Source organism: Macaca mulatta, chromosome 11 (assembly GCF_049350105.2).
Source record: "Macaca mulatta isolate MMU2019108-1 chromosome 11, T2T-MMU8v2.0, whole genome shotgun sequence".
Lineage (NCBI taxonomy): Eukaryota > Metazoa > Chordata > Mammalia > Primates > Cercopithecidae > Macaca > Macaca mulatta.
Genome location: NC_133416.1, coordinates 127,507,012 through 127,565,740, shown reverse-complemented (window position 1 = coordinate 127,565,740; position 58,729 = coordinate 127,507,012). Strand labels below are relative to the sequence as shown.

General features: G+C 52.6%; 1 protein-coding gene across 36 annotated transcripts; it reads left to right on the top strand.

The window, feature by feature from the left end:
• Positions 1-216: 216 nt before the first annotated feature.
• PXN (paxillin) lies at positions 217-57,882 on the top strand. 36 transcript variants are annotated; one of them, XM_077955382.1, is made up of 17 exons: positions 217-330; positions 4,201-4,279; positions 6,315-6,423; positions 44,308-44,534; positions 44,852-44,967; positions 45,375-45,511; positions 45,631-45,832; positions 46,624-46,759; positions 48,291-49,178; positions 51,213-51,488; positions 51,744-52,052; positions 52,659-52,760; positions 53,045-53,215; positions 53,369-53,542; positions 54,123-54,204; positions 54,349-54,497; positions 55,760-57,882. In XM_077955382.1, the coding sequence occupies exons 3-17, from the start codon at positions 6,348-6,350 to the stop codon at positions 56,024-56,026; spliced, it is 3,312 nt and encodes a 1,103-aa protein (XP_077811508.1). In that variant the 5' UTR covers positions 217-330; positions 4,201-4,279; positions 6,315-6,347; the 3' UTR covers positions 56,027-57,882. The 36 variants fall into 36 exon arrangements, 35 of the variants coding, with proteins under 35 accessions (XP_077811508.1, XP_077811513.1, XP_077811505.1 ...); XR_013401555.1 differs by lacking the exons at positions 4,201-4,279; positions 6,315-6,423 and adding an exon at positions 52,230-52,386; XM_077955387.1 differs by lacking the exons at positions 4,201-4,279; positions 6,315-6,423 and adding an exon at positions 27,107-27,209.
• Positions 57,883-58,729: the final 847 nt, after the last annotated feature.

The following is a 58,729-nucleotide window of genomic DNA, read 5'->3' as shown; positions in this document are numbered from 1 at the left end:
GAGCCGCCCACCTGCCTGCTCAGCCGCGAGGGGGCGCCACCGCCCCGCCCAGCGACGCCCACTGCCCGGGCTCGCGGCGGGGGCGGGACCAGCGTGCGCAGGGGGCGGGGTCAGCAAAGCCGCGGGGGTGGGCGGGGGCGGGGCGCGCGTGCACAAGGGGGCGGCCGGGGGCGGGGCGCGCGGCGGGCGCGGGCGCGCGCGGCGGTGGCGCGTTCCGTTCCGGGCCAAGGCTCGCGGCGGAAAAGTTGCGGGGCACAGAGGAGCGGCCCCGGGACGGGCAGCTAGCGCGACCCCGAGCCGGCGCCCGTGGTCCGGCCATGGACGACCTCGGTGAGTGAGCGGGAGGCCGAGGGAGGAGGAGGCGAGAGGCGCGCAGCTCCGGGCCGGGCGGGCGCCAGCGAGCGACGGGGGCCGCGGGATCCCACCCGCGGCGGCCCCGGCCTCAGCTCTCGTCCCTGCCGGCCGGGGCTCCGCGGGGCCGGGATCCCTAACCGGGCCTCAGTCCTGGGCCAGGCCGGCCTCGGCACCGACCGCACAGCAGCCACTCCCCGTCTGGGACGGCTTCACCTCTGGACCCCCGACCTCGGGGACCCACCCCCATCTCCCAGAAGGGCCCCAGGGACCAGCCCGCCCCTCCGGGACCCACCCTGTCCGCTGCAGGGACGGGACTTCCTGGAGCGGACCACCTCGTCAGCTACGGGACCCTCACCTCGCAGACCTCTCCCCACCCCCACCTTACAGATCGACCGCCCAACTCGGGGAGCAGCTGCCCGATCTCATGGGCTGCTCCCTCATTTCCTCGACCTGCTCCCCGTCCCGCCAGGGCTGCCCCCCACTTCACAGACTGGCACCCCCCTTCAGGGATAACCCCTCGGAGCCCACCCCTTTCATTTCACAAGTCAGATGCAAAAGCTAGAGACGAGCGTGTGATGACCACACCCCCATTTCAAAGACAAGTTTCCCAGTCTGCCTGCTCTCCTGACCCCCCACTTCAAATCTGGTCACCCCGTTTCAAGGACCCATCACTTATTTTCTCTCACTGCCCTCCCCACTCTGTGGACCAGCCCCTCAATTCACAGACCAGTCCGTCTTCCGCGGTATCTAAGCCTAGAACGGTAATTTGGTGAGTCCTGATTCTTTCCCCACCCCCAGATTCTGGTGAAATGCCAGGGGAATGAGGTGGGAGGTGGGCCCCAAGGTATGGCCATCCCTGAACGTGTCCTGGCTAGCAGGGTCCCCTCCACCCTCTCTGCGTCAGGCCCTGCTGGAAGCCGCGCAGGTAAAAGAGGACAGGATGCCCAGAACAGAGTTGTACTGTTTTCCTGTTATTGGAGCCCCAAGGCTACTCTTTTTAGTCCAGTCTTGATCTGGTGTTAGGGGAAAGAAAGCATCTCGTGGAAGCGACTCTAAACCCAAGGGGGTTGGTGTCAGGGTTCTAGGAATGCCTTGGGTGGCGTGAACGCAGGAGTGGGAGGATTCGCTCTCTCTCCCTCCCCTTCACGCCTGTAGCTGGAGGGCCTTGAGCTTGGGAGGTGAGGAGGGGGGACACGTTTCTTCTCTGTAGGAGCCTTGTCTTTCCTCTCTGGACTGTGGGTGGCTTGTGTGACCACTGATGCTTCCTCTGTCCCAGGCTCTGAGGAGTAGATTCAGCAGACAGGACTGATGGACCTCTACCAAGCAGCGCCGGGCACTAAGTTAAGACTGGCTATTTGTAGGCGCTGGACCTGACTGCTTCCCTCCAGCTTCCTTTTGGGATCAGGGTGCCCCTGAGATCCTGGAGCTGGGGGTGGTGTAGGGTCCTTCCTGTTTTGCAGAGTGAGATGGCTGCCAAGTGTAGTTCTACCTTTGGGTCAGGCTTGGCACCCATTTTTTCAGTGTGCTCAAGGTTGGCATGGCTTCCAGGCAGGTATTTTTTTTTTTTTTCACATAAAAATATCTCAGCTGGAAGGAGGCTGGGGGATGTTCCTTGAATCCAGGATTTAAGAGTCTCAGTGCTTTCCCAGTGGGAACTGGGAGCAAAGTTACAGTTTCTAAAATGCTGGTGCAGTTCTGTGGCTTCCCGGCAGTCCCCATGCTGTTTCACGGACTGAGAAAGTCTTGGTAGAGCCCCCCATGGAAATCCGGAGTTCCTGTCTTCTGACAGTCTTCCATTTAGGGCCAGGAAACTGAGTTCTGAAAGGAAAGAGAGTACTGTATACGGGAGAGGGGATTGTAAGGATTTAAATGGCTGTTTGTGGAGTACTTCCCTGTACCTCGATTTGTGGTATCCTCACAACAACCCTTTTATCAGATTCCGCCTTAAAGCCAATGCAATCATGACCCCCTGCCTTTTTACAGATTGAGAAAGCTGAGACTTAGAGAGGTTGATTCTCTTGCCCAAGGCTGCACAGCCATGAAATGACAAAACCGTAACTGGAAGCCCAATTCCTGGCTCCTAGATCTGCGGCTCTTGTATACCAAGAAGCCTTTTTTTCCTGGGGAGGAGGCAAGGGCACTTGAAGGAGGGGTTGCCACTGGGTGATGGCTGTCACCTGTAACTTCTGCTGCTTTCTACCATAGACGCCCAGTTGCTTACATCCGGGCTGCCCGATTTCCTTGGCCTGAGCTCCCAAGGGGAAAGCCACGCCTGGCTGACCAGAGCCCGGGGTGGGAGGAATGGGGTGTGCAGGAAGGGAGAGGAATTTGCCTCTGCACTGGGGCCCCGTCAGCTGTCTGGATGGCGGCTCAGCACACTGCCTGTCAGCTGTTTTCCTTAGGGTGGACACAAAGCCCAGACCTGTTGTTTTTATTTTTCTCCTGAGCGTGCTCTCAGCCATGTGCCTCCTGGTCCCTAACACAGGGGAGAGTTTATGGTGTGTCCAGTAGCAAGGCCAGAGGGTGCATCACCTCCTCCGTGACTTTGTTTTTTGGTCTGATAAAAAATGGGGAACTCTTCTCCTCCCCATAACTACCAATGACAGACTTGTCATGTGCTGTTTAATAAGTTACAAATTTAATAAGTTACAAATTTATAGCTCTCTGAGCAGAAAAATATCAACACAGCATGTTCTGCCCTTCCCTGTGTGTTCTCTCTACTTTGTGCTTTGGGGTGGCTGCTTGGTGGCTTTTCTTATTACTATTTAGATGCTGGTTTGGCCCAGAGTTCACTCTGTTCGAGTTCTGGCTGGAGTTTCCTGGACAGAGTTCCCACAACACTGAGATGCACTCTGACTGTGTTTTCTAACCCGATTGCTTGCTCTCCCTCTGTTCATGTTCTCAGTGTACTTAGTTGGGGCTTTGACCACAACTGTGGTCTAATCATGATCACATGCACTTCATGGGAGACAGGCGCAGTACTCAGCGCTTTACAAGCTGTATCACAACCTTTCAGAAACGGAGGTGTTTTATCTCCACTTTATAGATGTGGAAACCTGAGCTCAGGGAAGTTTAGTGGTAATGCTGGGATTTGAACCCAGGCTCATCCAATTCCAGATCTGGTCATCTTAAGCGTCAATAGGTGGTAGGTGCTGGTGACTAACCAGGGGAATGAGCCTTGGGGCCTGCTGAATAATTGATAGTTACCTTTAACAATCTCTGCCCTAGGGGCCATTCCCAGGAAATGGCAAAGGGTGTGTCCAGTGCGAGACTCTCGGTAGCTTTGCCTTCCCATCCTCTAGCAGGGGGAACAGCCAGCTGTTGGCAGTGCCCAGTTGCGGCTGGAATCTGGACATGTCTTCTTTCAGCTTCTCAGCAGTCTTGACCCTTTGGAAAACAGTGCCTCATTGTCCTTGGGGGTAGTGCTAGGGGGGCAGAGGAGTTGCCTGGGGCATTGGGAGCTATGGAACCTCCCCGTTTCCATGGAAAGTCTGGACTTTGGGCTTTCCTGTCTGTGGTCCCTCTGTGTGTTAGGGCAGAGTCAGGGCACCCAGCTGCTGGGCCTGTGGCAGAGGCGGCATTTACCCAAGCAGCGATGGTGCCCTCCTGGTGGGCTCTGTGTCAGTGCCAGACCTTCTCCTGGGCTTTGTACTACTAAGGGGCAGAGCTGGGATTCAAACCCTGGTGGGTTTGATTCTTCAGCAGGTACCCTTTCTGATACGTGAAGCTGTCTGCTACCTGGGCAGACAGCTTGATGGAGAAAGGCTCAGCCTACTGGAAGCCAAAGCCCTGTCACTATGGGTTCAAGGTCTTTTGAGGGAATATCTCAGTATTCCTTTTTTCCAGCTTCCCTAGTGATGGCCATGCATTGAAGAAGCTGGGTGTACCCTTGGCTGGAGAGGCTGATGGAAGGCCAGAGTTATTGGTGAGCCACTGAGCAGCCCTCCTCTCCTATTTAGTCATCGCGCATGGAGTATCTGAATCTGAAGCTTCTCTTGGGTCTTTACCTCGCTCCAGAGATGTTGAATAAACTTCTAGCCTCATTGCCGCCTTTCCTGGGGTCATCCTAGTCTGAGTCATTAATAATAGCAAAATCTGCCAGGCATGGTGGCTCACACATGTAATCCCAGCACTTTGGGAGGCCGAGGTGGGTGGATCATTTGAGGTCAGGAATTCAAGACCAGCCTGGTCAACATGGTGAAAGCCAATCTCTACTAAAAATACAAAAATTAGCTGAGCATGGTGGTGGGTGCCTGTAGTCTCAGATAATTCTACTCAGGAGGCTGAGGCAGGAAAATCACTTGAATCCGGGAGGCGGAGATTGTGGTGAGCCGAGATCGCATCACTGCACTCTGGCCTGGGCACGCTTTTCTTTTTTACAGTGTTTACAGAATTTTTTCCTGTAATATTTATTGAGCACTTATTATGTGCAGGCACTGTGCTGGGCACCTTACATGCATTGCTTGTTTGAATCAAGCTGTCCATATGAGGCAGGTTTTATTATTAGTAGTATTACCACTACCCATTTTATAAGTGAGGAAACAGACACAGAGAGGTGAGCCCACTTGCCCAAGTTCTACAGCTAGTGAATGGCAGTGCTGGGATTTGAATCCAGGCGGTCTGGCTGCTGAGTGGGACTTGCGGCCAACTGTTTTGTACCTTTTTTTTTTTGAGACAGGGTCTGCAGCCTCCGCCTCCTAGGCCCAAGTGATCCTCTTCCCTCAGCCTCCCCAGTAGCTGGGACTACAGGCGCATGCCGCAATGCCCTGCTAATGTTTAAAATTTTTTGTGGAGACAGGGTTTCACCGTGTTGCCCAAGCTGTTCTTGAACACCTGGCCTCAAGCAATGTGTCCGCATCGACCTCCCAAAGTACTGGGATTACAGGCGTGAGCCATTGCGCGTGTTGCATTCTTTACTCTTCTGTTCATAATACTGCATCTGATATGGGTTGCTCATTGGTTTGACTGTTTTCTGTTTCTAGGACACTAACATTTTTCTGCCCCCACCCTATTCTCTGTTGTCTTCCACATCTGTCGTTTCCCTGTTCTCTGCAGCTTCTTCTCTTTCTTTTGTTCTTTCTTTCTTTCTTTTATTTGAGACGGAGTTTCGCTCTCATTGCCCAGGCTGGAGGGCAGTGGCGTGATCTCAGCTCACCACAACCTCTGCCTCCCAGGTTCAAGCGATTCTCCTGCCTCTGTCTCCCGAGTAGCTGGAATTACAGGCATGCACTGCCACGCCCGGCTACTTTTGTATTTTTAGGGGAGATGGGGTTTCTCCATGTTTGTCAGGCTGGTCTCGAACTCCTGACCTCAGGTGATCCTCCTGCCTCAGCTTCCCAAAGTGTTGGCATTACAGGCGTGAGCCACTGCACCCGGCCTTTTTGTTCTTTCTTGGGGACACACACTCAGGATGGGATGCAGGGTCCTGTGGGGAGTGTCTCCTGTTCCAGGGGAGGCCCCACTCCTCCCTCCCTGGTCACCTCTCCAGTCGCCTGTTACTCTTTTTTTTTTTTTTTTTTTGAGACGGAGTCTCACTCTGTCGCCCAGGCTGGAGTGCAGTGGCGCGATCTCGGCTCACTGCAAGCTCCGCCTCTCGGGTTCACGCCATTCTCCTGCCTCAGCCTCCCGAGTTGTTGGGACTACAGGCGCCCACAACCGCGCCCGGCTAATTTTTTGTATTTTTTTAGTAGAGGCGGGGTTTCACCGTGGTCTCGATCTCCTGACCTTGTGATCCGCCCGCCTCAGCCTCCCAAAGTGCTGGGATTACAGGCGTGAGCCACCGCGCCCGGCCGCCTGTTACTCTTAAGACAGAGCAGTGAGCTTACAGCACCACTGCCAAGGAGAACCTGGGGCAGGTCCCCTGTGGTCCCTTCCCAGCTCCTCTGCTCAGGAATCAAAAGCCTTCCGGTGCCTCCAGCCCCACTGCACCTAAACATGCTCCTTGTCTTTCCCATGTCCAGAGGAGGGAGTTGTTGAAAACTTTATGGTGGAAAATGAAGGATGTCCTATGGGAGGAGGAGAGGAAGAGAAAGAATCAGGAAGCTGAGTTTTCTCAGAAATGTTCGCAAAGTAAGTCATGGAAATGGCTTCCGGGTGCCCTTCTCACCTGGGATGGGCCCTGAGCCTCCATCTACAGCCTTACAGGGTCTACTCTGCCTTTTGCAGTCTGGGTCTTGTTGGGAGTCTCTTATCTGGCCTCCAGTGTACATTCATATCCTGATAAGTCTTCCAACTGACTAACCGATTGCCTAACCAGGGGCTCAGGGCTGGCCTCTCCAGGGAGGCCTTGGATTCTGGGCCAGTGGTAGACAGAACATGCGGTTGGCCAGGCCCAGTGGAGCCCCAGTGGCCAAATCTTCCCTTAAAGATGGCCTCTTAATGCTTATTTCTTGTGTGATTGTGGTATTGTGGTTTTATGGGAAAATATTGTTATTGTTAGGTGCGTGCTAAAGTATTTAGGAGTAAAGTGTCATGATGTCTTGCAACTTATTTTTATTTTTTTATTTTTTATTTTTGAGATGGAGTCTTGCCCTATCACCCAGGCTGGAGTGCAGCAGCACGATCTTGGCTCACTGTAACCTCTACCTCCTGGGTTTAAGCAATTCTCCTGTCTCAGCTTCCTGAGTAGCTGGGACTATGGGTGCATGCCACTACACCCAGCTAATTTTTGTATTTTTAGTAGAGGTAGGGTTTCACCATATTGGTCAGGCTGGTCTTCAACTCCTGACCTCAGGTGATCCACCCGCCTCAGCCTCCCAAAGTGCTGGGATTACAGGCTGGGATTACAGGCGTGAGCCACCGCTCCCAGCTTAATTTAGTTTTAAATGATATAATGAAAAACAGGATAAATACATAGAGGGCAGAGAGCACAAGGGCCATGCATTCATACAAAGTGGTAAAACAATGACAGTCTAATCTAAATGAGAATACACAGGCCTCTCAACTTCTCTGTGTGTTTAGACATTTTCATAATGAAAAGTTGGAGAAAAGTAAGGAAACCCTGCTTTTCCGTGGTGGACTTGGAGTTGTTGGACTTGGGTGCTGGCCTGCGCCTGCCTGTGGTTGGCCTGAATGACTGTTGGCCTCCTGTGATTGTGCAGGTGGTGGGAAGACTGGGTGAGCAGAGACAGGAGCTGGGGGGGCCTCAGGTGACAGTGACTGCTGACTATCAGCTGGGAAATGGGGAGCACAGTGCTGTGACCTGTGCAGAAAAAAGACAGGCCCAGAGACAGTGTGTGTCCATAGGTGTGGAGACAACCTCATGAGTTATTTGAGCATGATGACATTAATCAGACCAGGGTTGAAGCATGTGAGATGCCGAACTTTGGTTGGAGTTTGAGATGGGTTGTCCAGGCTGGTGGGACACAGAGCAAGACTTTTTTTTTTCTTTTTTTTTTGAGATGGAGTCTTACTCTGTCACCCAGGCTGGAGTGCAGTGGGGTAATCTTGGCTCACTGCAACGTCTGCCTCCCAGGTTCAAGTGATTCTCGTGCCTCAGCCTCCCCAGTAGCTAGGATTATAGGTGTGTGTCATCACGCCTGACTAATTTTTGTAATTTTAGTAGAGATGGGGTTTCACCATGTAGGTCAGCCTGGTCTCGAACTCCTGACCTCAGGTGATCCACCTGCCTCAGCCTCCAAAAGTGCTGGGATTACAGGTGTGAGCCATGGCGCCTAGCCAGAGCAAGGCTTTACACAATTCAGGGAACAGTCTCTGGGCAGCTTGAGGCCTGCAGGAGGGGAGGGGATGCCTTTTGCCTCACATCATGAACCCCTTATCTGTGTCCAGTGGAACACCATTTACCTGTGGGCAGTGATGGCTGATGGCCCCAGGCCCTTGCTTGTAGCTCAAGTCCGACCATCCAGTTTTTCAGCCTTCAGGCTCCCTCTCCTGGAATCCCCACTCCCTTGGTCCCTCATGTCTAGTTTGTGCTGACTCAAAGCTGGCCTTCTTGGGCCTCCAGTCTGTTTTGGGGAAATAGCTGCATTCTGGCACCAGTGGCCCTCTTGGCTCTGAGGCAGAGGTGAGGGCCCTGCCTACTAGAAACATTTCGGGCAGCCAGCAGGCTCTCATAAGGGGAGGGCTTCATGCCAAGGTCTTCTTTCAGCCTCATGTCATCCATGTCAGCATGCAAAGATGCCGAGACTGGCCACTTTTCGAGGACCATGAGGTCTTCTAGCGAGGGCTCAGAGCTTCACTCTGCCTATTTGAAAGCAGCATGATGTGTGTTTTATGGGGGAGGGGGTGGTGCTGGGAGGAAGCTTTATGTAATTCTTGGCTGGAGCTCAGGTAATTGTTTTAATGAAATGGAATGCAGCTTATTCAGAATTCGCTTGGCAGAAACAGCCATGTTCTGTTCTGTTTTCTTGTTGGGGAGAGCAGGGCACACATTTCCAGCTGTTTTGAATCGTAGAACTCTGGGTGAGCTGGAGCAAGGTGGGTGGAACCCTCCAGGGAGCTCCAAGGAGCTTCAGGCCGATTCTCTTCTGGATCCCGGTCTGTGTGTATCATTTTGAATGAGCCATGGAGACTTTGGCCTCTTCTAACAACATAAAAGCCCTACTGAGGCGGAGTGTGTTGGCTCATGCCTGTAATCCCAGCATTTTGGGAGGCCGAGGCGGATGGAACACCTGAGGCCTGAGGTTGGGAGTTCCAGACCAGCGTGACCAACATGGGGAAACCTCATCTCTACTAAAATACAAAATTAGCTGGGCATGGTGGCGCATGCTTGTAATCCCAGCTACTCCGGAGGCTGAGGCAGGAGGATTGCTTAAACCTGGGAGGCAGAGGATGCGGTGAGCCAAGATCAGGCCACTGCACTCCAACCTGGGTGACAGAGTGAGACTCTGTCTCAAAATAAATAAATAAACCCTATTGAAAGCAGGCTATGAAATGGGCACAATGCCTTCTTTCCACGTTGTTGGGAGACTGAGTGAGGTGCTTAGCACATAGTAGACAGATCCTCAAGGATGGCCTCTATTTCCTCACGCTTTATTCCACCCCCCACATCCCCATCTTTCCACCCCATTTTATACCGCATGGCCACCATCTTCTGTCAGTGTAGATGGCTGTGGCCCCATGTAGCCCCGAGGTCCCCATCTGCAGGTCCACCTGGCTCTCCTTTTTCTTCTGGTTCCCTTTTTCTTCTCTCCTTCTCTTCTCTTCTTTCTGTTTTCTCACAGGGTGGTCTTTTTCTCTTGCCCAGGATGAAGTACAGTGATCTGATCACAGCTCACTGTAACCTCCAATTCAAGCAATCCTCCTGCCTCAGCCTCCCGAGCAGCTGGGACTACAGGCACGTGCTACCATGCCTGGCTAATTTTTTATTTTTTATACAGCCGGAGTCTCATTATGTTGTTCAGGCCGGTCTTGAACTCCTGGCTTCAAGCAGTCCTTCTACCTTGGCTTTCCAAAGTGCTGGTATTGTAAGTGTGAGCCACCATGCGTCTTGCCTGTTTCCCTCTTTTTACTTTTCTGCTCTTATTAACTTCAGTTTTTTGTTTTGTTTTGTTTTTTAGACAGAGTCTTGCTTTGCCACCCAGAGTAGAGTATAGTGGCGTGATCTTGGCTCACTGCAACCTCTGTCTCCCAGGGTCAAGCGGTCCTCCTGCCTCACCGCCTCACTCCCCCACCCCCCTCACCCCTTCCTCCCCCACCCCACCCCCAGCAGTAGCTGAGATTACAGGCACATACCACCATGCCTGGCTAATTTTGTATTTTTGGTAGAGATGGGGTTTCGTTCACCATGTTGGCCAGGCTGGTTTTGAACTCCTGAGCTCAGGTGACCTGCTCATCTCCACCTCCCAAAGTATTGGAATTACAGATGTGAGCCGTTGTGCCCGGCCTGCTCTTACTAACTTTTTTACTTTGCTCCTTCTTATTTTATTTATTTTTTAATTTATTATTATCTTTTTTGAGACAGAGTCTTGTTCTGTCACCCAGGCTGGAGTGCAGTGGAGTGGATCTCGGCTCACTGCAACCTATGCCTCCCGGCTTCAAGTGATTCTCTGCCTCAGCCTCCTGAGTAGCTGGGACTACAGGCGCCCACCACCACACCCGGCTAATTTTTGTGGTTTTAGTAGAGACGGGGTTTCACCATAGTGGCCAGGCTGGTCTTGAACTCCTGACCTCGTGGTCTGCCTGCCTCGGCCTCCCAGTGGTGGGATTACAGGTGTGAGCCACTGCGCCTGGCCTGCTCCTTTTTAAATTTTAACACAGCCTGACCCATTCTTCCACATTTGCTCTTTTGCTGAGACACCCGTTTCATCCTTTAGCTGCCATATTTTTTTCTCCCTTCCTTAAGCTCTGCTTGCTTCTCCAGAGACCCTCCCACCTTCTTTTCCCAAGTCTCCTCTGATCCCTGAGTGGAGGTACACCTGGGTGTTTTCTCAAAGGATTTCTCTGAACTCCTTGTTTTTCTCCTATGTACCTCGGTCAGTTAATCAACTGCATGACCTCTTTTATAACCTGTGTGCTGGTGACTCCCAAATTTATATTTCCACCCCTGACGTGAATTCTATTGTCCAGATTCTTCCGGTCTGCCCGCCAGCAGAGACTCAACTCATTTCCTTTCCACTCTCCCTTCTCATCTACTCCCTTCTCATTTCCTTTCTCCTCTCCCAGGCCCCATCTAACTGCCTGTTCTCTGTCAGCGCCCCCTCTCTTCTCTGGGCCTGTATTAGATAATGGACATTTCTGCAGCACGTTAAGCTTGAGGACATATTTTCACGTGCTTCTTTATTTTTTAAAAAACTGAACCTTAGGCCAGTCGTTGTGGCTCACGCCTGTAATCCCAGCACTTTGGGACGCCAAGGCAGGTGGATCTCGAGGTCAAGAGATCAAGACCAGCCTAGACAACATGGTGAAACCCCGTCTCTACTAAAAATACAAAAATTAGCTGGGCATGGTGGCCCATGCCTGTAATCCCAGCTACTGGGGAGGCTGAGGCAAGAGAATCTCTTGAACCAGGAGGCGGAGGTTGCAGTGAGCCGAGATCGCGCCATTGCACTCCAGCCTGGTGAAAGAGCGAGACTCAGTTTCAAAAAAAAAACAAAAAACCACTAAACCTTATTGCGTATATTCGAAGTTTACAACATTGTTGTTATGGGATACATATAGATAGTAAGGTGGTTACTAAAGTGAAGCTGATTAACGTATCAGTCATCTCACAGTTACTTTCCTGTGTGCCAAGAGCAGCTAAATCTACTTATGTAATGAAAATCCCTAGCAGGATTTTCTTTTTTTTTTTTTTTTTTTTTTTGAGACAGAGTCTCGCTCTGTCACCCAGGCTGGAGTGCAGTGGCCGGATCTCAGCTCACTGCAAGCTCCGCCTCCCGGGTTCACGCCATTCTCCTGCCTCAGCCTCCCGAGTAGCTGGGACTACAGGCGCCTGCCACCTCGCCCGGCTAAGTTTTTGTATTTTTTTTTAGTAGAGACGGGGTTTCACTGTGTTAGCCAGGATGGTCTCGATCTCCTGACCTCGTGATCCGCCCGTCTCGGCCTCCCAAAGTGCTGGGATTACAGGCTTGAGCCACCGCGCCCGGCCCCTAGCAGGATTTTCTTACCTTCAGCCCTCATGTCATACATTTGATTTCTAAACTTGTGCATCCCATGTATCTGCTACTTAGTATTCTTTGACCCACATCTCCCCATTCCCCACTTCTGCCCATAGTAACCACTGTTTCATTCTCTATCTCTTTCTCTATATTTATATATATATATATAATATATATATATATATTGGACTGGGCACGATGGCTCATGCGTGTAATCCCCGCACTTTGGGAGGCTAAGGTGGGTGGATCATCTGAGGTCAGGAGTTTGAGACCATCCTGGCCAACATGACGAAGCCCCGTCTCTACTAAAAATACACAAATTAGCCGAGCGTGGTGGTATGGGCCTGTAGTCTCAGGCACTTGGGAGCCTGAGGCAGGAGAATCGCTTGAACCCAGGAGGTGGAGGCCGGAATGAGCCAAGATCATGCCACTGCACTCCAGCCTGGTAAAATAATAAATAAATAAATAAATAAATATATATAGTACATATGTAAGTGAAGTCACGCAATGTTTTTGTTGTGTCTGCCTTATCTTACTTAGCATGTCCTTCCATGCTGTGGCAAATTGGCAAAATCTCCCTTTTTAAGGCTGAATAATTCATTGTATCTATATACAATGATGTGTAAACCACATTTTCTTTATCTATTTGTCCATTGACAATCATCATTTTTTATATGGTTCTGATCACCACCCTGTGAGGTAGGTAGTAGTTATCTTCATATTATTAATGAGGAAGTCAAACTGCTGAAGCCCAGGGGAGTTAGGGGAAGGGAACACACCCAGTGTTACCACAGGCAGTGATGCAAGAACCTGAACCTTGGGTGGGTCTTCCCACAGCCAGCCCAGTCTCTTTCTGGTTTTTCTTTCTCTCTCTCTCTCTTTTTTTTTTTTTTTTTTTTTTTTTTTTGAGATGGAGTCTCGTTCTGTCAACCAGGCTAGAGTACAGTGGCATGATCTCAGCTCACTGCAACCTCTGCCTCCGGGGTTCAGGTGATTCTCCTGCCTCAGCCTCCCAAGTAGCTGAGACTACAGGTGCGTGCCATCATGCCTGGCTACTTTTCATATTTTTAGTAGAGATGGGGTTTCACCATATTGGTCAGACTGGTCTCAAACTCCTGACCTCAGGTGATCCACCTGCCTTAGCCTCCCAAAGAGCTGGGATTACAGGTGTGGGCCACTGTGCCTGGCCTTCTTTCTGGTTTTTCATATGGGAAACCTCACGGCAGAAATCTATGGGTCAGTTTTGGCCCGCAGACCATTGTTGCTTGGTCTCCATGGTATTTAAAATATTCCAAATTAGTTGCCTACATTTAAAGCATTAGGTGATTGCACCAAAAAGTCCATGTCATTCCTTTTTTTTTTTTTTTTTTTTTTGAGACAGAGTCTCACTGCGTCGCCCAGGCTGAAGTGCAGTGGCACGATCTCGGCTCACTGCAACCTCCGTCTCCTGGGTTCAAGCAGTTCTCCTACCTCAACCCCCTGAGTAGTTGGGATTACAGGCACCACCACGCCTGTCTAATTTTTGTATTTTTAGTAGAGACAGAATTTCATTGCATATTGTTTCTTTTGAAAAACCAGATCAGGCTTCATGGGATGCATATACTCTGTCACCGCTTGGTTAACCTCAGTAGCTCCAGCCTCATATTTGACCCTCTCTGTTGCCTACATTGGGTCTCACTGGCCTCATACATATTCCTACTTGGCTCCTGCTTTGGGGGATTCTAAGAACACCCTGTGCTTGATATTTAATGACCAATGCAGTTGCCAAATCTCGGGGTATCTTGTACTGCAGTCTCTGAATTACATTTGACTTCTGACCATGCCAACCACTCAGTTCTGCCTTGAGTCTAAATCTTGGTTCAAGTTGCAGAAAATAGCCTTCTCCTGACTCACCTTACTCTCTGCCTTTAAAATCTTAGCTGAATCCACCTTTTTGAGGAGGCTTTTCTCCCAGATAAAACTAACCAGCCTGTTGACCCTCCTGCTAAGGTAAAACTTCACAGATTTGTGTAAATTGGGCTTTCTTCTGTCTCCTGCTCTACCCTGTAAGCTCCTTGAAGACAGGGATTTTATCTGCCTTTCAAATATCTCTTACCACCAAGTGGCACTGCTCTGTTCTCTCTGTGGTCGCTTAATAAATACTTACTGGTGGTTGGTGATTAAATGGGTATGAACTGCAACACCCACAGTGATGCTAAGCCTGCAGCAAACCACTTCCTCCTCTGGAGAACCTGAGTTCTCTCTGGGTTCAGGGTGGGGAGGTGGCATAGAACTCAGCCTCTGACATCAGCCACACTTGGTTCTGTATCAGTGCAGTCGCCTACGACTTGTGTGACCTTGGCAGATCATTTTACACTCTGAGCCTTGGTCTCCTAATCCATGAAATAGGTGCATTTCCTGACATACTTTCCTGAAATACTTTTAAAGTGCTCAGTAAATGGTGATGGTTATCGTTTATTCTTGGAATAATCTTGACAACTCCTGGGGTGGAGGGTTTGGCTTTTGGTATCACTCTCTTGGCATTTGTTTGTTTGTTTATTTATTTTTGTGACTAAGTCTCGCGTTATCGCCCAGGCTGGAGTGCAGTGGCGCAATCTCAGCTCACTGAAGTCTCTGCCTCCTGGGTTCAAGCGATTCTCCTGCCTCAGCCTCCCAAGTAGCTGGGATTACAGGCGCCCACCACCATGCCTGGCTAATTTTTGTACTTTTAGTAGAGACAGGGTTTCACCATGTTGGCCAGGCTGGTCTCAAAATTCCTGACCTCAAATGATCTGCCCGCCTTGCCTCCCAAAGTGCTGGGATTACAGGAGTGAGCCACCGTGCCAGCCTGTTTGTTTATTTATTTATTGAGATGGAGTCTTGCTTTGTTGCCCAGGCTGGAGTGCAGGGGTGTGATCTCAGCTCACTGCAGCCTCCGCCTCCCATGTTCAAGTGATTCTCATGCCTCAGCCTCATGAGTAGCTGGGATTACAGGCATGCGCCACCATGCTGGCTATTTTTTGTAGTTTTGGTAGAGATGGGGTTTCACCATGTTCGCCAGGCTGGTCTCAAACTCCTGACCTCAATTGATCCACCCACCTTGGCCTCCCAGAGTGCTGGAATTACAGGCGTGAGCCACCATGCAGGGCCTTATTTATTTTTTAATAATTGATTGTTTTTTTGAGACAGAGTCTCGTTCCGTTGCTCAGGCTGGAGTGCAATGGCACGATCTTGGCTCACTGCAACCTCCACTTCCTGGGTTCGAGCAATTCTCCTGCTTCAGCCTCCCGAGTAGGTGGGATCACAGGCGCCTGCCACCACGCCCAGCTAATTTTTTGTATTTTTAGTAGAAATGGGATTTCGCCATGTTGGACAGGCTGGTCTTGAATTCCTGGGCTCAAGTGATCTGCTCACCTCGGCCTCCCAAAGTGTTGGGATTGCATGTGTGAGCCATTGCACCCAGCCCACTCTTCGAATTTAACTTCCACTTCGTCTTTAGGTTGGCTGCATTTCCCGTGGCCTTGCTGGTGGGCAGTTAATGCAGTTGGCCCTGTTTGGTTGCTCAGCTTGGCCTGGGGGAAGAATCTGACTTCAGTTATTTTCTGGGAGAGTGTGATTTAGGACTCTTCATGGCGCCGTGGGTTAGAGAATGTTTGGGACTCTGCTGTGGAGGTGAAATGGCCATACCCCTGGGCTGGTGGTGTTAAGTTAGGTTTTGGTTATATGACTTTTAATTTCCCCTGAGCCTCTTTGGTGGCTTTCATGCGGAAGTGGTTGGGGAGGAGGTGGCTTGGTGGCTTGGTTTATACTAATCGCTCATCTAACACTCATATTAGTGAGAGCTGCCACAGGGAGCTGCTCCGGGATCCGCTCCCAGGTCAGCCCTGGGCTTTTCCCAGCACTCTAGGCATCCAGAAAGCCTCATGGGGTGGTCTGGCCCCTGAGGCTCCTAGTAGCAGTAGAAAAAAAGAGTCGGTTTTCTGGACTGTGAACTTGGTGGTTGTACACTGAGTGGACACAGCTGTGTCATGAAGCTGGCCCAGTGACTGTACCCCTTTACGGGCGGTTGATCTATGGGACCCACCCTGGGCTCTGTTGGAGGTTTGAAGTGGCTCAGAGAGTTCTGGCCGAGCTTTGCCTCCTCTCTGTTTCCAGGAACATTCCTCTTCCTTAGGTGGAAACGGGAGTGTCCGATGGCCTGCACTTGGTTTCCTCTGGATTTGCCATTTCCCCTGTGGACTCCTGGCTTGGCTGGCTGGCTAAGGCAGTTTCTCATCACTGATGTGCTCTGGGACAGCTGAGTGGGACGGGCTTCTCTGGGGTGGGTGTGGAGGAGTGGTCGTGATGCCTGGAACACTGCACTTGCTCCTCAGAGACGCGACTTGGCAGCCCTCCTGAGCCTGCCTGGTCACATGCTGCCCGTCTTGGAAGGTCCTCTGTCCCAAGCAGTGGATGTGCAGTTTCTTCCCCCCTCCTTAGCATCATCAGCCTCAGTGCGTCTTTGAGGTGAGGTAGCTGTCGGGATAGCTGGGTGGTCTCATTTCTTCCTGCCTCACCACCTCAAATGGCCTCTTCTGCTGTGTCCTGAACTTTCCAAGAACTCCTCCCCCTTCTCTCTCTTTGGAAGTTGGCACTTGAAGTCTTTTTGCTTGGTCTTTGGAGGCAGCCAAGCCGGAAAGAAGCTGGGGAAGAAGATCGTCACCTGGAGGCAGTTGTCATGGCTTCCTGTGGTCACTTGTGGTCATCTGCTTCTAAACATCCTGTTTGTGCCTCTAGAGCAGCAGGAACAGTGACCAGAAGACAGCTGTTATCTGCCTGACTTTGGCCAAAGCATGGGGGCTGGGGTTGTCACTATCCTGGGAGACCCTTGATTGACTGATCACTGGCAATTGAGGGCATTGCTGGTAGCAGCTCCTTTGGGCATCACTGGCTTGGGCTCTATCCTGGCTCTGTCCTTCCTCTTCTCCCTGCTTCAACTGTCTGTGAGATTTTCCTTCCTAATGGCCTGTTGGGTATACCAGTCTGCACTCCCCCTCTGTGCTTCTGGACTGATCCATTCTTTCTTAGACTCCTCCTGTGCTTCCAGAGCTGGAAGGAGCCTTAGGATGTCATTTCCTCCTATGGTTGGGAGTTTGTGGCCGTTACCTTCTTCAGTCAGAGCTGCTCGCTTTTTCTCTGTTTATATATTGGGCTTCCATCTAAGACCACAATTACGAAAGGGGTTTTGTGGAGTTTTAAAAATTTGAAAACAAATATATAAAAACATCTGGAGCTGGGTGCAGTGGCTTAACGCCTATATTCCCAGCACTTTGGGAGGCTGATGCAGGAGGATCGCTTGAGCCCAGGAGTTTGAGACCAGCCTGGGCAACATAGTGACTCCATCTCTACAGAGAATAAAAAAAAAATTGGCTGGGCGTGGTGTCTCACGCCTGTAATCCTGGCACTTTGAGATGCTGAGGTGGGAGAATCACCTGAGGTCAGCAGTTCGAGATCAGCCTGGCCAATGTGGTGAAACCCTGTCTCTACTAAAAATACAAAGATTAGCCAGGTGTGGTGGCGGGCGCCTGTAATACCAGCTACTCGGGAGGCTGAGACAGGAGAATTGCTCGAATCCGGAAAGGGGAAGTTGAAGTGAGCAGAGATTGTGCCACTCTACTCCAGCTTGGGCAACAGAGCAAGACTTTGTCTCAAAAATAAATAAATAAATAAATGAATAAATAAAATAAAAAATAAAAAAATTAACCAGGCATGGTAGCATACACCTGTAGTCCCAGCTGCTTGGGAGGCTGGGGCAGGAGGATCTGTTGAACCCAGGAAGCTTTGCTACTTCCCTCCGGCCTGGGGTAACAGAGCAAGATCTCGTCTCTAAAAAAACCCCAAAACACATGTTTGAAAATTGCTTATGAAGTTCAACCCCCTCATTTTGCTGAGGCACTCCTAGGAGAAAGGACTTGTCCAGGAACGTAACAGAGTAAGCTTTTTCCTCCTTCTAGCCCTTTTTTGGGAAATCTGGAATCCGAGTTTTCCTCATTTCTAGAACATGCCTGCCATGGTGTGGCCTCAAACCTTCATTTTTGCCTAGGGACCTTTCTCATGTCATTTTGTATCTGATACTGTTATTTGCTTTTATGAAAGCTGTTTTTTTTTTCTTTTTTTTTTTTTTCTTGAGACAGGGTCTTGCTCTGTCGCCCAGGCTGAAGTGCAGTGGCAAGATCTTGTTCCACTGCAGCCTCAATCTCCCAGGCTTAGGTGATCCTCCCACCTCAGCCTCCTGAGTACTGGAACTGCAGGCATGTGCCACCATGCCCAGCTAATTTTTGTATTATTTATAGAGCCAGGTTTCACCATGTTGCCCAGGCTGGTCTCAAACTCCTGGGTTCAAGTGATCCTTCCACCTCGGCCTCCCAAAGTGCTGGGATTACAGGCATGAGCCACCATTCCTGGCCTACTTTTATGAAAGTTTTTAAGTTAAAGAAGATACATGTGTCTGGACACAGTGGCTCATGCCTATAAGCCAGCACTTTGGGAGGCTGAGGCGGGTGGATCACCTGAGGTCGGGAGTTCAAGACCAGACTGACCAACATGGTGAAGCCCCGTCTATACTAAAACTACAAGTTAACCAGGTGTAGTGGCGGGCACCTGTAATCCCAGCTATTCGGGAGACTGAGGCAGGAGAATCGCTTGAACCTGGGAGGCAGAGGTTGCAGTGAGCCGAGATCACACCACTGCCCTCCAGCCTGGACGACAGAGCAAGACTCCGTCTCAAGAAAAAAAGAAGATACATGCTTTTTGTAAAAAGGAAAAAAAAAGCTACAGAAGTGAAAGTTCCTTCTTCCTTTCCTCCACCAGGTGTAAATATTGTTAATAGTTTGATGTGCATCTTTCTCAGCCATTTTCTATGCATTTATAAATAGGTAAGCATGGATATGATATGCATACCCTTCATTGTTATTTTTTTAAAACTAAGGTGAAACTCGCGTAGTGTAAAATTAACCATTTTATTTAATTATATATGTGTGTGTGTATATATATATATATATGTGTGCGCGTATATATATTTTTTCAGACAGAGTCTCGCTCTGTCGACCAGGCCAGAGCGCAGCAGTGCAGTCTTGGCTCACTGCAACCTCTGCCTCCCAGGTTCAAGCGATTCTCGTGCCTCAGCCTACCAAGTAGCTAGGATTACAGGCATGTACCAGCACGCCCAGATAATTTTTTGTATTTTCAGTAGAGACAGTGTTTCCCCATGTTGGCCAGGCTGGTCTCAAACTCCTGGCCTCAAGTGACTTGCCTGCCTCAGCTTCCAAAGTGTTGGGATGACAGGTGTGAGCCACTGTGGCCAGCCCAAATTAACTATTTTAAAGTGTACAATTCAAAATAATTTAAAAACGGGCAGAGTAGCACCTGACTGTAGTCTCAGTTACTTGGAAGGGTAAGGTGGGAGGATCCCCTGAGCTCAGGAGTTCAAATCCAGCTAGGGCAACATAGCAAGACACCATCCACCTCTTAAATAAAAAGTAGAAAACCACTTTATTATTATTATTGAGACAGGGTCTCACTCTGTCACCTAGGCTGGAGTGTAGTGGTGTGATTACAGCTTACCGCAGCCTTGACTTCCCAGGCTCAAGTGATTCTCCCACGTCAGCTGGGACCACAGATGTACGCCACCACACCTAGCTAGTTTTTGTATCATTTGTAGCGACGAGATCTCGCTATATTGCCTAGGCTGGTCTTGAACTCCTGGGCTCAGCCTATCCTCCCACCTCAGCCTCTCAAAGTGCTGGGATGATTACAGGCATGAGCCACTACACTCAGCCTCCAAAACATTTTAAATGCCACTTCAGTGGCATTGAGTAAGTTCACAGTGTTGTGCATCTATTCTCTCTATCTAGTTCTAAAACATTTTCATCACTCCCCGTTACCACTTCCCTCTACTACTCTAGTTTTGGTCTTGATGAAAGTAGAATCATATAATATGGAATCATAAAATGGAATCATATAGTATGTGACCTTTTGTGACTGGCGTCTTTCACTTAGTGTGATGTTTTTGAGTTTCATCCAATTTGTAGCATGTATTAATACTCAAAAGGCCAAGAAGTAATTGGGCTTAAATATCTTCACAGTTTTTAAAATTTATTTTTGTATATTGCTATAAATATGTATTAAATGGGTTGATTATATTTGTGTTTTTAAATATTTTACTGGTTTTAAAAAACTGATTATCAGTGTTATACATATTCATTGTAGAAAATTTGACAACCAGCCTGGGCAACATAGTGAAATCTCGTCTTTACAAAAAAATTAAAAAAATAGCAGGGTGTGATGGCGTGCGCCTGTCGTGCCCCGGGAGGCTGAGGTGGGAGGATTGCCTGAGCCCAGGAGGTCGAGGCTGCATTGATGCGTGATTGCACCACTGCACTCCAGCCTGGGCAACAGAGCGAGACCTTGTCTAAAACAAAACAAAACAAAAAAAAGAAATTGAAAACTACAGAGATGCACAAGAAAGAAAATAATGAAAGCTTATAGAATCATCCAGAGATGACCACAATTCATATTTTAATGTATTTCTGTAAAATATTTTTGGTACATATGTGTTTACATAATTGGAATTATGCTAGCTTTTTTTTTTTTTTTGAGACAAAGTAAAGTCTTGGTCTGTCGTCCAGGCTGGAGTGCAGTGGTGCAATCTTGGCTAACTATAACTTCCACCTCACAGGTTCAAGCGATTCTCCTGTCTCAGCCTCCAGAGTAGCTGGAATTACAGGCGCCCATCACCACACCCAGCTAATTTTTGTATTTTTAGTAGAGATGGGGTTTCACCATGTTGGCCAGGCTGGTCTTGAACTCCTGACTTCAGGTGATCCTCCCACCTCGGCCTCCCAAACTTTTGGGATTACAGATGTGAGCCACCGCACCTGGCCATAAGTGCCAGCATTAATATAGTGTCACTCACTCTGTGGCAGCCACTGTTCTAAATACCTCCCTTGTGTTCCCTTATCGTTTCCTCACAACAGCCCTCTGAAGTAGGTATTCTAGATGACGACACTGAAGGACAGAGAGGTGAGCGACTTGCCTGAGGTGAGTTGCTGGTTAGTGGCAGAGCTGGGATTGGATTCAGTGACTGTCCCGTACAGCCCATTGCTCACATTGTAGACTCTGTTCTGATTCCCGCTCGCTGGTAAGGGTGATGCCATGCGGTGCCATTGGGGAGGAGGGAAGAGAGGGGACAGTCTGGTGTGTATGTGTGCGCGCGCGCACGTGTGTGTGTGTGAGAGAGAGAAAGTCATCTGTGGATCATGTATCATGTGCTCGGGGGTGCAGTAATTGAGGAAACATAATAAACCAGGTGTCTGCTGATGGCAGTGCGGGCTGTTGAGCACTGACCCCTACCCAGGGTTATCAGGGACTGAAAGTGACCCCAGGAGAAGTGTGGTGTGAGCTGGTGTGCTTCCCTCTGGGGAAGGTCTGTGGGCTGTGTGCAGAGGAGGGAGGATTTCCTGCTCTGTGGCCGTCCTCCAGCTGCCTCTTCTTCCGTGAGCAAAGGCTTGGGGTCCCTTATGTTCCCCAGACCAGCAGTCTGTCAGCCTGCTGTCCTCCTGCTCTTTACCTTTCTTGGGTTATTTGCTTTTATTTTCCCCTGGCTTCCTTTGGAAGAGCTTTTTCTCAATTATTGAGCTTTCCCAACTGGAGAGTCAAAATCTCCAGTTTCCAACTAGGATTGTGGATTTGTCGCTTTTTCTTTTCAATGTTGTCCATTTTTGCTTTATCTGCTTTAGAGCTCTGTCATTGAGTGTGTGTACATTTAGGACGATTATGTCTTCATGGTGAGTTGACTCTTATCATTATGAAATGTCCCTCTTTACCTCAGGTAATATTCCTGTCTGGAAGTCTGCCTCGTCTGATATTAACAGAAGCACTTCAACTTTCTTTCTTTTTTTCTTTTAAACAACTGCTATTCTGTTTAATAAAATAGTTGCTTGAAACATCTGCAGTAGTGACTTTAACCTTGAATCTCAGCTCAGGACAGTTAGACGTAATCTGCTTAGCAATCTCGGGAGGACCATCCAGGTCAGTGAGTCACTTGTGGATTCTCATCTGGAAACGATCCCTTGTTTCCTTCACCAAGAGGCGTTTTTCTTATAGTGATTCTCAGAGTCTTGGTAGGCATCCAAACTGATCTTCACTTTGAGATTCCTTTCCTTGACACCTCTGATCAAGTCAGCACACACCTTCTCCAGAGATTTGATGTTGCGGCAGGTTAGGGTAATTCTGATTTAATAAATTGCCACCTCTAGTTCCACCGATGGCTTTGAAAGCCATAGCTATGGTGTGGCTTCCTAGCTGACTTGTTCTGGGGTGAGGGCAAACAGTGGCAAGTCGGGAGCAGGCGAGGGCACACCAGAGCTCAGTGGCAGCTGCCAGCTGGCTCCCTCAAAGGGCCACTCTGCCTTCCTTGATATTAGTGTTTGCATGGTATATCTTTCCCCATTGCTTTACACTGAATCTATCTGTGTCTTTATATGTAAAGTGTGTTTCTTGTAGACAGCATGTATTAAATACTGCCTTTCTACCCAGCCTGACAATTTCTGCCTTTTAATTGGAGTATATAAACCTTTTAAATTTTAAAGTAATTATCAGTGTGGTTAGATTGAAGTCTGTCATCTTGACATTCATTTTCCATTTGTGCCATCTGTTCTTTATTCTTTCTTCTTTTTTAGCCTTCTTTTTTTTAAAAAATTTTTTTGTAGAGACAGGTCTTGCTGTCACCCAGGCTGAAGTGCAGTGGTGCAGCCATGGCTTACTACAGTGTCAAACTCCTAGGCTCAAGTGATCCTCCTGCCTCAGTCTCTCGAGTAGCTGGGATTACAGGCATGTGCTGACATGCCCGACTACATTTTTCTTTTTCTTTTCTTTTTTTTTTTTTTTAAAGACAGAGTCTCACTCTATTGCCCAGGCTGGAGTACAATGGCATGATCCTGGCTCACTGCAACCTCTGCCTCCCGGGTTCAAGTCATTCTCCTGCCTCAGTCTCCTGAGTAGCTGGGACTACAGGCACACACCACCATGCCTAGCTAATTTTTTGTATTTTTAGTAGAGACGGGGTTTCACCATGTTAGCCAGGATGGTCTCAATCTCCTGACCTCGTGATCTGCCCGCCTCAGCCTCCCAAAGTGCTGGGATTACAGGCATGAGCCACTGTGCCTGGCCTGGCTAAAATTTTTTTTTTTTTTTTTTGAGACAGAGTCTTTCTCTGTCCCCCAGGCTGGAGTGTAGTGGCATGATCTTGGCTCACTGCAACCTCTGCCTCCCAGGTTCAAGTGATTCTCATGTCTCAGCCTCTAGAGGAACCGGGATAAGAGGCATGCGCTACCTTGCCCAGCTAATTTTTGTATTTTTAGTAGAGATGGGGTTTCACCATGTTGGCCAGGCTGGACTCAATCTCCTGACCTCAAGTGATCTGCCCACCTCAACCTCCCAAAGTGCTAGGATTAAAGGCGTGAGCCACTGTGCCCAGCCTAATTTTTTATTTTTATTTTTATTTTTGTAGAGATGGAATCTCACTGTGTTGCCTAGGCTGGTCTCTAACTCCTGGTCTCAAGCAATCCTTCTGCCTTGGCCTCCCAACATGCTGGGATTACAGGTGTGAGTCATTGTGTCTGACCTCTTGCCTTGTTTTAGATTCATTGAGTATTTTTTAGGATTCCGTTTTATTTCTACTCTTTGCTTATTTAGCTATACTTCATTGGTTTGATTATTTTAGTGGTTACTCTATGGTTTGCAGGTTTAAATTAATCAGTCTGCCTTCAAATCATACCATTTCACGTATAATGTAAGAACAGTGTATTTCCATTTCCCCCTCCTGTCTTTTGTTTTATTTCTACATATATTATGAAAGCCATACTATGTAGTCCACCTTTTATATTTACCCACAAATTTAATATTTCTAGCATTCTTTTTTTTTTTTTTAAAGGCCTTTTAAAGTCTAAAGAAGTTAACAAAAATGTTGGGAAAACATTGGGTTGTTTTTTTTTTTCTTCCCTTCCTTTTCCTATTCTTGTCTGAGAACGTGTTGTCTTCTTCCTCCCTGGCTAGTTTCCCTGCCTGTGAACTCCCTCAGCCTCACTAATCTGTACGTGCTTTGTGGTTCATCCCATCTGTGGTTCAGTCATGATAATCGATGCTGTCAGTCTCTCTGGGCTACACAGCCCCATGCTTAGTGTTGCTGACACATTCCGGTGATGCACGTTTGAGAAAATCTACACATTCCATCTCACGTTCCCTACCTCCTCTGCTCCATGGGGGAGAGGTGTGACCAGATCTGCAGGACCTGAGGCTGCCACACTTCTATTCCTTCTTGCTCTGTTGCTATGTGATGCCCCTCCTCCTCCTTCCCCAGCACCAAAGAGTCACCCAGTCCCAGGCCTTGACTCCCTCCCAGCTGCCTCATTCCTATGCCCTGAGTCCACCTCGTGGAGCTCCCCTTCCCCACCCGCAGAGGAAGCCAGATAGGCCACCCAGTGAGTTTAAACCTTAAGTACCCACAGGGGGCTTTGCTCCAGCCACAAAATCTTGTGGACTATTCCTTTGATTTTTTATTTTTTTATTTTAGGGTAGGAGTTTTGCTGGTTGGGGAGGGGTGGTGGCAACTAGATCACAGTAGATGGGACATTCTGGGATAGAAGAGTAGGAACAACTCGGGCCCTGTGCTCCTGTGTTGCTCTCCCTCACTGGGCTTTGCATGTAGTGAGCTCTTAGGGAGGACTGGGAGGTGGCATGAGCTGAAGTGGCAAGGCTGATCTCAGCAGCAGACTAGCTTGGCGTGGGTCATTTGTTGATTTGTTTGGTATCATCCATGGAGCCCGTATTATGTGCTAGGCTCTGGTCAATGCTCAGATGAAGGTGAATATAGGCATACTCCCTACCCACACCGTGCTATTCCTAGGCTGTGAGACATGGCCCCTTAGGCAGACAGTTCCTGACACAGAATTGCACAGTGCTTTGGGAACTCAAAGGAATGGAGCCTTAAGCCCTTTATAGGGGAGTAAGGTCAGGGAGGGTTTCCTGGAGGAAATGGTACCTTAAACTGACAATGTTTCGTATGTGTTTTAAGAGATAGGATTTCTTGGCCGGGCGTAGTGGCTCACGCCTCCAGCACTTTGGGAGGCCGAGGCGGGTGGATGGAGACCATCTTGGCTAACAAGGTGAAACCCTGTCTCTACTGAAAATAGAAAAAATTAGCTGGGCGTGGTGGCGGGCACCTGTAGTTCCAGCTTCTTGGAAGGCTGAGGCAGGAGAATGGTGTGAACCCGGGAGACTGAGCTTTTAGTGAGCCAAGATTGCACCACTGCACTCCAGTCTAGGCGACAGAGTGAGACTCCATCTCAAAAAAAAAAAAAAAAAAAAAAGAGATAGGATTTCTCTGTTGTCCAGGCTGGAGTACAGTGATGCCATCATAGCACACTTGCAGCTTCAAACACCTGGGTTCAATCCATCTTCCATCCTCAGCTTCCTAAGTAACTGGAATTACAGGTGTGTGCTATAGCACCTGGCTAATTATTTAAAACTTTTTGTAGAGACAGGGTCTTGCTGTGTTGCCCAGTCTGGTCTCAAATTCCTGCCCTCAAGCAATCGTCCCGCCTTGGCCTCCCAAAATGCTTGGACTACAGGCATGAGCCACCATGCCCAGCCCTTTGTTGTGTGTTTAAATAGAACCTCAACATTTAGAAAGGGCCCCAACCTTTGTCCTTTACTTAAATGATCATTCTATAATAAGATTTTGGAAAGAGGCCTTCCCAGCATAAAAACAACACGTTGCTTTTTCTCTAGGTAGGCAGGATGGATCCTTTTTATCCTCTTGTTGAAGAAGATAAACTAAGCTATTATGAGTCTCAAGGGATTAGAAAGGATTTAGCCTGGTAAAGAAGACAGGAGAGAGGTCTAGGGAGAGGGAATAGCTCATGCAGAGGCCTGGAGGGAGGATGTGTGTGTGTGTTTAGTTCATTGGTAGTGATTTGGTGCCCTGTGTCCAGTTGGATCTTTCAAGCTAATCAAACTTATCCTGAGCCACAAGGTCAAGGACTGTCATTAGGCTTTGCATCCTCATTGGAATGACCTTTTGGGGATGACCTTGCTACGATAGCTGAGATGGGGCTGGCCTCTGCAGCATCTGTTATCCTACAGTGAGATAAGGTGGTTTTGTTTTTGTTTTTGTTTTTGTTTGCCCGAGTCTCGCTCTGTCGCCCAGGCTGGAGTGCAGCGGCATGATCTTGGCTCACTGCAACCTCTGCCTCCCAGATTCAAGCGATTCTCCTGCCCCAGCCTCCTGAGTAACTGGGATTACAGGCGTGTACCACCACGCCTGGCTATTTTTTGTATTTTTAGTAGAGACAAGGTTTCTCCATGTTGGCCAGGCTGGACTCAAACTCCTGACCTCAAGTGATCCGTTCGCCTCGGCCTCGCAAAGTGCTGGGATTGCAGGCATGAACCACCGCACTTGGCCATGAGATGAGCTTTATCTGTGCAAAGTCTCTCTCTGGTCAGCTGGGGCTGGGGCCATGGGTCAGTTCTGAAGGGCATTTCCATGAGGGTTTGGGGCCTGAGATTGTGTCCTGGGCCCTCTGGCCCCAGGGGTGCGCCGCATGCTCATGTGGCAGGAAGGATCTGGTTCCTCTGATAACCTGCTTAGCCTGACCCCTCTTTTTCCTGGAGGAGGGCTGTCGGAGATGGCGCTGGCTTTGTATTTGAATTTCAGAGGCAGACTCAGTGCAGATGGGAGCAGGCAGAGGAAGGGAGCCCATAGTCTTCCTGAGCACGCTGAGAATTCCCAGAGCAGGCTGCATGCAACTTCCTGAGGTTCTCCCAAAGCCAGACAGGGAGAACAACTTGTGTTCAGGAGAAGGGTACCATATAATTTAACAAACTGTTACTTAGATAGGTGCCTTGGCCAGAGAAAACAGTCCTTGAGCCCTGGGTCAGGGATCCCTGTGGCTCTGCCTGTCCTTGGTGTGACTCCTGATCCCTTGTTACCGTCATCACCTGACCCCTGCCGCAGACCTTCTTCCCTGTCTCATCTGGTGGCTGTCCCGTCCCTCCCGCAGGAAACAAACATGGGAGGCATCCTGCACTCCTCGCTCCTTCTCCATATCCACTCAGTTTCCAGGTAACATCGATTTTACCTGGTTTCATGTAGAGTATTGCAACTCTTGCTCTTCTTCCAGTTCAGCCCTGCCTCTCTCTGATCTCCCCTGCCTGAGTGATGTAAAGCACAAGCCTGGTCCTGCTGTTCCGCTGCTGACCGCCTTCCTTCTGTGGCTTGCCCTTGTAAGTCCAGACTCCCCAGCCGGCCCTCAGCCCTTGACTCCTCTTCCATCAAGCTGGGACTTGCACTCTGAGCTCCCATCCCCTCTGTCTGGGCACTTTCCCAGGCTGTTTTCTACCTCTGCCTGGAAAGCCCCTCCCCTTTCCTCCTGGCCCACTGCCTCTTTCAGGGCCTTCTGCCCCTCATTTATGACAGTCTCCTGCTAGTCAGTGCTCCCCGGGGACAGGCACTGTATCTTGGCCCCTCCCATGCCCAGCATAGTGCCCATGTGCACTATGTGTTTGTGAACATGATTGGAGCCGTCATTAGTAAAGGTGAGGCTGTCCCAGTGAGAGCGTCAAAGGGAGGGTCTTGGGAGGAGGTATGTGAGACAGGTGCAGGTGGCTCTGCCTTGGATACCCAAGCAAGGCCACATCTGTTTTGTGTCCTCTGAACTGGGGTAGCTTTGCTGGAGTTTGCTGCCTGGGTCAGTGCCCAGGCAGGTCCCCTTCTAGAAATTCCAATCACCTGGGATTGAGGTAAAGCTGAGGCAGCTTCAGCCCCAAGTGGTCAGACTTGTCTTCAAAGGACCAAGCCGTGAGCTGACAGGGGCAAGGTGGTGCACTGCCAGGCCTGTCCAGGGCAGTGGTTTCTTTCAGATTCGCAACCCCTTTGGACCATGACTATTGGGATCTCTCCCCAGAGCAGTGTGGTAGGGACATGGTAGTGAAATTTCAGGTGGTCCACAGATCCCCAGGAGGGTCATCTGTAGATGCCAGATTAAGACTTCTGATGTACAGTTTAGCTCCCTCGGGGGACTCTCTTCCTCCCTTTCCCTTTGAAAGGGAAGGAAAGAGAATGTGAAATACTTCTGCTCCAGGGGTGGGGAGCTGAACTGAGTCAGCAGGAAGAGGGTGGATTGTGGGGCCAGGTGCCGGCCACCCTAAGTGGATGGGCACTGTTATGCCTGACACTCAGGGCCTCTGGAGTCAGTCCTGGGTGGGTCAGTGTTGATGCTCCAATGGGTGAATGCTCTGGCAGAGTTAGGAGGCAGAGACTTCAGAAGGGCCATCCCTGGACTCCTTTCTTGGCACTTGCATTGTTGGGAGCACTGTGGGGCTGCGATGCCGGCCTTTGGACTGGACTCCTGGGAGGATCAGCAGTGCCCTTCTTCCCGTTGGCTTGTGCACTGAACTTCCCACACCACGAGTGCAGGGCCTCCAGATGCATCTGCTTGGTGACCCTTTGAACTTGGGAATGGCTTCAAAGCCAGGGAAAGAGATTGCTGTTTTGGTTGGGTCCTGCAAAGCCTCTCAGTTTTTTAGCCCAGATCTTGTTTACAGTCTGATGGTCTGGTCCCGGTGTCCTAACAAATGACTCTGGAGGCACTGTGGGAGAGTCAGGCTACCTAACACACCTGTCAGAGCACCTTCTCTGCAGTTGCTTATGGCTTGCAGTGCTGGGCATGCACCTGCTCTGGTGGGGCAATCAGGGATGTCAGCTTTGTGGGTGCGATAGCTCCTCATCCCCCCTCTGTCACCTGGTGAGATAGGCACTAGTGATATGCCTGGCTGTGTGCTGGTGATGTACTAGGATGGAGTCTCGCTCTGTAGCCCAGGCTGGAGTGCCGTGGCGCCATCTCAGCTCACTGCAACTCTGCCTCCTGGGTTCACGCCATTCTCCTGCCTCAGCCTCCAGAGTAGCTGGGACTACAGGCGCCCACCACCACGTCTGGCTAATGTTTTGTATTTTCAGTAGAGATGGGGTTTCACTATGCTGGCCAGGCTGGTCTCTAACTCCTGACTTTGTGATCCACCCGCCTCAGCCTCCCAAAGTGTTGGGATTACAGGCATGAGCCACTGCGCCCGGCCTAATTTTTTTGTATTTTTAGTAGAGACGGGGTTTCACCACGTTGGCCAGGCTGGTTTGGAACTCTTGACCTCAGGTGATCTGTTAGCCTTGGCCTCGCAAAGTGCTGGGATTACAGGCGTGATCCACCACACCCGGCAGAAACTTCCACCTTTTAAAAAGGAGAAACTAGTGGCACCTGAAAGGGCAGTAATGGGACAGGTGCTTGCTCAGCTCCCTGGCTTTTTTGGTGGCCATTTCCTGTCTGAACCTAAAGATGGGCAGAAGGAGAAGGAGCAGCCCCACCTGACCATTTGGTTCCCATCAGAGGTTCCCCAGCTGGCCACGAAGCTCCCTGTGTTGCAGCACAGTTGTTAGGGGGCAGAAGCATGGGATTTGCTGTCCTTGGGAAGTTTCGCTTAGGAGCATCCAAGGACAGCTGTGCTCCCCATACATAGCCAGGCACAGAGCAGGCACTGTCTGAAGGAGAAATGATGGGGTTCACCCTGGCACCTTATGGCAAGAGAGCAGTCTCCGCAAACATGGCAGAACCTAGCATCCGCTGGAGCTAGTGATATAAATGGTCTACCTGAACAGTCACCTAGGTTTCCCCTCAGAGTATCGTTTCTATTAGAAGACATTCTCCACAGCTCAAAATCCAACTTCCTATTAGAAGACATTCTCCACAGCTCAAAATCCAACTTCCAAACAACCTTCTGGAATGCTCCATGTGTGTACGTGGGGACTTTCTGTGTGGTGTTTCTGGGCATTGCGGCCATGTACTGCTGTTGCCATCTGGCTCTGCTGGGCTGGATTTGCAGAGCCCCAGAGTGTCTTCTGCAATAAAATCCAAACCAGGGGCAAGGTGTGTACCTCCCCCATCAGTCCCTGGCACAGCCAGCTGGGCACAGTGGAGGGAGGCCAGGCCAGCCAAGCCTCGTTGGAGCCCTGGAACCCTCTCTGCTGCATGAGCCCCCGGGCACAGACACCTCCATTCAGTTTACCCATGAGGCTTGGCATTTGCTTGGCCTGCTTCCTCAGCTTTGGGGTTAGTGGGCTTCTTGCAGGCTAACTGCGATGTGGTCTCATTTGAGTTCTGTTCGCACCCTATCCCTCTCCCCTGCACCTTGATATCCCTACATGTGAGCTCCACCAGCCAGGCTGAAAGCCCAGAGGTCTCCCTGGGTGCTTTTTGTTTCAGGAAAATATCTTCTCTCTTTTTTTTCTATTGTGGTTTCCCAGCGTGACTCTGCAGCTCCATCTGCTTCCTCCCTGTCCAGGAAGAGTCAGATTTCCCCATGTGGAGAGTTGGCAAGGCTCCGGGCCTCCAGAGAAATTGGCCTTGCCCTCTTCAGGACAGTGGCCGGGGGCATTCCTCCTTTGTAGCCCAGTGATACCATCCCACCAGGGCCCTGGGTCGGGTCAGACCTGCTGCCTACCATTGTGCCTGGGGAGCCTACAAAGCTCAGTGGGGTGGGGGGACTGAGATGAGACTTGGAGCTTCTGTGCATGGGATGGGCCTCCTGAGACCACTCCATATTCAGGAGGTGCCAACTGTCTGTGGGGACACCAGCTGTCAAGGGGCCCCATCATTTCCTAGAGCCCTGAAATGAACAGATGGCTTCCAAAACTTGTGTGGCCAAGAAGACCCAGGGCTGGATGATGTAGACACTTCTAGGGAGGCAAAAGGGTCACTGAGGGTCAGCTTGGGGAGCATTCTGGGGGCAGCTGGCCTGACTCCCCTCCCCTCCCCCACTTCTCAGCACTTGTGACCATCTATGATAGTGGTTTCAAATGGTGCGCTGTCAGGACATAGCCTTCAGATGACACCGAGGGTGTGTCTGGCATTCTGTGCACTGCTAGCTCTTTCTTTCACTCAAGTAAATGCATTGGAACACATGTGGGTGGGGCTGATGGTCATGGAGCCATCTTGAACCCACTTCAGTTTATTTTCTCCAAAGTAAAAGCAGTGACCAGCAGGAGTTTGAGACCAGCCTGGCCAGCATGGTGAAACCCCATCTCTACTAAAAATACAAAAATTAGCAGGGCGTGTTAGCAGATGCTTGTAATTCCAGCTACTTGGGAGGCTGAGGCACAAGAATTGCTTGAATCCAAGAGGCAGAAGTTGCAGGGAACCGTGATCATGCCACTGTACCCCAGCCTGGGCAACAGATGTGAAATTCTGTATATGTGTGTATGTATGTACATATATATATGTGTGTGTGTGTGTGTATACATACATATATACATAAGCACATAAGCATGCAAGCAGTGACCAGGTGCAGTGGCTCATGCCCATAATCCCAGCACTGTGAGAGACTGAGGCAGGAGGATCACTTGAGCCCAGGAGTTCCAGGCTACTCCTGGCAACATCCTGAGACCCTGTCTCTACAAAAAATAGAAAAATTAGCCAAGTATGGTGGCATTCACCTGTAGCCCTCATGACTTGGGAGGCTGAGGTGGGAGGATCACTTGAGCCCAGAAGTTTGAGGTTGCAGTGAGCTATGATCACACCACTGCACTCCAGCCTGGGTGACAGAGTGAGACCTTGTCTCAAATAAATAAATAAATAAATAAATAAATAAATAAAACTAAATTAAATTAAAAGATCAGCTGGGGTATGGGCACGATGGCTCACGCCTGTAATGCCAGCACTTTGGGAGGCCAAGGCGGGTGGATCACAAGGTCAGGAGTTCAAGATCAGCCTGGCCAAGATGATGAAACCTTGTCTCTACTAAAAATACAAAAATTAGCTGGGCGTGGTGGCAGGCATCTGTAATCCCAGCTACTCGGAAGGCTGAGGCAGGGAATAGCTTGAACCCAGGAGGCGGAGGTTGTAGTGAGCTGAGATGGCACCACTGCACGCCAGCCTGGGTGACAGAGTGAGACTCCATCTCAAAAAAAAAAAGGCCGGGCGCGGTGGCTCAAGCCTGTAATCCCAGCACTTTGGGAGGCCGAGACGGGCGGATCACGAGGTCAGGAGATCGAGACCATCCTGGCTAACACGGTGAAACCCCGTCTCTACTAAAAATACAAAAAACTAGCCGGGCGAGGTGGCAGGCGCCTGTAGTCCCAGCTACTCAGGAGGCTGAGGCAGGAGAATGGCGTAAACCTGGGAGGCGGAGCTTGCAGTGAGCTGAGATCCGGCCACTGCGCTCCAGCCTGGGCGACAGAGCGAGACTCCGTCTCAAAAAAAAAAAAAAAAAAAGATCAGCTGGACATGGTGGCACACACCTATAGTTCCAGCTAGTCAGGAGACTGAGGTGGGAGGATCACTTGAGCCCAGGAGGTGGAGACCAGTGAGTTGAGACCGTGCCACTGTATTTCAGCCTTCAGCCTGGGTAACAGCGAGAATCTGTCTCAAAAAAAAAAAAAAAAAATCAGTTGCAGATGTCCATACCTTAGGATGATTAGCCAGGGACTGGTGGCACACCTCATGGCTGATTGATGGCACATCAGGGTCGAGAACCAGTGGCTAAGGACAGCTCTATGCTCAGACTTGTGTTTCCCCAGCGTGCTGTGCCCTCTGCAGCCCTCTTGCGCCCAGACACAGAGTAGGTAAAAACAGCAGTACAGAGGGCAAGACATGGAACTGCCTACATTTTTGCTCAGTGGGAAAAGTGCTTGGATGAGACAGGTGGCTGTCCATTGAAGGGGACAGCTAGGCTGACTGTGGGTTGGAAAATCTAGGCTGGCTGTCTTGCTGACTGTCCCCCGTTGGCCGGTTTGGTGCTTACAGTGGAGTCCCTTGTCTGCCTGTGTGTCTCCTAATGATTCTGATGTCATCTGTGTGAGGTCAGAGATTGGTTCCTGGGGCAGGCCCATCTTGCATCCTGGGGTTCAGATGGGCCCACCAGCAGCGTAGCACAGGGGGAAAGCACTTGAGCGCGTCGGCCTTGCACATCAACAAGTTAGGCCAGAACATGGAGTGCACCAGCCTTCTCAGAATTCTTGAGCTCTCTGTACCACCGCTAGGGGCTCCTCTGTAGCTCAAGACCCCTCCTGAGGCAGAGGGTGAGGAGGAGGCAGAAAGAAAAGAGAACCGGAGACCTGGAGTGGGCAGCGGCAGAGCAGAACCCAGCAGCCTGCATTTTTGGATTCCTCTGGGGGCTCTGGGGATGTGTGTTGTGGGAGTGGAGAGTGGTGACGAGCAGAGGAGGGACAGCTGCTGAAAGCGATCATTCCTCTCCTTGTGGGGCGTCCTGGGAAGAACATGGGTGATCTCTGCAGTCAGGCAGCGCTGTCCTTGTGGGGCCTTATGGGGCGGCTCTGGGTGTCCGCATTCTAATCCCTGGCAACAAATGGGCCTGCAAGGCTGGGCTCCTGGTGGATGCTCAGGAAGGGTTGTTCCACTCTTCACCCCCTCCTGAGCTGCTTTCTGGCCTCACAGCCCCGTCTTTGGATCCCTGTTTGGCACTCTGCTGGGGTCAGAGCTTCCGTGGCAGGAGCAGAGGCTGCTCTCTCCTGGGTTCCTCTGGGAGCTACCGTGGAGCTTGGGCAGTTCCTTCTATTGCCGCGATTCTGGGTTCAAAGCCACAGGCTTCTTAGACAGCTGTGACTTCCCGGCAGGCAGTAGGGATGGGGTGGGGGTGGAGGCGCTGGGGCCCTGCAGCTTCCCTCGCTTGCCTCGGTCCTTGCTAGGCAGTGAGTCGGAGGCGCCTGGGCTCAGCTGACGTTCTCCAAGGAGGACTTGGAATGAACCCGAGACACAGAGGGTGAGGTCAGTGGTTTGCTCAGCAAGAAGGCTGAGTTAGTGACAACCTGTCACAGCTCCCAGGATCCCTGGCTGCAGTCCTTGGCTCCGACTCCTCCCCCTGCTGGCCTTACGGGAGATGAAAATCAGTGATGTGAATCTACTGACTGAGTGTCTCCTGTGTGTCAGAGTGGGAGGCTTACGTTTATTTTATCCCAGTCACCAGGATGGCTTTCACATTATTTTTCATCCATTACTCACTATGTGTGCTGTGAGGTGCCTGAGTAAACTAAAGCCCAGAATGATTTAGTCACTGGTCACCCAGGCTAGTGAGTGGCAGATTTGAACCCATCCTCCTCACTGTTAGAAGGCCCATTCCTTCCACTCTACCACACTGCCATGCAGGCGGGATGCCAGGAGGGTGTCCAAAGAACTGTGTGACTGTCCCAGCTCCCAGCGATGCCAGACCAGCCAAATCTGTGATATGGGCAGGATGGTTTTATGTGTGGACAGTGGGGGCTTTGTGGTGCTGCTTAAAATTGTTTGCTAAAAGTCCCCAAGAGCGTGAGCATGTGCAAAACGTCCTCTTATCTGGTTTTTTTTTGTTTTTTTTTTTTTGGAGACAGAGTCTTGCTCTGTCGCCGCCCAGGCTGGAGTGCAGTGGCGCAATCTCTGTCCACTGCAACCTCTGCCTCCTGGGTTTAAGCCGTTCTCCTGCCTCAGCCTCCCAAGAGTCTGGGATTACAGGCATGCACCACCATGTCAGCTAAGTTTTGTATTTTTAGTAGAGATGAGGTTTCACCACCTTGGCCTGGCCAACATGGTTTCGAAGTTCTGGCCTCAAGCAATCTCCTTGCCTCCCAAAGTGCTGGGATTACAAGCATAAACCACCATGCAGGCCTTGAAGCCTCTCTTTTTACCTTACAATTTCACTTGTATTTTGCATTTGACTCGGTAATGTAGCTTTGTTTGTTTTAAGACAATGATTTATATTTCTTGCCCCTGAGTACATTTGATCCTTTAAGTGTTCTGGGTTTATCCTGAGGTGGCTTCCTGTGTCTCCTGGGGGTATGGATGTCCTTGTGTGAGAGTCTCAAACCAGGTGAAAGATGATAGAGGTAGTGGTGGGGCACATTCAGTATTGTGAAGAAAGGCACACAGGGAGCCCAATTTGGCTAGAGACGTAGGCTGCAGTGAGGGGGACCAAGGAAGCAGTGAAGGTTAGTTTGGGGCCATATTCTGAGAGCGTCAAGAACAGAATGGCATCCCCAGGGTTTCTGGCCTTGTTTTATAGGCAGAGAGGGCAACAGTGGGTGAGTATTATAACTCCGCCCCGTGGTCTGCACACATTCATTCAAGCCCCTCTAAGAGACCTGTGAGGGCTGGGCACAGTGGCTCATGCTTGTAATCCCAGCACTTTGGAATGCCGAGGCAGGTGGATCACTTGAAGTCAGGAGTTTGAGACAAGCCTGGCCAACAATGTGAAACCTCAACTCTACTAAGAAAATACAAAAATTAGCCAGGTGTGGTGTGTACCTGTAGTCCCAGCTACTTGGGAGACTGAGGCGGGAGGATTGTTTGAACCCAGCAGGTGGAGGCTACAGTGAGCCAAGATCATGCCACTGCACTCCAGCCTGGTCGATAGAGCAAGACTCCATTTCAAAAAAAAAAAGGAGGCCTTTGAGGGTATGCATGCTGTGGGGATTCAGGAGTGGGAAGATGTTCCTGCCCACAGAGGGCCTGCAGTCTAGTGGGAGAGGCCAGAGTGAAGTGTGAGGCATGCCCCAAAAAGGCTGGGTGCCAAGAAGTTTGGGCCGATGGTGTCTGCAGGAAGGGTTAGATTGGGAGAACCCAGGGCAGGGGGCTGCAGTCAAGTTCAGGAAGGCACTGAGCATGGATTCGGATGGTAGTCCAAGTGGCTGGCTGTGTGTGATGAAAGGAAAGGAAGGCAAGTGATGACAGGGAGAGGCCCCGCGAGGGAAGAATTGATGTGACTTGGTGACCAGCTTAATGTGGGAGCTATTAAAGGGACTTAGAAAAGAGAACTGGGGAAATCAGGCAAGTGAGAGCTGACTTCAGGGAAATGACCTTGCTGCCTAAAAAAAGGGGAAGGTGCTGGCTGGTTAGTGAGAACCCGACTAACGGAGTGGGTAACATGCTATGAAATCCACAAACATCGCAAAAAACTGCAGCTCATCTCAGGAACAGGCAAACTTTTGAACTTTTTGTTCGGGTCTCTGTGGGATGATGACTCACTTTGAGCCCCTCCTAACCTCTGTTGGTGATTAGCAGGGGTGAGAGGCCCAAGGAGCCGCCCTGCTCTGCAACAGATCAACTTGCCTGGAAGAGCCCAGATTGCAGGAATGGGTTGGAGTAGATTTGGAACAGCTAAGAACCTTTCCAGCCCATGAGTCTCCTGGGTTTGAGGCTGTCTTTTTGTATGCGAATCTGGGTTCTACCCATTGAAGGAGCTGTGAGTTGGGCCTGGAATGGGGCCCTAGACTTGACCTTAAAAGGTCTAGCATCTCTGGGTGACCTAAAGAGGTGGATGACATCTGACCAATGAAATGTGTCCACAATGTTCTGGGACCTCTGGAGGAGGGAGGGGCCCACTGATTCTGGACAGGAGAGATGAGTGTCTTACAATATGAAAGAGGCTCTGGGGCCGGGCATGGTAGCTCATGTCTGTAATCTCAGCACTTTGGGAAGGCCCAGGCAGGAAGATGGCTTGAGGCCAGGAGTTCAAGACCAGCCTGGGCAACATAGCAAGACCCTGTCTCTACAAAAAAATTTTTAAAAGCTTTTAGTCCTAGCTACTTGGGAGGCTGAGGCAGGAAGATCCCTCGAGCCTGAGAATTCTAGGCTGCAATGAGCTATGATCAGGCCTCCAGCCTGAGTGACAGAACAAGACTTGTCTCAAAAAAAGAAAAAAAGAAGAGAAAGACTCTGGTATTCGGCCAGCCTGGCCTGAACTCCTGTGCCTGTAGCCCAGGGCAGATGCATACAGATGCTCAGAGTCAACCTGGGCGGCCTCAGCCTCGTCTCACCTGCTGTTGCTTAAGCTCCTGGAACCCAATTTGATGGGGAAGTGGCGGCAGCCAGGAGCCTGACGGGTGGGCCCTGTGTGGGTGCCTGGTGCAGATGGGCCTGGCACAGTTGGGCTTCTGCCTGGAGCTCAGGGTGACTGCTGGAGTTGCCTTGCAGCCTTTATTCTCTCGGGTCTCCGGTTACCTGTGCCCTGTGACCTTGGGCACAAGCCAGGCAGCCAATAAAGCCAGCCTGCCTGCACACTCATATTGTGTCAGCCTCTGCAAGGAAGAGCTCGTCAGCACACAGGAAGCCACCCTCCTAAGCTAGGCCTGTAGGAAGCCACTTTATCCAAATGACCACCCCTCCTCCCCTGGCGGCTGACTGGAAGACTCCCGGGCCTTCTCCACAGGCTTCCTGTGTGTCACCCCCCAGCCCACACTTCCTTCAGGGCTGTGAGGGTAAAATGCAGTTCCTGTTGAGTGAGGTATGAGTCAGCGGAGGGAGGAGAATTGGTGGCTGAGTCTTTGTAACCTCCAGGCATGGCTATTAAATATTTACATGACACTATGGTATTGATCGTTTCTCATCCATCCTCTTAGGAGAGCAGTTCCTGTCTGGGATTCAAATAATAGCAGAATCTTGGATTTAGACTAACTCGGAAGAGCTCAAAGGTGCTATATAAATATCACCCATAATCCTATTATCTCCTCCTCAGAGCGTGCTACTAGGAATGGGGACAAATTGGGTTCTGCCCATTTTCTTGATAGAGAAGACATCCAGAGAGGTTAGAGGATCCGCTGAGGGGCCCCCACTGATCCACTGGGGCCGGGATCAGGGCATCCCAGCCCCCCTCCTCTGCACTGGGCCCGGGATCAGGGCATCCCAGCTCCCCTCCTCTGCACTGGCTGTTTGCTCTGCTCACTGCTGCCTCCCCATCCTCCTCCTCTTCACAGCCCCTCTGTCATTCAGCCATTCATTCTAGCTGCTCGGGATATGGCGTCGAACAAGACTGACAAGGCCGCAGCTCTCTGGAGCTTAATTCTTGGAGAGGAGACAGTTGACAAGAACCCAAATTGGCAGGGAAGACCCCCTCAAGGAGACTGAGTTCCTAGTCAGCGTCCAGGCCCTAGGTCCCTGGGCTGGGGGTGGGTGGGGCAGAGTGGATCTGGCCTAATTGTGGATTGGCCCTGACTGAGGACGGACGGTTATCAGGATAAATATACCCAGCTCACCATTCCTGGGGACTTACTCACCAAGTGAAAGCACCCCACTGCGGATTAGATTACCTCTGCTCTAACTGCTCATGTGCTCCGGGCTGGGGAAGGGGAGGGGAACTTGGAGCCGGGGGAGTGGGGAGACCCGCCTTCCCGTTCTGTTTTCCTTCCTAATCTGGAAGAGTCTCACCAAAGGGGCTGAGATGAGACCATCCCTGAGCTGGTCCTGCTGTTTACATAGCTCCTTCCTTAGGAAGGGCCAAGCCCGGCTCACTGCTCATATCCCTGAGCGTGGGCAACTGTAAGGAGGCCGCAGCTTCTCTGACACTCAGAGCTACCAAGGCTGCCCAGGTGGTCATCAGGGAGTTGGGACCCTCCCTTGTCCAGAGTTCTGGACCCAACAGGATAGACAAGCCATGAGACTGGGCTTCCCCAGACCCCCTAGGACAGGGACTTTTCTCTCTGGGAGTCTGGGTTTCCTATCAGATGGCAGGGAGGGACAGCTGGCCCAGGGCTGCGGGGAAGGCCCCTGTGCTATGGCAGCTGGTTGCTGCTGGTGCTGGAGCTTTCAGGGTGGTGTTTGCTGCTCCTTCCTTCGGCTTGTCAGCTCCTAAGGAAGCTGCACTGGCTTTTCCCTCCCTGGAGCAATGAAAGCTGAGTGAAATTGGCCTGCAGAAGAAGGTGGGTGAGGTGGCTGAAAAATACCTTGTTCTTACTGTGGGCCTCTCCTGGGCCAGGCCTCGAGAATACAAGGCGTGCTAAGGTGGGGCCGTGGCCTTAAGAATACAAGGTGGGTTCTGCCTGGGACTGCTGGTGGAGGAGTCCAGAATGGCAAAGGTGGGCAGGGACCACGGGGCCCTGGCGCTGGGGTTGGTGTGGCAGGGCAGCCTGTAAACTCCAAGAAGGGATGGAAAAGCTGGCTCCATGCCCCACATGCTTCCTGCTGATCTGGGACTAGAGGGCAGCACCCTTTGCACTCAGGGATTGTATGGGACGCGGAGGTGATTTCTTTCCCCTCCTAGGGCTTAACACCTCTCTGGGAAGAAGCTTGTATCTACTTAGCAACTCCCATTTCCTGTGTGCTCTATTCCAGGCACTGTGCTAAGTCAGCACTTTATATCTGTTTTTCTCATGTAGTCCCAATCCTGTGAGTAAAATGGTGAAATTCCTATTGGGCAGACAAGGAAACTGAGGCACAAAAGCAGTTAAGCAGCCTCTCCGAGCAATTCAGCCATTGAGCAGAGTCCAGATGACTCAGGATTCACCATACACGTTGTAACACTGAAAATCCTCAGAGCCTGGGAGGAGAGAATGGAATGGCTCTGGGTCCTCCCTCCCCCTCAGAGAGATGGACCTTTATCTCCTCTCTCTTGGCGCCTGTCCAGCTCCAGGCCTCTGGTCTCGATAGGTCTTTATCACACACTAAGAAGTGGCAGGGGCTTGGGTAGGAGGAAGAAGCCTGGCTTGTTTCTATGCTTCAGTTGGGGGTGGGGACGGAAGGGTTTCATTGATCCTCTTTAATCTGGTATTGAGTGCCATGTGTCAGAAGCCACGGTCTGGGGGACATCCCCATTGTAAGTACAAAGGGACCCAGGTTTCCTTCCACCCTGAGCCCCTGGGTGGGTACAGGAATGTGAGGGGCGCAGCTGCAGCACTGGCTCTGGAATGCAGGCGAACCGGTCCCCTCCTCCTCGGAGCAGTGGGCTGAAGGTGTCTGCACCTTAACCCTCCAGCGGCTCCCACTGGAGGATTATGCGGCTCCAGCCAGCGGCTCCCACCGTAAGGATTATGCTCAGTCGGGTGCTGAGGCCCGGGGAAGGGCCTCTTCCTCTCAGCCTGGCCGTGGTGCGCTGTTTCTGCCCAGCCACCTGCCCCAGGGCGGCCTCCCGGCCCAAAGCTGCAGCTGCTCCATGCTCTGACCAGGTGCATCCATGGGGTACAGATGGGGGCCATACAGTGCTGCATTTGCACAGGGCCCTGGAAGTGAGGGCGTGCACCCCTCTGGTTCTCCAGAGCCCTGCATGTCACCCTTGGGTTGCGCCTTCAAGTGATAGCGTGTACCCAGGCCACCTGCGTTCCTCCTAGTAGCTTGCTGTGTTCCTCCAACTCAGCCTTGTTCTCTCAGGATTGAAACTTCCCCACTGCACCCATGGCCAGGGGCTCCCCGGTCTTCCCCTGCTAGAAAATTCTAAGATTGCACGAGGTTACCTTTGGTTACTCCCAGTGGCAGGAAGCCGACGGGCCAATGGTGCCCTCTGGTGGGCAGCAGCAGACAGTCTGCACCCCTTCCTTGCCAGGGCGGAGCCAGGACATAGCTCCATGGCCTTTGCCCATGGCTCGCTGGGGACTTTGCACCTAGCCCGCCCCCAGCCTCGAGACAGCCTGGCCTACTCCTCATGTTGCATACTTTCGCTGGCCCAGAGAGACAGAAAACCTGCAGAATTCAGGGTGCGTTTCCTCCAGAAAGTGGTTGGGAAGCCCCAGAAAGAGCTTCCTCCTTCAGGGTGACTTGGGTCTGGAGGGCCCCAAGCCTGGACCTGGAAACTTAGTAGAGTAATGCCAAGGAAGTTTGAGGCCTTCCTTAGCTTGGATGAGGGAACCTGTCCTCCCAGCATGTGGGAAGGGAGGGTGTATTCCTGGTCTCGAATGGTTTCAGTGGGTACCATTTTCTCTGAAGAGTGGATAGCCTGACACCTTCCTTGGGGTATGAGTAGAAGGAATATTTAGAGCGGAAGGAAAGGCTGGAGCTGGACACTGGGGGACCCCGCTGCGATAGGGCTCTGCCTTCAAGTGGACTCCTGCACAGTGTCTGCCGGCTCTTTGCTCAAGCCAGAGGGGACATTTGCTGACCTTGCAAGGGGACTTTGACCCTTAACCATTTTGCAGCCTTGGGGAAGTCTCAGGTATTTGTACCCATTGGAAACCAAAGTAAAGCTAGGAGTCTGCTGTTGGCTTGCCTCCTATATTTCTGGTCCTTTCTTGAGGAGTTTGTTGGGGGGTTTGGAGGCACTAACCCCTACCCCTCTCACCTAGTTCTTGCCTGTCCAAATCTCTAGGTGAGGATGAAGAGTTGAGAGAGAGGAGGAAGCCATACCAGAGACCCTGTGGCTGGTGGATGGACTTGCTGGGGTTTTTCTCTGCCCCTCAAATGGACAAATCTTTGGAGGAAACTGAATAATGATGTGCTTTCTCCCTGACATCTACACTCTATGGTTTGCTTGTTTTTTTTAAGACAGATTCTCTCTCTGTCACCCCGGCTAGAGTGCGGTGGTGCAATTGTAGCTCACTGTAGCCTTGACCTCCTGGGCTCAAGCAGTCCTCCTGCCTCAGCCTCTTGAGTAACTGGGACTACAGGCTCCTATCACCACATCCAGCTAATTTTTAAATTTTTTGTAGAGATGGGGTCTCACTATGTTGCCCAGGCTGATCTCCAACTCCTGTTCTCAAGTGATCCTCTCACCTCAGCCTCCTGAGTAGCTGGGACTATAGGCATGCGCCACCACAGCCAGCTAATTTTTACATTGTTTGTAGAGACAGGCTGTCACTGTATTGCCCAGGCTGGGACATGCTGCACTTTGAATATTGCTTTATTACTTTCCTTTTCAAGGTTGCCCTCTTTGCCATGTTTTGCTCGTATTCTACCCAGAAAAGACTTAGGAGACAGGAGAAGGCAGTACTTTGCATCCTACCTACACTTCTTTCCCTGGAGGAAGGCCTTATTCTGGATTTTACAGAGCAAATCAGATCTGATGTTTGTAGCTTCCATTGTGCTATGGAGCTTCCTCCTGCAGAGTGACTTGGGTCTGGAAAGCCTGATATTTGCAGCTGATGTTTGCAGCTTCCAGTGTACCTGCTGGCCCTTATAAACCTCACACCAGTGCTTGGAGGTCAGAGTTATTCAAGAGCTTACTGAGAAAACAGGCCCTGAGAAGCTAAGCGATTTGCCATGTGGCATGGATAGTAGAGAGGGGAGCTGGCGCTTGAACTCAGGTGTGGCTCGACCTCAGAATGAGTGATCTTTTGTCTCTGTGCCCCAGGACTGCATCCTCTCACCAATACTCCACCAACCTAGGGATCTGTGCGCCCAAGAGCCTGTTGACATCATAAACCAGAATCCAATCCATAAACCAAAAGCCCAGGCTTAGAATCACATTGTGGTGGAGCGGGCGTTTGGTGGAGTCCCTGATTCAAAATGTTTGACAAGGAAGCCTGACCATTTGTCTTCTGTTGGGTGTTTGGAGTCCAAGAGACCTGAGTTCAGAGTCCAGCATTCTCACTTCAGCCAGCCGTGGCAGTGTGGGATGTGACTCTGCCTCTGAACCGCAGTTATGCCATCTGTGCTAGTGGCGTTGTGAGGAGGATGGCAGGTAACAAAGGTGAAGTTCCTGGCCCCAGTGGGCCTTCAAAGATGGCAGCTGCTCCTGCCCCTACCGGGGTTGCACTCATTGCCTGCTCTGGGGAGTCCTGTGGGGTTTCTTAGCTGGCCCTGCCTGTGGTAGAGAAAGAGGGACCCGCCCATTGCTGATTGGGCCCAGAGGAAATGAGGACACTGCGTACAGCCAAGACAGCAGGTGTGGCGCTGGAGAGGCTGTGGGGATTGGCTGGACACTGGTTCCTTTTCTGCTGTTACCTAGATACCTGCCAACTCCTTCTAGTTCCGGTTTGCTAGAGACAGGAAGCCAGGCCTCCTCCATGGGACCTGGAGGGGCGGGGCGGGCTGTAGGACCTGACCTTCCTTGGAGGTCAGGAGACAAGACCCGGGGTCTTAGGCCTTGGAACAGACATCCCCTCTGTTCTACACACCAGGGGTAGGTGTGGCCAGCCTTGAGGGTAGGAGATCAGGACAGGCAGCTGGGAGAAGGTGTGGCCCCATAAACCAAGGCCCTGGGTGAGGGCCTTGCTTCTCTCTTCCCTCCTCTGAACACAGGTTGGGGGACTGGGAGCAAGACCACAAGGAAGGATCACACTGGCAGGCCTCACAGCTTGGGCTTCCAGCGTTCAGGAAGTTGAACCCTTTAAGTGTGGCGTCATCTGGCAGTCATAGTGGCCTCTTACAGGCCAGGTTTTTGGGGTTTGGGGCTTCTGAGGAGTCAGACAATTGTGCCACTCGCTGGCTTTGTTATTCGGAGCAAACACGTCTGACCTCTGCCTCTCCAAGCCAGCTTTATTCATCCCTGTGGGGAGAATCAGAATTCCAACTACAGGGGGTATTAGGGGGATTAACGGAGACCTTGTACATGCCACTAGAATGCCTAGCAGTGTGCCTGGTACTAATAAGTGGCAATAAACGCAGCCATTGCTTTTTAGATGTTTATTATCCTGAGGGCTAGGGATCAAGCTGTCAGCTCCCTGGACCCAGCAGGTTACCAGGGAGCTGAGAGTGAGCAAGTTGTGAACGGGGCAGGAATGAGGGTGTGGCATCCAGGGCCAGGCTGTCTGAGCTGTGGTGCTGTTGAGGGTCCCAGGAGGGGATGGAGGAGGTGGGGGTCAGCAGGTCCTACCCCTGCCCCTCTATCTATATCCTTCTTTTCTGGAGACTGGGGAGACCTAGTGCCCCCTGTTGGCTGCCAGGTGCCAGGGTAATGGAAGCTTACACTGGAGGGCTGATTTGGCTCCTTTGCTGCTGTTAAAAGCAGAACAGTGGGGGCCTGGAGCCTCTGGGGTCGGGCTGCTTGCCAGACTTCTGCAGAAACAGCCAACGGAGCAGTCTTGCCCCCTGCTCACTGAGCGGGTGGGGACCGCTGCACCAGCCTCACTCCAGCCCCCACCTCCCCGCACACCTTACCCCATAAGCCTGGAGCCTCAGGAGGAACCTGGAGCCTGGGCTTCTGCTTCCACCTGGTCAGGAGGGCAGGGACTATTCTGTGTGCCCCTTCCAGTCGGGGGCTGAGAAAGCCTACGCTCGTAGAAATCAAGTGAGGGCCTGGCACTGCCAGGGCCCCTCCCTGTGACGTGGGGCCCCTCCCGCCCATTCTCTCCGCGTTGCCCTGCAGATTCAGAGTTCTAGGCAGGCACTTCTCACTCGCGGCTGCGCGGCCCTGTCAGGAGGGAACGCAGCACCAGGTGCCTGACTCCCAGAGGTAGGAGGTCCCACGGGGCAGCCCCAGAGCCCGCCTATAGAGTACCTTCAGTCCTGGGTGGCCAGGAGAAGTCAGCTTTGGGAGCCGGCTCTTGGTTAGGCTGGTCCGCTTCCTGTCCCGAGGCTGGTCATTTCTCCCATGGGTGGGGCAGGTGCTAGAAGGCATTAACTCTTGAGGTGCAGGCAGGGAGGGCCCTGCCATGGGAGAGTCCCCAGGATCCCGGTTCTCACCTGCTCCCCGTGCCTTCTCTTTGCAGACGCCCTGCTGGCGGACTTGGAGTCCACCACCTCCCACATCTCCAAACGGCCTGTGTTCTTGTCGGAGGAGACCCCCTACTCATACCCAACTGGAAACCACACATACCAGGAGATCGCCGTGCCACCCCCCGTCCCCCCACCCCCGTCCAGCGAGGCCCTCAATGGCACAATCCTTGACCCTTTAGACCAGTGGCAGCCCAGTGGCTCCCGATTCATCCACCAGCAGGTGAGGCGGGGACAGGGACTGGGAAGGTGGAGGAGGCTGGGGGACAGAGGGAACTTACCTGGCAGGGGCTTAGGGAACCAGGGGATGGAATGGAATTGGGGCAGTCGACCTTTCTCAACCAGACACTGCTCTTTCTACTCACCATGTGAGTGGGGCAGTGACCAAGTGGTTAATCACAGGTCTCCTGGCCTGACTGTGGAAATTCCCTGGTGAGGCTGGCTGTGGGCAGGGGCCTCCTGGGGGTGACTCGAGCTGCTCCTGGCCCCTGTTCCTTTTTCTCCCCTTGGGGTAGCCTCTGAGTGTTCTCCTTCTCACAGCCTCAGTCCTCATCACCTGTGTACGGCTCCAGTGCCAAAACTTCCAGTGCCTCCAACCCTCAGGACAGCGTTGGCTCTCCGTGCTCCCGAGTGGGTGAGGAGGAGCACGTCTACAGGTACTGCCCCAGTCTGCCCAGGGCACCTTTCCTCCTGCTTAGAAATCTCAGGAACCTGGCCAGGGTGGGAGGCAGCGGAGGCCCAGGAGCAGGCGTGGCGACTGGGCCGTGTGGGGTTCTTCTGGTTTAAGCTGCAGAAGGCCTCTCGATGGGCCCATCTGCCTCATCAGTGCCATCTCCATGCTGTAGACATTCTGGGCTGTCACAGCATCTCTGTGTAGCTGAGGAACTGAAGCAAGACTTCCTTCCTCCCCTCTTCTTACTAGTCCCTTCCCTACCCTCTGTCCTCTTGTGGGGGAAGACTTCACATCTCCTCTGCCTTGTTCTCCTTGGGAATTTGGGAACTGCCAAGCCAGTACAAAGCCAGAGAGCATCTCTCACTGTCTTCTTTCCTTTGCCTCTCAAAGCTTCCCCAACAAGCAGAAATCAGCTGAGCCTTCACCCACCGTAATGAGCACGTCCCTGGGCAGCAACCTTTCTGAACTCGACCGCCTGCTGCTGGAACTGAATGCTGTGCAGCATAACCCACCAGGCTTCCCTGCAGGTAGGACCGGGTCCCTGGGGCAGGGTCTACCAGGGCCCAGGGCCCAGGGCCCACCTGCTGACCTCTACATCCCAGGAGGGCTCAAGGGCTGAGCAGCCTTTTTCTCTCCTCTCTGCAAGATGAGGCCAACTCAAGCCCCCCGCTTCCTGGGGCCCTGAGCCCCCACTATGGTGTCCCAGAGACTAACAGCCCCCTGGGAGGCAAAGCTGGGCCCCTGACGAAAGAGAAGCCTAAGCGGAATGGGGGCCGGGGCCTGGAGGACGTGCGGCCCAGCGTGGAGAGTCTCTTGGATGAACTGGAGAGCTCCGTGCCCAGCCCCGTGTGAGTACCCACTGGGCTCTCCCCAGGTGGGGAAGGGCTGGCTCAGCCTGCCCTGGGTCCAGCGTCTGTCCCCTTAGCCCTGGTATCACCCATTCCCTCCAGTGTCTGCCGTTTGCCAGGCACTGGGGGGATAGTGAAGAGTCTCATGGACACCATCCCTGCCTTCAGTCAGTCACTACCAGTCAGAAAGGACAGATATTGTGCACGCCGAGGGTGCCTGGAGCTTAGCAGCTCTTAGCATAGGCTTTGGGGCCACACAGTAGGGTTTCACTTCTTGGCTCTGACAATTACTGTCAGCTCTCAAGCCTTAGTTTTCCCATCTGTAAAATGGGACAAGGGCTTATGGGATCACTGGAATAAGACCACCTACCTCAGTAAGGGTGAGAACCAGTAATCCATGTAAAGCGCTTAGAATGGTTTCTGGTGTGCAGTGCGTGGCACACATGGTGAGTGCCCAACACGCGAGTTCGTACCAGCGCTGTTGTGTTACTGCAGTAGCCTCACCTCCACGTCCGGTGTTGTGGAGGAAACATAGGGCGCTTGGGCTTGTTTCACAGGCCACCTTTCACTTGGGCTAGGGGCTAGAGGAGTCTTCCTGGCACTTCCTGGTGCCATTGAGCTGCCCTTTCTTCTGACCCAATGATGGGTCCCCAGGAGAGACTGGGAGCTGGTGGGCCTCCCTGGGCGTGGGGATGGTGAGACCCCAGTGTCCGAGCTGAGGGATCAATTTGATCCCTGGGAAGTGTGGGGCTGACTTTGGGCTCCCCACTGATGCCACGCCCACCCTGCAGCCCTGCCATCACTGTGAACCAGGGCGAGATGAGCAGCCCGCAGCGCGTCACCTCCACCCAGCAGCAGACGCGCATCTCAGCCTCCTCTGCCACCAGGGAGCTGGACGAGCTGATGGCTTCGCTGTCGGATTTCAAGGTGCCCTGTGAACCCTCCATCTTCCCTGCCCTGCTGCCCCTCCCTCATCCTTCTCCTCCCTTACCTCAGTGTGGGTAGCTAGACCTTGGTACCTCAGTGTTTGGGTGCCTTGCCCCTGAGCCAGGGACCCTGTCATGCCCTGGCCTTGCTGTGATGCCAAGAGATAGGGGAGGGAGGGCCGGGTGAGCCTGCCTGAGGATTGCAGTAGCCAGTGAAGGCAGACAAGCTGGAGAAGTGCTCAGCTGGGACATTCCTTCCTCCCCGGGTGCTCCCAGCCACTCAGGTCAAGGGGATCAGGAGGCTGGGACGCTGGGACAAAGAACCTTGTGTTGATGGCTGCTCTTGGTAGGGGAGGGCATTCTGTGCTGGGCCATGTGGGACTTGGGAGCCTGTGCCTGGGAGGTCATTTGCCCTGGAGCCCCATCTCCCACGCTAGCTGTCCTCAACACATCCTCTTTCTTTCTGCCTCTGCTCCTGAATCCACAAGCCTCCCTCGCTACCCTTCTCCCATCCTTCCCTCTCGCCCTCCAGGGCCTCTGAGTTCCCACGAGCATGTCTGTGGGAAACCGTGGGGCCAGCCTTGCACGAGGTACCTGCCCTTCCCCTCCCTTGCTGGGTCTCCCCAGTCCTGCCAGGCCTGGGATGTTTAATTTAGAGGATACAGTGTTTCCATGGGGATTGATATTGACAGAACTCACCAGCAGTTGCTGACTTCACACTTCCACGTGGGTCAGCTGGAGACCTTTGGGGCATGACCTAGGGAATATGAGAAGGGAGTGAGCGGTCCCTGCACCCTTGGTCTTGATGGTGCCTCCTAGCCTCCCTCCAGTTGAGGTTTCATGGTGGGAGATGGGAGTGTGGCTGGGGTGGAGGGTTGAGCCTGGCCCTGTGACCCTTGCATGCTGTAGTTTTAGCTCCAGGCCAGTGGTTCTGAGCCGCCATAGTCAGAAGCAAGTAAGTTGGATTCAGGGCCTGGCCTGCGGGAGCTGTGTCCCAGTGCTTGTAAGACTGCCGTTTTCTTAGACAGCCTGTGTCCTGATGCCAGAAGCAGCAGTGGTTTTAGTCAGATCCCTGGAGCAAGGACTTGGAAGACGTAGAGGACTCGGGGTGGAGGAAAGCTGGGATTGTCCGGAGGGACATGGCTGAGGTGGGCCAGTGTCCGAGGCGGGCTTAGCAGCCCCCCGGGGCTGGCTCTCCCTCCATTTGTGCCTGGGGCTGTCTTCCCTAGCCACCTGGCTCCCCATTTGTCCACCTCACCATGGTCTTTTCTTTCTCATACCCTCCCGGGGTGGCTCCACAGACATGACTCGGTGGCTGCTTTCTCTTGCTTGGGTTTGATAAGGGCTAAGCATGTGAAACCCAGGGAAGCCTTTTTGGGATCTGGGTCTCCTTCAAGGGTCAGTCCTGTGCGTCAGCTTTGCAGCCACCTTGGTTAGCCCTAATGCCGAGCCCACCGCCTGCAGGACGCAGCCATCCTCACTCCCCTCATCTCTCTCTCTTCTCCCCTCTGCCTTTCTCTCTCCTCCTCCAGACCAGCTCCTCCACTGTGGCTCTGAGTGCCCCGGGGCTGCTGCCCGGCTCTGCTCCATCCTCATACTGCTCCCTTCCTCCTTCTCCTCCTCCCATACCATCTGTATTCCTGCCACCCACCACTAAACCCTCCCCTCGAGGCCAGGGCCACACTCCGGAGTTCCCTTGTACTGAGCAGAGTGGACGAGACCTTCTACCTCCTGTGGCCCCTAGCTGGCTTGATTTGGCTGGTCTTGGGGTGATGCCTGATATCCTCAACTCAAGGTCTCCCTCTGTGGAGGGTTCTTTGTGGGCAGTGGGCACAGAGAGCCAGGGTCGAGATTGGAGGCACCTGCCGACCCTCACACATGAGCTCTCTGGGGCTCCCCGCGGCCACACTGTACCCTATGCTGGGAGCATAGGTCCCCAAGAGCCTGGGGAGCCCCAGGGGCCACCAGCCAGCCCTTCGTGCCCAGAGGAGGCCTTGGCTGCCACAAGGGAGCAGCCATGGGCTTCAGAGGTATTCAGGCCTGAGAGAATGCCCCCTTCTGGAGCTGCTCGAAGCTTCCAAGAAGTAATAGAGCCAGCTATAGTGGCAGTGGACCGGCAGGCTGTCTTCCCAGATACCTGGACTCTCACGGAGGAACGTGGCCTACAGCAGGAGAGGCCAAGGCCAGAGCCAGGGAGGCTGGGAAGCAGCTCCCCTGCCTCAGTTACCATGGAGCAGCTAGGTGCAAAGATGACTGAGAGGGGAAGTGTGGCCAGGCCAACCCAGGGACCTGAAACCCCAGGGAGCCCAGAGGGCACCACCGAAGCTGCCACCCAGGCCGGGAAGGAACAGCCAGAGCTTCCATGTGCCATGGCCACGAGCACACCCAGCACCACGGAGAGGATTTCCACCTCTGGCCAGGCAGGCGCCAGCTCGCATGGCTGCTGGGCATGGCCCTTGGCGGGTCTGAGTGCGGGCTGCTCCTCGCTAACTGCATGCAGCCCCTCCCGCTCTGCGCGTGTCTGCTTGGGCAGAAAATTTGAGACACTGTGGCCGGACCTGACAGTCAGCACTTGGCAGTGGGCTCTATGGACCCGGCATTTCTCATAGCGTCAACACACCTCTTGCTTTGTTAAGGCTTTTTCCTTTCGGATGAGCTAGCCTTGACCTTCTGATGTGGTGAAATGGTTAGAAGCATGGACTTTGGAACCAGATAGACCTAGATCCAAACCACATCTCTAACACTTGCTACCTCTGTGACCTTGGGCAACCCCCTCCCTCAGCCTCAGTTTTCTCATCTATAAAGTGGGGAGAATAATAGGCCATGTCCGTTAAGATTGTCCAGAGACCTAAATGAGATAATTCCTGGAAAGTATTTAGAACACAGCATGTGGTCCCTCAATAGGCCATGGCTGACAGTAGTTTTATTACTTGCTTTTTACTTAATTAAAACTATGCCGGGCCGGGCGTGGTGGCTCACGCCTGTAATCCCAGCACTTTGGGAAGCCGAGGCAGGTGGATCACCTGAGGTCGGGAGTTCGAGACCAGCCTGACCAACATGGAAAAACCCCGTCTCTACTAAAAATACAAAAAAATTAGCTGGGCGTGGTGGTGCACGCCTGTAATCCCAGCTACTCGGGAGGCTGAGGCAGGAGAATCGCTTAAACCTGGATGACGGAGGTTGCGGTGAGCCAAGATTGCGCCATTGCACTCCAGCCTGGGCAACAAGAGCAAAACTCGGTCTTGCCGGGCGTGGTGGCTCACGCCTGTAATCCCAGCACTTTGGGAGGCCGAGACGGGTGGATCACGAGGTCAGGAGATCGAGACCATCCTGGCTAACACGGTGAAACCCCATCTCTACTAAAAAATACAAAAAACTAGCCGGGCGAGGTGGCAGGCGCCTGTAGTCCCAGCTACTCTGGAGGCTGAGGCAGGAGAATGGCGTGAACCCGGGAGGCGGAGCTTGCAGAAAGCCAAGATCCAGCCACTGCACTCCAGCCTGGGCGACAGAGCGAGACTCCGTCTCAAAAAAAAAAAAAAAAAAAAAAAAAACCAAAAATAAAATAACCCAAATCCCCCAAGTTTTATGCCTCTTTGGAAAACAAAACGAAACAATCAAAACCCCTCAAAACACTACCAACAAGTATAATAGCATAATATGTGTAATATTAGCATAATAATATAAATAAGAAAAAAAACTAGTTAAAAAAGTTCCTGGCCAGCTGAGCACGGCGGCTCATGCCTGTAATCCCAGCACTTTGGGAGGCCAAGGCAGGCGGATCACGAGGTTAGGAGTTTGAGACCATCCTAACCAACATGGTGAAACCCCGTCTCTACTAAAAAAAGAAAAACAAAAAAAAAAGAAAATATTAGCCGGGCGTGGTGGTACGCGCCTTTAATCCCAGCTACTCAGGAGGCTAAGGCAGGAGAATCTCTTGAACCCAGGAGGCGGAGGTTGCAGTGAGCCCAGATCGTGCCACTGCACTCCACCCTGGGCAACACAGTGAGACTCCGTACCACCCAAAAAAAGTTCTTGGAAGGAAAGACTTTTTCTATTATAAATTAAAAAGAAAGAAAGAAAGAAAAAGCCGTATGCCTTGTCAAGGGCATGCACTTACATCCTCTGGAATAATTCTTGCGCAAACCCTGTGTGGTAAGCTAAGAAAATCCTGTGGTTCCATTTTAAGGAAGGGGAAGCTGAGGCCCACGGCACTTAAGTGTCTTGCCTAAGGTCAGTGGCCAACTTGGAGGTGAATGCTGGATCAGAGGTCTCGCTGGCAGCCTGTGCTCCTGGAGCCAGTCCAATCTGCTCCCTCCCCGTGCCTCCACCCACCTCTGCTTGGCTCTTTGGTGGTTTTCTTTTGTGCTGCCTCTCCTGAGGCATCTGAGTGTGGCCTGAGCAGCGTGTGCAAGCTCGGAGTAGGACGGTGACAGCCTCCTCTCCCCTCCCCCTAGATCCGATCTGTGATCAGGAGGAGCCGGGAGACGGGCCACGCACACCCCATGTCCCGGGAGCCCTCCCCTCGCCGCCGGCTGGACCCTGCCACCCTGAGCAGGACCCCATCCCAGGAGCAGCTCATCGCGGAGCTGCAGGGGCGGCTAGGCATCCAGCCTGAGGCAGAGGAGCTGGCGGAGGCAGCGGGGCCCTCTGCCCAGGACTGGCTGACCGAGGGCATCGTCATCACCGTGCAGCCACGTGGGAAGCGGGCCGGGGGGCAGCTTGTAGAGAAGGTGGCGAGAAGATGCCCAGGGCTGGGGCTGGGCCAGAGCCAAGTACCTGGGGTCCAGGTTCTTCTGGCCCCAGTGCTGGCTGGAGGGGAGATCTGGGGAGGGTGGGAGTTTCTTGCCTCCTGTGACCTTGGAAGACTGGCCCTACTCTTGGTGCAGAGTGGGAAGGCCCAGGGGAAGCCTGGGGAGGTGCCCCCACCCCTGTGGGCTGAGCTGGCGATTTCTTCCTCATCGCTGTCCCTCCTTTCTTTTCCCCAGGTTGTCTTCCCTCCTGGCTCTCCCATTCCCCTGAGAAGAACCATCTCTGTCCTGGCTTCTCCTTCTGTCCCTTTGCTCCAGCATCGCACAGACGCCGCGGCCAGCAGCTCTTCTCCCCTGCCCAGCCTGCCCACCTCCTCCCCTCTGGGGCCCTCAGCTTACACCTGTGGTTCTTCTGGGGTCCAGAGTCCAGGGGAAGAGCCCCATGATGAGGGGGTGCAGGGCCCCACCCTTTCCACTCCTGCACCCCACACCATGAGGTCCGTGGGCTGCCAGACCGATGAGGACCCGCTCTTCCCCCCGATGCAGGCAGGCCTTAAAGGAGCCCCTCCCTTTCTGTCCCCTGTCCTAATGCCTGAGCCGTCCCCCACTCTGCACACACACACATACACACTCAGATACCCTCCATCCCTCCATCCACTAGCCCCAGCACAGTAACCACAGTCCTGCCTTAAACCTTGACCCTGGTATTCCCCTACTTGGAAGGTCTGCCGCCCTCTTGCTTTCCTGTGGGTTCGCCTGTGTCCACTCCTTCCTCGACTGGTCCTCGGTACTGCCCTGGGCTCACATCGAGGAAGGAAGCCACTCCAGAAGGAGACCAGAAGCCTGTCTCCTCCCTTCCAGCCCCCAGGCCCAGTGCCCGGTGAGGCCTCCTCACTGAGTCTGGCCACCTCCCCTTGCCATGTCCTCTGCCTTTGGTTGACTCCCCTCCCTGTCCTCCTTCTTTTCTCCCTGGGCCTCTCTCTCAGGGCTCTTTTTCTCCAGATTTTTTTCCCCAATTTTGGTCCTGCCGGTGGGGGAGAAACCCTCAGATCTCATCCTAGATTCCCTTTTAGTCCAGTGACAAGGTCCCGTATTCGTTCTTCTTTAATTTTTAAAAAAGATTTCTTATCCTCATCTCTTCCCCTATCTAAGATCCAGGGCCTGGAGCAAAGAGCGGATGGGGAGCGGTGCTGGGCGGCTGGCTGGCCTCGGGACAGCGGGCGAAGCAGCCCCGGAGGGCAGGACGAGGGAGGGGTCAGTGCCAAGGCTGGGCTGGGTGTCCTGCGTGTCGTGCTCTCCCTGGGCTTGGCCGTGCCTGCTGGGTGCCCGGAGCCTTTCTGACCCCAGTGGGCCCCTCCGACCATGAGTCCTGCTGATGTCACTCCCACTTTAGGGCTCCTGGCCCCTGGAGGAGGTTGTACTTCTTGTCTCCATCAGCTCATCTGTTCAGGAGGGAGAAAAGTACCCCCATCCCTTTGCTGCCAGACACCGTACCCTGAGCCTCAGGAGTCCTGACCAGCCCCTCCGTGTCTCCACAGTTCATGGCCCAGGGGAAGACAGGGAGCAGCTCCCCCCCTGGGGGGCCCCCGAAGCCCGGGAGCCAGCTAGACAGCATGCTGGGGAGCCTGCAGTCCGACCTCAACAAGCTGGGGGTCGCCACGGTCGCCAAAGGAGTCTGCGGGGCCTGCAAGAAGCCCATCGCCGGGCAGGTGATGAGGGGGAGTGGGCAGGGGTGTGTCCAGTGGACTCCTGCAGGGGTGGGGGTGCTCTGGGGCTGGCCTCGGCCCTGTGGGCTCCTCTGCAGGGGTGGGGGTGCTCTGGGGCTGGCCTCGGCCCTGGACCACATTCCATCTCCTCCTCAGGTTGTGACCGCCATGGGGAAGACGTGGCACCCCGAGCACTTCGTCTGCACCCACTGCCAGGAGGAGATCGGATCCCGGAACTTCTTCGAGCGGGATGGACAGCCCTACTGTGAAAAGGACTACCACAACCTCTTCTCCCCGCGCTGCTACTACTGCAACGGCCCCATCCTGGATGTGAGTTCCTTATCCACTGATTCCAGCTTCACTGCAGCCCTCTGAGGGTTCAGGGGGTGCCGTGGGAGACTCACAGGGCTAGGGAACAGTGCGGCTGGACTCACACCCACACCTGAACCATAGCCTGTCCCGATGTGCATCAGGCAGCCCCACCTCCCTTCACCTCCCATCTCGCTTCCCTTCTCTGGAGACCCCCAGAAGATCCCAGGACTCAGGAGGCCTGAGGACATAAATGGAGTGGGACGACAGCGGCCTCACTCCCCCGCTCCGGGAACTCAGGAAATGCCTGGTCTCTCTGAGCCTGTGTCTTCACGTATAAAATGGGAGTCACAGTAGAACTTGTGCCCTCTGCTTGGGGTGAGGATTAGAGAGGGTGTGTGTGTGGCTTGTCCCATCCTCAGTAACTCTGAATTCTTAGAGGCGTTCACAGCACAGTTAGGAGAGAGCCCCATGTTGGGAGTGTTTCGCTCTGTCTGTGGCTATGAGCTACGGGTGGAAGGCGGCCTTGCTGGGCATCTCAGTTGTGAGATCTGCCCAGTGGGGTGGAGCTCAGTCTTGATCCCACACTTGGCTTTCACAGAAAGTGGTGACAGCCCTTGACCGGACGTGGCACCCTGAACACTTCTTCTGTGCCCAGTGTGGAGCCTTCTTCGGTCCTGAAGGTACGGGCTGGACCAGCGGACTGACTCGCCGCCTCTCAGGAGGGCCGGGAGGTGGGGGTGGGAGACGCTGCTGAGGTTGCAGTCAGAGTGGCTCCACTTCTGGAAGCCAGAATGAACTGTGCCTCCAAAACCCCCGCTCCCCAGGGTTCCACGAGAAGGACGGCAAGGCCTACTGCCGCAAGGACTACTTCGACATGTTCGCACCAAAGTGTGGCGGCTGCGCCCGGGCCATCCTGGAGAACTATATCTCGGCCCTCAACACGCTGTGGCATCCTGAGTGCTTTGTGTGCCGGGTAAGGAGCCCCTGAACGCATCTGGAGGGGCTAGGAGCAGGCAGTGGGGAGAGAGGGGTCTTGCTCATCGTGCTCTCTGCATCCAGCTCGGAGGCCTCCCTTCGGGTTATTAAGGGGGGAGCAGGCAGGGGTCTCCTTCCTCCAGTCCAGGGCCAGGGTTTGTACTGAGGCTGGGACAAACCAGGAGCAAGGTAGACATGTCCCCCAGTCCAGCCCTGTGCAGCAGCCCTGGGCCATTCCTATTTGGGAGGTGAGTATGTGAGAATTAAATGAGATGATGCAAGTATTTAGCAGACTCGACAAAAGTGGGCCGTGGTTTCCAAAACCACTGCATTCTGGGGGCCCCACAGAGGTTATTAGGGATTCAACAAGGGCTCTGTGACCAAATGAGTTTGGGAAACACTGTTCCCTGCAGGACTTCTCAGAGCCTTTTCTTTTCTTTTCTTTTTTTTTTTTTTTTTTTTGTAGACGGAGTCTCACTCTGTTGCCCAGACTGGAGTGCAGTGGCACGATCTTGGCTCACTGCAACCTCCGCCTTCTGGGTTCCAGTGATTCTCCCACCTCAGGCTCCCAAGTAGCTGGGATTACAGGCATGCACCACCATGCCTGGCTAATTTTTTGTATTTTTAGTAGAGATGGGGTTTCACCATGTTGGCCAGACTGGTCTTGAACTCCTGACCTCAGGTGATCCGCCCCCCCAACTTGGCCTCCCAAAGTGCTGGGATTACAGGTGTGAGCCACCACGCCCAGCCCCTCTCAGAGCCTTTTCTACCTATATGTGATGTGAACCTCCAATGAGAATCTAGGATGCAGAGTTTAACCACACACCAGTGTCACACCTGTGTTTCTGGGAACACTGTTGCAGCCACCTGGCTAAGTGCTGAGGAGTCAGACCTGTGTGTGAATCTAGGCTGTGAACTCAGTAGCTGCATGACCCTGGGCAAGTCACTTCACCTGTGTGCTTCAGTGGCTTCCCTTGTTGGAAGAATTAAAGAATCCCAGCACTGCGGGAGGCGAGGTGGGAGGATTACTGGAGGCCGTGTTTGACCAGCATGGGCAATATAGTGAGACGCCCATTTCTACAAAAAAATTTTTTTTAATAAAAATAAAAAATAAGTGTTTAGGACAGCATGGCACATAGTAAGTGCCTAGCAAGTAGGAGTCACTCCGAGTGTGCCGACCATGCCCATCTGGGCCCCATCGTACTGGGTGCTGCTCTAGCCCGAGGGACAGCCCCCTGAGCCCCTCTCTCCACCTGGCAGGAATGCTTCACGCCATTCGTCAACGGCAGCTTCTTCGAGCACGACGGGCAGCCCTACTGTGAGGTGCACTACCACGAGCGGCGCGGCTCGCTGTGCTCCGGCTGCCAGAAGCCCATCACTGGCCGCTGCATCACTGCCATGGCCAAGAAGTTCCACCCCGAGCACTTCGTCTGTGCCTTCTGCCTCAAGCAGCTCAACAAGGGCACCTTCAAGGAGCAGAACGACAAGCCTTACTGTCAGAACTGCTTCCTCAAGCTCTTCTGCTAGGCGCCCTGCCCCTGTCTCTGCCCCCCTTCCCCAGCCAGCATCGCCAACTGCTACTGTGACCCAGAGACTTCACCCGGGGGTGAAGGGGTAAACCCACTGAAACTGGAACCCTCGTTCTCGGCTGGTGCAGGAGGGACAGGGCTGTGAGGGGTCCCCCTGCTTGTCTTCACCCCGCCGGAGCCTCTGGGCCCCCTCCTCCCTCCTGCAGCTCTCCCCAGGCTGCCCACTCCATCCTTTCCAGGGGTAGAGGCTGGGGGCCCCACCCCAGCCCACGTACGTCCCCATGAACTGGCCTGGCCAGCACCCCACACTGGAGCCATCTCTTCCTCATATTTCCACAGTGCAGCCGGAGGGCAGGGAAGGGCAGGCAGGGTCTGTTGGGGTCTCTTTTTACCCTTATTTCCCCCCTGACCTAATTGCCTTCGTTCTGTGATTACTGGGGGACACCCGGCTCCCTCCAGACAATGCCAGCATAAATCCATCCATCCAAAGGCAGAGAACCCAAGGGGCCATGGAAGGTTCTCTGTGCTCCTCCTGCCCTTCCAGTGCCCTAGGCCTGGTAACTGCCCCTGCCTTTACCCGCCCTCCCCTTTTATACCTGCTCTGGTTCTACTGAGAAAAGCCTCTCCAGCAATAATGTTTTCTAGTCACTTCCTCCGTCTCCGGGACGGCGTGCCTGGACACTGTACTGACTTTGATAGATTTCTACACTGAGGTTTGAATTCATATCGCCTGAGTTGCTTTTACTTCTCTATACAAAATGATTTTGAAGAGATTTTAAAGATGTTCCCTTTTGTATTCTCTTCTTTGTCCACCGCCACTGGGCCTGTCGCTGATGGTGGCCCTGGTGTGGAGTTTGCTTTGTACTGAGGGTCGGGGTGGGGAAGCAATTTGTATTTTATTTTTTCTTAGCACAAGCAGGTGAACTGGGAGCAGCTCTGTGACTCCCCCTCTTTCACTTCATAGCTCACCAGGACTGTTTTATAAACTGCTGTATTTGGAAACCCCTTCTTTACTTCCCAGGCCAGCAAGCTCTTCACTGAAACTGGTTGAAGGGTGTCGTACCCTTTTGGGCCTAGAATTCTGAACCTCATCTGTTCTGTTTCTGCGAGAGGAGAAGGGGAAAGTATGTTTTGGGGGGCTGCTTCCTGTCTGAGTAAGCCCTCAGGAGCCTCTGCTCCCCTGTGAACCCACTGAACCTTCTGAGCCCCCAGCGCTTCTGTGGGGCTCTCTCTTCTGCCTTCTCAGGAAAGCTGGTGTCTGATTTTGGCCATCAGGACTCTGACGTCTCTTTGGTCTTGTTGATTTCCTCTGGGCATATCCCTTTGTCTGCTCCTCCCCTTTCACAGGTGGGATCGGCACTCGGGGGGTCTGGAAAGAAGGTCATAAGGGAGCATGATAGGATTTGGGGCAGAGGGACAGGCTCCTCTGGGGAAAGCCCCAGAGCTCTTTACCGAGGATGAAAGAGGAGCCAGGCCTTGGGCTCCTGATCAAGAGAAAGGGGCCCCACTGGGATCTAATGGTGAGAGTCCAAACCACTCCACTGGCCTCCTGGCAGAAGCCGAGTGTGCTGGGGTCTCCGAAGAGGGTCCCTCCTTTGTTTGTGGGGGAAGGTCAGCCTGGCCCCTCCAAAGGTCTGATGTCTCCACTTCCACCCACAGGCCTTACCGCTCTGTTTACAGTGACTCCCCCAGACTCTCCCCAAGAGGGACTGGGGTTTCTGGGGTCTACTCTCTGAGTCAATGGTTATTTGAAAATTTGATTTTGATTTTATTTTTTCTCTGTAAACTTCTAACCTGGCTTTTCCCATTTCAATTCCTGTGATTTATGCCAATAAAGTTTGCCCATGATTTTCACCTGTGCTAGTGCCATTTCTTGGTGGTCTGAGATAACCTCGTGGTCCCAGCAGAGAGCAAACCCACCCCAGATGCAGCTGGGTCACCAGATGGAGGGTAAATTCTGGATGTTTCCTTTCTTGAGGTCAAAATCCCTGGGGCTGGGGTCCGTGGTCCTTGCCTGTGGTCACAGGTCCTCCCTGTGGGCTTTGCTCTTGCCTGGGCAGTTGGTGAGGACAGGCTGGGAACAGCGGGACAGTCCTCGTGGGGCAGAGCCTGCCCAGGGTGTGATCACCTGCGTTTACCAGGGGCATCCTCACTCACAGGGGCCTGTGGGTGGCTTTCCACTCATTCAGAGGTGGGGAAAGAGGCTCCAAGGCAAGAACCTACATGTACAAGGCAGTCTGAGTGAGGGCAGAACCATGATGCGGACCCAGGGCTTGCCTCTGCCTGTGTTCCTGCACTGAACCAGACATGGCCATGCCTGAGCCCACACAACTTTGGTTAGTCACTTCCCTGCCAAAGGCAGCTACTTAGAGTTGAGGATGGGTCTCTACTGCCTCCTCGTGGTCGTGTCCGGATTTGCATGCCTCCTCTTTGCTCCCGGTCAGATCCAGAGCTCCAGTCCTAGACCCTAGAGCAGGGGTGTCCAACCTTTTTTTTTTTTTTTTTTTTTTTTGGAGATAGAGTCTCACTCTGCCCAGGCTGGAGTACAGTGGCATGATCTCGGTTCACTGCAACCTCCACTTCCCAGGTTCAAGCGATTCTCCTGCCTCAGCCTCCTGAGTAGCTGGGATTACAGGTACCCGCCACCACACCCTGCTAATTTTTGTATTTTTAGTAAAGCCAGGGTTTCATCATGTTGGCC

Coding starts and splice junctions, on each gene's coding strand:
- PXN (XM_077955379.1), top strand. CDS start 6,348: ATGAAGGATGTCCTATGGGAGGAGGAGAGGAAGAGAAAGAATCAGGAA. Junction 6,424..44,307: donor TTCTCAGAAATGTTCGCAAA/GTAAGTCATGGA, acceptor TTCTCTTTGCAG/ACGCCCTGCTGGCGGACTTG. Junction 54,205..54,348: donor AGCCTTCTTCGGTCCTGAAG/GTACGGGCTGGA, acceptor CCCGCTCCCCAG/GGTTCCACGAGAAGGACGGC.